General features: G+C 52.1%; 3 protein-coding genes across 4 annotated transcripts; all 3 read right to left on the bottom strand.

Annotated features, from left to right (window-relative positions):
* Positions 1-23467: 23467 nt before the first annotated feature.
* LOC143164306 (antigen-presenting glycoprotein CD1d-like) lies at positions 23468-27698 on the bottom strand. Its single transcript, XM_076346777.1, has 6 exons — positions 27626-27698; positions 26223-26480; positions 24416-24697; positions 24025-24309; positions 23681-23777; positions 23468-23558 (listed from the first exon to the last, which is right to left on the bottom strand). The coding sequence occupies exons 1-6, from the start codon at positions 27696-27698 to the stop codon at positions 23552-23554; spliced, it is 1002 nt and encodes a 333-aa protein (XP_076202892.1). The 3' UTR covers positions 23468-23551.
* Positions 27699-32737: 5039 nt separating this feature from the next.
* Positions 32738-50442, bottom strand: LOC143164305 (T-cell surface glycoprotein CD1b-3-like). Its single transcript, XM_076346776.1, has 4 exons — positions 50354-50442; positions 33952-34209; positions 33143-33424; positions 32738-33036 (listed from the first exon to the last, which is right to left on the bottom strand). Exons 1-4 carry the CDS (start codon positions 50424-50426, stop codon positions 32738-32740), a joined length of 912 nt encoding a protein of 303 aa, XP_076202891.1. The 5' UTR covers positions 50427-50442.
* A 3479-nt stretch (positions 50443-53921) lies between these two features.
* On the bottom strand, positions 53922-56450 carry LOC143164338 (T-cell surface glycoprotein CD1b-3-like). Of its 2 annotated transcripts, none has more exons than XM_076346802.1 (6): positions 56328-56450; positions 55747-56004; positions 55317-55598; positions 54926-55243; positions 54723-54819; positions 53922-54542 (listed from the first exon to the last, which is right to left on the bottom strand). In XM_076346802.1, exons 1-6 carry the CDS (start codon positions 56407-56409, stop codon positions 54482-54484), a joined length of 1098 nt encoding a protein of 365 aa, XP_076202917.1. In that variant the 5' UTR covers positions 56410-56450; the 3' UTR covers positions 53922-54481. The 2 variants fall into 2 exon arrangements, with proteins under 2 accessions (XP_076202917.1, XP_076202918.1); XM_076346803.1 differs by having other exon boundaries at positions 54926-55210.
* Positions 56451-69540: the final 13090 nt, after the last annotated feature.

Raw genomic sequence — 69540 nt, 5'->3', positions numbered from 1 at the left:
TGCCAGAGCCTGCACGTGAGGACTGGGAAGACCAACCAGGCTGATACTGGGCCGTCACAGAGGAGGGACTCTCGCTCAGCCTTTCCTCCTCTTTCCAAGCAGCCACGTGGCAGTATTAGTTGGGGTGGGCAGAGGCCTGGCAGCTGCCCCACACCTTTTGCCTGGCAGGGGTGGAGAGGTGCTGGCTTGCTGGGGAAGGCTCTTCCCAGTTTTTTCAGTGGCTGTTCCTCACCCGGTGCAGATCCTTGCATTTCCCTTCTGCTGAACCTCATGAGACTCCTGCTGGCCCATTTCTCCATCCTGCTGCGGCCCCTCTGAATGGCAGTGCGTGCGCGCACACACACACTCTCTCTCTTTATCAAGCACTCCTCCCACTTTTGTACCACCTGCAGATTTGCTGAGCAGTCTGTCCTGTCATCCAGGTCATTAACGGAGATGTTAAACACCGTCGGCCCCAGAATCAAAGCAAAGGCCTCTCGTAGCTACCCTCTCGCAGAGCAGCAGGCACCCCAGAGCTCCTAGCAGAGGACTCCTCCCAGGAGTCCTCCAAAGAGCCCAGGAAGCCTTTCCAGAAGCAGCAGAAAAGTGGAAGAAGACCCTGGAAACTGCTGTACAGGCTGCCGTGTCTCTTGGCTGCCTCCGCCTGCTGCTCTCCAAACCTCTGCTCACTCAGGGAGAGGGTGCAAAACCCGACACCACATTCAATAGGAAAGAGGCCACATTTAGGCCAGAATGAGATCTGTTGGAACAGTCTTGCCTCGTCAAGGGGACAGGCAGCAGTCTGGTACTCTCTTCTCTACCTTTCGTGCGTGGCAATTCTGGGACAGAAGGAAATTACTATTCTTTGGGCAGTGTATTTCATTCTTTCCACAACCACAAGCTTTTTAAGAAATGGACGGCTAGTATGTATAGCAGGAAAAGAAATCTGGGCAACACAGAGCCAACTGCATGTGCTGGTCTGCCTACACACAGCAGCTCTCCTGTGATCTGTGCCTTTTCCAGCATTGCTTTTCCGTGTCTTTTACTCTAAAGGTAGAAACCTTCAGAGACTTCTAAAGGCAGATTCAGTAACCAAATCCGTATAAGCAAGGGAACAGTCTCCTCTAGGGTAAGTTTCAAACTCTTTTTCAGGCAGGTATAACCCAGGAAAATCCAGGCAGCTAGAGGCCAGGAAAGTTCACGTACTCTTTTGCTAAGTTCAAGCCACACGTACTTAACGTGTTCTGAAAAACGAGGTGTTTTCATTAGGAGGTCACTCTTTCATGAGGAAAACCTTGCAAAACCTGGCTCAGTGACACACTCCAGCTTTCCAGACTTTCATTCAATCATCTGCGATGCTCTAGGCCAAAAGACACTGAGCACAAGGGACAAGGAGAAAGCAAAGTCAACAGAAAGTAGAAACATGTGGAGGAATGGCTGATTCAGCAAGGCCACGATCTGGTATCGCTGAGCAACCCATGTATCAAAAAGTAACTAAGACATGCTGACACAGCAGGATGACCACCGGGACTTCCCCGGACAGAACAAAGAACAATGGGGCCGGGTAAACAACTGTAACGAAACTGTATCTATAAGGAGGTGAAGTCAGCGGCTAACATGTCCTGCTGCCAACCGCCAATCGAGTAGAAGCAATAAGCGCGTGGACAATAACTTTAACCCAATCATAGCTTATAATTGAGCGCGTGTACAGCTGTAATTAACCAACCATAGGTTGTTATGAAGCGCGTGCCTATAGTAGATAACTATATAAACCCTGTTATATGCATGAATAAAGGAGGATGACCATACTCATATTGGGATCTGTCATTACTCCGGAATCGCACTCCCGCTCCGTCGTCGACACTGAACAAAGGGAAACTCCGACATCTGGTAGCAGAGGATGGTTCGGCGCGCCTCTTCGAGACTGCGGTAAGAGCAGCGAGAGAAGGGGAGCGGGAGAGTAGCGGCTGGGAGTTGTACTATCCCGATGATCGGAGGGGGATAAGATAATGGAGCAGTCTGGCCAACTGCCTCCCAGTGAGCGACCGCTATCATGGAAATAGAGGCAGCAGCAGCGTTGCTCGTAAGCATCCTCTCAAAGAGAGGGATTGAGACAACGGTAAAGCAATTATGTACGTTGATTAAATTAGGACAACGTTGGGGACATTTTAAAGACAATCAAACTATTTTTTCCGACCTTGAGTGGCGAGAGCTTGGCAATACTATGGGGGAGCAGACTATCACGGGGGATGAAAAGTCAAAGAAGGAGATTAAAGCAGTACAGGAACTGTGGAGATCTGTGTTAGAGACTTTAAAAGCCATGAAAGCTGAAAGAGAGGTGGCTTGTGCAGCCGCTCAAATGCTAGCCCCAGAACCCTTGCCTGATAAACCAAAGAATACAGCATCTGGACTGTCTCGGTTCTTTGGGCTGTCTGCGGTCTGAGGTATGTCGGGCACCCCCAAAAAAACTGCCTTGGAAGTCAAGTATAGCGTTCTAGGGCGCGATGGCGCTTCTGAACCGCATGAGACCTACCCTCTGCTTACGGACTGCAAAGATGCAGAAACTAGCGGTAACGGGGCCCCTCTTTCACCTGAGACGGTCGCGGAAGAGCAACGACCCGGGGAGGAGGAACGGCTAGTTCCGTTAACCCCTCCCTGGCCAACCGCCCCACCTCTAGAAGTCTCTTCAGGTGCGTCTACTCCGCCACAGGGTGACAGCAAAGAACAGAGTATGGCTGGGACTAATGAGCTCCTGAAGAAGGTGGTGCAACAGTTACAGGACTTAACAATTACAGCCCAGAGGGGAGGGATGGAGCACCTGTCCGGGGCATCAGGGGAATCCCTACCCCCTTGCCTCCCTGGGCCACCAGCGACGGTTCAGCCCAGACGCTGGAGCGAAGTGGCTAGAGACGCTATGCTGGACGGGCAGTGGCAAGCAGTATCCAGCTTGGGGGTGAGTGCTTTTCCTGTGTTGCAAGAGAATAACGGCAATAAGTGGGCACCTCACGATTGGAAAATCCTACAGCAAGCAAAAAACACTGTGTCCCAGTATGGGATAAAATCAGAAGCTACGCGTCAGATTGTAATTTGGATTTTTTCGGCGGATTTCATGTGCCCTGCTGACTGCCAAAACCTTATGCGGCTTTTATTGTCACCTACGCAGTATTTGTTATGGGGGTTGGAGTGGTCACGGCAGGCGGCGGGCGCTGCGGCACAGCATCAAACGCAGGGAGATCCTCTTTATGGGATTACCGCGGAAATGATAACGGGGACGGGAAGGTTTAATGATATTAATGCTCAGTTAACTTTTCCTCCTGTTTTGTTGCAGTTGTCTGCCAAACTGGCACTAGACGCCTTTTTAGCCTTGCCCGGTTCGTCCACTCCATCCTTTAGTTCTGTACAGCAAGGTGCCACTGAAACGTATAGTCATTTTATCGATCGTTTGTGGGGAGCGATACGTGATCATCCAGATTTGGGGGAGGATAACAAACAGCAAATGTTTCGAATTTTAGCTTTCGATAACGCTAACAATACCACAAAAAATATATTAGCCACCCTGCCAAAAAGCGCAGGAATAGAAGATATGCTCCTGCGAATGGAGCGTGCTCAAATTCGAAAACAGAATGAAGTAATGGCTGCTACATTGCAGACTACCATTAGGGAAGTGGTGCAACCGTTGGCGGCCGCTGTGCAGCGATCGTCTGAGACCTCACAGATTTTTAAAGGGAACTGTTATCGTTGTGGGGAGACAAAAGGCCTGTTCGGGAAACCTGAAGGGGAGCGCGAAGAGAGGGCGCGTGCAGAAACAAATGCACTCTCCAAGCGTGAACCAGAGAGGTTTCTCGACAACCACATCCCAGCAACCGCAGGGAGCCTGGGGGTTGACCTGGAAACAGCAGTAGAGGTCATGCTAACTAATTCTGAAGTTTGCAAAATCCCCAGCAACGCTAATGGGCCATTGATATCTGAAGACCAAAAGATAGGGGGGCTCTTATTAGGACGCTCCTCTGCTGGAATAAAAGGACTAATCATTATTCCAGGAGTTATTGATGCTGACTATGAAGGGACAATCTACATAATGGCTTACACGTTGAACCCACCGCTTTTTGTGCCCAAGGGAAGTCGGATTGCTCAAATTCTTGCTTTTAAGAGCCCAGTGACCTATTCCCTGCCAAGTGAGAGGAAGCGAGGCAGTGGAAGCTTTGGCTCCACTGGAACAGCAGTGTGTTTTTCGGCCAAATTACACCACAGACCAATGATAAAAGTCAGCCTCCAGCAACAGGGCCTCACTGTATGGTTGAACGCAATGATGGATACGGGGGCAGATATCACCATCATAAGCTATTCACTTTGGCCCCCGCAGTGGAGACTAGAACCAGCAGGAACTGCTGTTGCTGGAGTAGGGGGTCAATCGGCTACCGACGTTAGCCGTGAGCCGATACAAATAACCTTCCCAGAGGGACAGCAGGTAAATAATCGGGTACACGTTTTGTCCCTTCCCAACGGTCTTGAAGCCTTAATTGGGCGAGACGTACTAAGCCAGATAGGGGCCATCCTGACAACTAAGCCTTTTTAGTTATGGGCACTGGGGAGCAATCGCACAACCCCCCACTGACATGGATCTCTAATGATCCTATCTGGGTTGACCAGTGGCCCATGACCGAAGAGCGATTGCAAATCACAAAACAATTAGCTGCTGAACAATTGGCCCAAGGACATATTAAGCCTTCTGTTAGCCCGTGGAATACCCCTATTTTTGTAATTCCAAAAAAATCAGGCAAATGGAGGTTATTACATGACCTCAGGAAAATTAATGCTCAAATGTTACCTATGGGAACATTACAACCTGGAATGCCATCGCCAACCATGTTACCAGCTGGGTGGCACATATTGATAATTGATCTTAAAGACTGGTTTTTTACTATCCCTTTACACTCTCAAGATACTCAGCGCTTTGCCTTTTCAGTTCCGTCCATAAACAAGGCAAACCCTGCTGACCAATATGAGTGGGTAGTTTTGCCGCAGGGAATGAAAAATTCACCTACATTATGCCAACTTTATGTAGCCAAAGCGCTACAGCCAGTGAAACAGGAGTGGGCTAATACCATTATTTATCATTATATGGATGATATTTTGTGTTGTCAACAACAGCCTTTTACAGCGAAAGATATCCAATGGCTGACTATACTGTTGGCAGAAAAGGGGCTCGTAGTAGCACCAGAAAAAATTCAACAGTCTGCACCGTGGAAATATTTAGGCTGGACCATAGAAACATCAAAAATCCGGCCTCAAAAACTTACATTAAAAACCCCGTTAAAAACATTAACAGATATACAAACCCTTTTAGGAGATATTCAATGGGTCCGTAACTGTGCTGGAATTACTAGTGAAGATATCAGACCACTAACTGAACTGCTCCGAGGGTCGCACCCTGCAGAAAAGATTTTGCTAACACCTAAACATTATGCTGTGTTGCAAAACATAGTGGACAAACTTTCTGTAGCTTGGACGACCCGACGGATCCTCAACCTTCAAATTTCACTTTTGGTTTGCAATCTGACCGAGTCACCGTTTGCGGTCGTTTGTCAATGGCACAACAAAGACAGGGCAGCAAGGGAGTCGTTCACAGATACGGATGCCATTGACACGACCACAATAGATACGACTACAAGTGACCAGATTAGCAAACGAAGTAGACAGAAACAACAATTGGCAAATCAACAGATTAGCAAACGAAGTAGACAGAAACAACAATTGGCAAATCAACAAAATTTTTATATTCTGGAGTGGATATTTTTACGAGTGCAACCCCCTACTAGCATACAAACGAGACCAGAAGCAGTGGGCGAATTAATTCGCAAAGGGCAGTCACGGATTCTAGAACTAACAGGAGAAGAGCCTGCCGATATCAGCATTCCCGTTAACGCAGCAGACTTGGAATGGTGGATGCGTAATTCCTTAGCCATCCAAGAGGCGTTACTAGGGTATGCGGGAATCGTGCATTCTCAACAACCTCAGGGGAAGTTATGGCAGTTAATAAAACAAAATCAATGGCTGGAGAAACCTAAGGTCATAGAAGGGCCAATTCCGGGAGGTATTACAGCATACACCGATGCCGGAAAGAGGTCCAAGAGAGCTGTCTGTGTATGGCACCGTCAGTCTCTCATGGGACAGGAGGGAGACACCTTGCAGACGCTAGAACTGACCGCAGTAATATGGGCGTTGGAGCATTGGTTAAATTTCCCACTAAACGTGGTATCTGATTCTTTATATGTTGTCGGGCTGGTGCCAAGGATTCAAGATGCATTAATCAGGGAAGCTAGCAATCCTCGCTTAGGAAAGTTATTTATCAGGTTACGGTCAGTTGTGTCACAGAGAACTGCTCTGTGTGCAGTCCTGCACATACGCAGCCATCAGTGGGATTTGGGTTTGGGCCAAGGTAACCAAATAGCTGACCACCTTGTTAGTCCAGTAAGTCATGTACCACCGGTGGACCGGTTTCTTCAAGCCAGACAAGCCCATGAAATATTCCATCAGAATGCAAAAAGTCTGCGAAGGCAATATGGATTGCCTGACAGTGAAGCTCGTTCCATTGTTCATGCCTGTCCCAAGTGCGGCAATCATGGGCCAGGAGTAGGACTAGGAGTAAACCCGCGAGGCCTTAAAGCTTTAGAACTCTGGCAGATGGATGTGACTCATATTGCTGAGTTTGGACGTTTGAAATATGTGCACGTCACAGTAGATACCTTCTCCAAAGCGATGTGGGCCACGGCACTGCCGGGGGAGAAAGCTCAACACGTGTGCAAACACCTCCTTGCCTGTTTCGCAGCTCTGGGAGTACCGGAACATATTAAAACGGATAACGGTCCTGCATATATCAGTGCTAAGTTGGGGTCCTTTTTAAGGACATGGAACATTAAACATACCACTGGTATCCTGCATTCTCCAGAAGGACAGGGTCTTGTGGAACGTGCACATCAAGTGCTTAAAGACTACCTGCAAAAACAGAAGGGGGATGAACAGGACCCCCAGATGAGGCTTAATAAGGTTCTTTTTACTTTAAATTATCTCTGTTTGATGTGTGACAGAGAAGAACCACCAATTGTTATTCACCATCAAAATCTTAAATTTAATCAGCAGACTGTAATTCCGAACTTAAAAGTGATCTACCGGGATCCTGCCACAGGCCAATGGCTGGGCCCTGTACCTGTAATCTTTAGTGGAAGAGGATATATGTGTGTTTCCACAGGTAATGGACCGGTCTGGGTGCCCAGCAGATCTGTGAAGCCTGCATTATCATCAGGACAACAGGAATCAGAGGACTCGTAACTACAACACTTAACTCTGAGCGGTTTGTCTTTTACCACCGTGTTTCCAAAGACAGCGGTGAAGGATAAGATAAATTGCTTAAAGTGCTTATGGTGTGTGCCGTGGGTATTGTGTCAGTGTTACCATTGTGATAAGAAGTGGTGAGCACAGTGCACGCGTGCACAAAAGTGGTATGAAACCTACTATCTAAAAGAAATAGCGTTGTATAGAATACTAATAACCACTGAACACAAAATAGTTAATACGCTTGCTTTTGCTAAAAGTAAATATGTATGAATTGGCCTAGTTAATGAAAATGCTAAACTAATTATTGTATGTAACATTGAATATAAGAAGAAAAGCCTAGTCCCTGAAAGATTTTGTGAAGGAACAATGTCGAAGGTGCTTTGCCTGGAAACAAAAGAGGTAACTGGAATAGGAATAATCTGTGTCAGACTGATTTTGCAAGTCTTGAGCCCCGTGGAAGGCATTTGGATGCCTCCACAACCAAAAGAGAATGTATGGGTAACCCTGGCCAATCAAACTGGACAAGATTCCATCTGTCTATCCTTATCGTCTCCCGGCAATCCCTTTTCTACCTGCCTAGTAGGACTTCCTTTAGATAATTGGGACTTGGGCCTGATTAGTCCTTTCAAGGAGGCCTGCAGGGGGGGACGACACGCCACTGACAATTGGGATGGATGCCTACCACATCTTAATCACTTGCCAATAGAACCCCAGGAACTCGAGCTATTAGGGTCCATAAAAATGGATTGGTGTTTGTATTTCAATTATTCAGGGGCCAATGTCTCCCGGACCTGGTCAGTTAACGCTACCCTAGAAATCTATAAAAATGAATCACTATGGTGTAACCAGACAAGCAACAATATATCTAAGTCGTCCAATGCGCCTATCAGGCTACCCAGAGGAGTTTTCTTAATATGTGGAGATCGGGCCTGGCCTGGCATTCCATCGCACATTACCGGAGGGCCATGCTCGTTGGGGAGACTAACTTTATTCACGCCAAAGATATCCTCTATTTTAGATCATAGGAGGCCCCCCCACAAGACGCGCACCAGGCGAGGGGAGCACGCCTATGATTCACAGTGTGACGACAAGGTAAATCTGTGGAATCCAAGTGCAATAGCTGCAGCTTCAATCTTGGCCCCAGGTGTAGCCGCAGCAAAAAGTCTGGTCACTCTAAACAAATTAGGATGTTGGCTGGCAAAACAATCAAACGCAACCTCTGAGGCCCTTACAGGGCTACTAATGGATGTAGATTCAATACGGCATGCTACCCTGCAAAATAGAGCAGCCATAGATTTTTTACTCTTGGCACAGGGTCATGGGTGTGAAGAGATAGAAGGTATGTGTTGTATGAACTTATCGGATCACTCCGAGTCAATTCACCATAGTATTCAAATGTTAAAAGAAGGGGTCCAGAAATTAAGAATAGAGGATCCATGGGATTGGTTAACCAAAATGTTTGGCAAGTTAGGTTTTAGTGGCTGGCTAGTTAGCTTAATAAAAATTGTGGGACTGTGTCTGATTATATTTTTATGCATATTACTGTGTGTTCCTTGCTTATTACAATGTATGCAAAGAATGATTAACAAGTCTATTTCTACGATATGGGTTGCTCAAAAACAAGAAGGGGGAATTGATCTGTCATTACTCTGGAATCGCAACTCCCGCTCCGTCGTCGACACTGAACAAAGGGAAACTCCGACAGAAACATGGTGTTTTGTGGTGAGGTTGTTCAAGCACAGGGCGGTTCAGAGTAAGAAAGCAGGCTGGGCTGGCGCATTAGATATGGCGTTTGAGAACAGAGGACCATAAGGGCCTAAATGCTAGACCAATTCCCACCACGAGCTTTTGTGCTCAGTAAGCGTGTCCATTCCTGCTTCAGGGAGATTTGGGCACCCCTGAGCCCCTTCAAGGGGCTGTGAACTGGAGCTGAAAAGTGACTGATACACTTTTCTTGTAGCAGCCTGGCTCAAGTCTCTCCTAACGCTTCACTTTGATGTGAACTATGGACTATGTGACCACGCAATCCCAATTCCCACAGCACCTCACTGCAGCAGGAGGGACCTGTCGTCTCTGCTCCCACTTGTCTCACTGCTCAGTTCTTGACGTCGCAGTCCTGTGCCTGCTCATATTTCCAGAATTTATGTTTTAAATCTAAAACATCTAAAAAATTACCTGTTAAAAAATGCAAAGCTCTGGAGCCCTCAGGACACATCAACAGGCTGCGCCTGCAGAGCTTCCTTTCCACCATTTGAGCTAAAAGAGCTGACTGCAGCGGCAGGTTAGTTTTCCTTAAGCAAACGTTCGGTGCGGGCGTCTCCCCAGCGTGCTTCCCAGTAACTTACAGGCGGCAGAGGAGTGCTGGAGCTGGAGACCGAGGAGCTGGTTCCAGGCTTGCAGCATGCTCTGCCGCAGTCCCCCTCTCCCTTCTCATCCAAAACAGCTGAATCCTTTTGACTAACTCCATCCCCCAAAATTTGGGAACTAAACGTTGTGTTCAGGAACTGACTGGTCAACCTCAGCTACAGGCATTTGGTGCCTCTGAGAGATTAAGTAACACCATCGGCATACAATGCTGGAAGGGATCTTAAACTGATGGATGTGACTTCTCTTCCACAGAAGACACTTTCTCTAAAGCTTTCTGCTTGGTGTCCCAGACACTTGGATTGCTCACTTCTGGGAGTGCTTCTGATTGGGAAATACGGCAGCAGCACTTGCTCTGAGATTGAAAATAGCAGGAGGGCCTCATGCCGTGGGTGGCACTGCTTTAGCCTCCAGAGTCAGATACGCCTTCATCTTCACCTCTCTCCTCTTCAACAGCTCTGCACAAAATAGTTGCTCTTCATTGCAGTAACGTTGTGGCTGTTGATTGCTATAAACGTGATGTAACCAATTGCCATCATTTTTCTTTGCAAGCTTGTACCGCCTGATTTGCTGTCAGTCTGCAGATTGTCACCTCGTGACTCGATGACTGTTTGTTGCTGCTTCTCTGAGGTCGCCTGCGCATCCAGGCCTTTAAGGCAGCCTTGCTGCTGCCCCTTCCCAGTATCCAAACCCTGACCCGCCCCTCCTGCCCCAGTGACAAACATCCCTGTGCAGCCTTGGCCAGTCCCCGCTTCCCTCCTTGCAGCGGCTCTCCGTGCTTCTCCTGCGCCGTCTTTCTGCTTTCTGCCCAAGGGCAGCTCCTGGGGCGGCTCCTTGTCGTGAGGAGACAACGGGGATTGTCACAGGCTGGTCTGTGCTGTGCACCTGTAACAGCTGCATGATGTTCAACATATAAATGTTGAAAAAATGCCCGTGTGAAAATAGAATTAATAATCAGAATAATTGATAAGGAATTAATAACCAAGAATTAATCGAGATTTAAACAAAATAATGCTCCTCTCCAGAACACTTACGTAGTTCAAGTTGCCTATTTTTTCTTCACCTCACCTTCAGGATCCTGTTCAGTTCTGCTTTGTCCTGCATCTCCTTTTGTTTCTCGTACCGATTTCATGTAGCCAGGCAGACCGACTTCCTCCGCCTTTTCCCTGGTTTTCTCCTTCTGCACCTGTTTTCTGTGATTGCCTGGTCTTTGTGGAAACACGTTTAAAAACTGTGATTGCATGCTCCAGCCTTTTCAGGGGACGCCTGTAGCTGCAGGGATGCTGTGTGAAGCAGGTGGGACAGGTCTGGTGTCTGCTCCGGGTCGGTGCTTCCATCCCCCTGGTGCTGCTGAGAGGCAGGGTGCAGTGGACACGCAGCTGTAGCTCGGGTTCAGATCAGAAGCGGGTCTTTAGGGAAAACTTGAGTTTGCAGCTGTGCTGCCGGCAGGAGAGAAGAGCTGCTGGGTCCCGCTGGGTGAGCCGCCATGCCAGGCTGGAGCAGCGCCGCAGTGCCAGGAGAGCTCTGGTCCCTGGCTGCCTCCTGCCCCGCAGCCCGGTCACTCAGCAGCGTCCTCTCCCCTCTGCCAGCCTGCTGGCCCCTGGGACTGAGCTTGGGCTCAAACTTTTGTTCCTCATTAGTGCCTCAGGGGTTTACCTGGGGTTTTTTGTTTGTCTGCTTGCTTTTTATCTGCTATGCTCTGTTAAAAAAAAAACAGCAAAAACCAACACACCAAAAAACCCCCGAAAAACAAACCCTTACTGTAGCTCTTTGGATTTCTGGCATTAAATCAGGAAGTGTTTTATGGGCTAAAATAAAGGAAGTCCCTAGGATTTCTACCCAGGAGTGAGGTGTCCAGAAAGGACTGTCCTGGTACACTTCTGTCAGCCTTCAGTTGTTACCGTAAGTCGGCAGATGAAAAAAACTCTCTAAGACTCAGTTTGGAGTTTCAGAAAGCAGGCATTCTTTATTGCGGCGCCGGGCGCACAGGGGATCGCTCCACCTCGTGTGCGCGCCGAGCTGCTCAACTATAGGAGTTATGTACAATCAGAATATACATATTCATTAGACTTCCGAGAAATGATTGACATATTCATGTTATTTCCTGGAACTCATTAACTCATTAAAGTAAAAGTCTTTAACGCATGCGCTCTTGTGTTCATTGGTGGTCTTTCAGGGTCCTCTGGTGGTCGTCGATAGTCTTCCTCACCGTGTCCGCTAGCTGAACTCAGTCTCTTCGCCTGCACAGTTTGTCTTTTGGCCCAGTTGCACTAACTAGCTGATTTCAGCATAACTTCCTTATCTATTCCACCCCTGTACACAGAGTTTCAAGGCTTCCTTTTATCTACGGAATGTCCAGTCTATCTATCCACGGAACACGTAGCTCCTTTGTTTCGACAAAGAGAACCATATGTCTCCGTAGTATTTCTTTATATTCGGTATCACAGTCCAGTGAAATGTCTGGTAGTGGTGTATGTTTAACATGTTACATGAGTAACATGAGTCATGTAACTCAAATGCATGTTAAATATACAAGTTTTGCCCTTGTTCCTGATCTGTCTGGGAGATAATTCTCAGGAGGTCATAAACAGTGTGTTCTGCTGTGCTTTACCAGTTTAAAATAATCTATTGCCAGAAATGTTTTTCTTAGTGCCTGCCCAGAGCAGAACCTCCAGTAGCAAGGGCATGCTGACCCTTGGGCAGCTTCAAAGCAATGGATACTTGTAAATAGGTTAAAAAGGCAGTCCCGTGGTAGCAGTGTGTGTGTCTAAGTCCACCTGGCTCTCCCCACTTACTCAGCACCTCAGAAGCTTTTGTGGGTAGGGGTGGATGAAGTCGGTATACTCTATAGGCAGGTGTTATAACTGGCCCGGCAGTTTATCTAAAGAAATAAAAATTTACCTTTGAATGGAGTGGCATGCCGTTAGATGTAGGGGGGTGTATTGCTTTTTCCTTCCCTGGTCTGAGCACAGAGAACTGAGAGGTGTTTCCGTCTGGGGGAGGGAAACTCGTCCAACAGCCACCATCAGCCTCAGGGCTTGTGGTCCTTGATGGAGTCCTAATGCTTGGGACAGTTCTACTTGTGTGGTGCTTCTCATTCTGCTCCCATTAAGGTTTTCCCATTAATGCTTGCTCTTTGGTTAATTTGTCTTTACAGTGTTTTATGAATGTTCTCCATTCGTAGCTCCGAGTGCCTTTGTTTTGTTTTGTTTTTTAAACGTTTTTAAATGTTTTTTAAAGGACATGTTCCTTCCTTTGAAAACCCATAAATAGCTCTGGAGTTTTCCTTGGGAGGTGAGACAACGGGGACCCTTTAAAGTAGAGAAGAGAATTTAATATGAGAAGCACTTCAATGATATTCTTCTTGTGAGGATGAAAGTACCTGCTTCAACTTTTTTTGGTAGCTTCTGCATTGTTTAGCAGTGACTACCTGAAAGACTGATTACTTGGCAAAAGCAGAAGAAATCACTTCTGATTTCTGTGTCTGACTGAAAGAACTAACCTGAACATACAGAAAACTAATGTGAAGAGTCATTAATTGTCGTTATTGGGTACCACGTCTGACTTGCAGTGTTTTCCCTGTGGTGGTGGTGTGAACATGGCATTGTCCAGTCTTCTTTCTGAACTGAACAAGTTATTCTTTCACAACGTTTTTTAGTAATGTTTCACTTGACGTGCAACTTCTTGCTCTTCACGTGTCAGCTAATGCCTTCCAAAAAGACAGGAGATGGCTCATCGAGGAGGTGGGGCGTTCCTGCGTCCATTTCTGCTGTCTGGTCTGTGGTGCTGGGTCCACAGTCCCATCAGTTGCCAGATGCAAGGCCAAAGGTTTATCCTCAATAAAATTACTTGTCTCATTTCAGAAACCCTCCACATACAGGCTTCAAAATCAAGCTTTTCATAATCTGTGCACTAGCAGAGAAGCAGTGGGTTTTTTTTTTTTTTCAGGGCTGTGCCTGTGACAGAGCCTTTAGGAGACTGTGATCTGTCCCTTGCCTCTCAGATGGGGCAATGAAGAGTTTGAGAAAGTCATGGATGTTTGTGATGTTCCCCAAAGCAGTTTGTTCTTGTGTAGCTTCTAGCCAGAGGTTGAACATTTGCAGTCAGATTTTGCATCGACCTTTGTACAGTGCCTCAGAGCCTTTTTTTCCCTGCACGATCTTTGTGCACAGGAGTTGTCTCTTACATTGAAACGGTCATCTCTGTAGGTAAATGCTGCACACGTTTGTGCAGGTGCTGGACAGACTAGAAGCTGTAATGCCAATACAGAACAGCAGCGTGATGCTAGGGGTCATACTGTAGCTGTCACAAGTAAAGGAGACTTTGTTTGTTACCGACGTGTTAGAGGAATTTCCCAGGTTTGGTATCGAGTGTGAAACCACAGGGATCCTCCAGTGTTTCAGGTCTGTTAAATGATGGTCCATATCAAGGTGGCTGCCTGAGTCTGGGAGTTTCAGTCCACGCTCACTAAATTGCTTGCAGGCAATTAGTGCCCAGGGGGGGAATAAGGCAGTTCAGGTTGTGTTGGATCTGTGCAAGGGTGTTCAGCTGCTGCAGAACGTGGACGTTCAAGCCTTGGGTGTAAACCCTGAGTAAGGACAGAGGAGGGGAAAAAGGGTCGTCGGAGGCTGCAGTCTTGATCATTTTTCTGGGAAGAAAACCTGGGGCTCTGGTGCTTTGTGGGCAGAAAACTCTCCCTGAAACTCCTTCTCCTGAACGGTCTGTTACGCTCTGTACCTCCTGCTTCCTTTTGGATCTTTCTTACAAAAACTATTGTTTTTTGGGTTTGGGTGGTTTCCCCCTTCTCTAGGACGTGACATGCCTCTGTTTTGGAGAAAAGCAAGTAAAAGAGCATAAGCTGGGACAGACTAGGTAAGTAGGAGGAGTGGTAGAATATTATGGGCAAAAGTGGGTTTGGATTTTGATCTGCTCTGAAATTTTCATACCAGCCTTCAAACTCACTTGTTATTAATATGAAGATGATAATGAATGAATGGCAAAATAAGGAAAAAAAAAAGAGATGAAGAAATGGAGGGAGCGAGGAAGGGCTCAGAGGATTTGCAACACCTCGTGCTGTATTAATCCACTCAGGAAGAGATCCTCCCCACTGCTCCCAGAGCATGAATGTGCTGCTCCTCTAGTGTCAGAAGAGGTGACTTGCCAGTGACACAGCTGTCACTCCTCGTCCCTGACTTCATAATTCCCTTGACAGCCAGGGATACAGCCTTCCTCTTAAGAATATATGTTAGAGGTACAAGTGCACAGGGCAGCAATGGGAACAGTGGGCAGTGAGAGCAGGCAATGTCTTGGTCCATGGACAGGGAACTTGTTATTCCTGTCTTCTGATGGGGGGATGTCGTGGGCTATAGCATCTTGGAGAAGGATGTTCTTGAAAGGATGAGAAACAGGGAGCTGCTCGTCTGTCTTCCTAAGGTGCGGTATTAGGGAGGTACGGTTGGGTTCCCAGTGTATGGGAAAATCTGCTTTCATACTAATTAGTTGGTATGTGTTAAAAAGAATTTTCCTGTCTTCATTTGCCCATGGAAAGTCAAAGTGGGCTGGTCCCCACGTGGAGCTGTTCCAGGCAGTGTTGTGGCAGCCTGGTGACGTCATCGCCAAGGCTTTTCCTTATTTAGCTTTTTGGTTCAGACTTTCCACCTTGTTTCCTGAAGTTTAAGACCCATCCCAAGTCCGTGTTGCCATAACTGCGGTTTGAAGAATACCCGGTGTTCTTGCAAGTGGTTGCAGAAATCACTGAAGCAACGTCAAGCTTCCTCCTTCAGTGCTGGAGTAGAAGGGGGGGAAATGATGATTCCTGTCCTGGAGTTTTCCTGGGGAAGGTTTTCAAAACCCCACATGTTAAGGTTGAAAATGTTCATGGTGGAAATTCATTTACAAATGATCTGGTTGTCCTGAAATCAAAGCCCTTTGTGTTATTCCTCAGTTTTGATGTCTTTCAACGTTGGTGAGCCAATACAACGTTAAAGACGTATTTTGGTTTGTGGCACACTTGCTGCCTTCCCACGCTTTCCCCTCCTGACCCCAGGCTGTGCTTTCCTCCCTGTTACCACCTGCGTGAGGGTCCCTGCAGCAATGTCTGAGGGAAACAGTGTGTGGGTTTGTGTGTTGCAAGCCCTCCGGCCAGCCTGGCCCGCAGCAGTGTGTATGATCCAAAACTATAGTTTTCATAAGGCAACGGTGGTGATTTGGGAAAAAACCTCCACTTTTTCATGAAGCTTGAGATGAATTTTTTCAAGCTGTTTCAGGAGAGGAAATCTGAGTTGGAGCTACTGTGTCAAGTATTTCTGATTGGTGAAAGTCTGATGATTTTCTCTCAAATTTAAAACTTTCCCATGAAAAGCTTAAGCTTTGCAGAAACTAAAATCTCTGTCAGAAAGATCTTACCGGTTGGTAATCTGCTCCCGTGCTGTGCATATATATACCCTCATAGCACAGATTAGTTTATTCTATCCTTCTGCATCCACTAGTTGAGCATTACAATCTCAGGACTAATTGAGCATGTGTTTATAAGATAAGCACAAGTGACGGTATCACATTTGTGACAGCAAGTAACCCTGTCCTGGCCCTATTGCTCGGAGACGGGCCTGTTTGCAGAGAGCTGCAATTTGAAATGGTAGACACCCTGCTTCAGAACCGGTGTGGACACCTGGTGCGTGGTGGAAATGGTGGCAAGCTTTGTTTACTTCTTCATGTCTAAGCCCTGCAGTTGAGTTCCTGCCTTAGGGATGGCAATTTCAGTCGCGGCAATAAATGTAGGACAAGGTTCTTGTTCTGGAGGTGCAGCAAGGTCAGTGTAAGGGACCCAGCCGAGGAGTCTGTCTGGCCGTGTGGGCTGTCTTTCCACAGCTGACGGCAGGGCCCTGGCCTTTGACAGATCTGGAGTTGCTGTCGTTGGAAATGAATACCTATTCTGCTCAGATTGTGAGGAGCAGCCAGCCTGCCGCTGTTACGATCCCAGGTGGAGCAGGTCTTTGCAGCCAAGCAGCAGTGCTGTAAATCCAGCTCTACCTCCTGCCTGGTCTGTCTGTCCAGGACAGTTCACATCTGGGGGGGCGTTGGGCAGCTGGGTGCAGGCTTTCTGTCCTTGCTTTGGGTGAGATGTGCCGTGCCGTAGCTTTCAGCCGCTCTGTTTTAACGTCTTGCTGGCTGTGCCCCCACGAGCCAGCCCCGTTTGAGAGCAAACGTGTGCAGGTCCACGCATCTGGACTCTGCTCTCCTCGTCTGTCCTCTTGCAGCGTGGAGGAAGGTTACTTTAATAAAGTGAGAAGTGAAATTCTGCATTGTCTTTAATCAATAAAAGGAGAATTCTGTAATTACAGGATTTTGGAATATTTCAGATCCCGGAGATAAAAACATAGATCGCCACATTTGAGGGTTTCTGCCTCCATTCTGTGGCTCATGCAGCCTTAGGATAGCCCTTTTATATTTTAATTTTTCCTAGTTATCTCCAAGTCTTGTGTGGGACACGAGATGCAATCCTCTAGCGGGCGGCTGGGTGCCATTCGTGTGCTCTGTGTGTAGTTGGGCTGCAGGTCCCCCCCTGGGGCTCCTGCCCTGCCCTGTTCTGTTGTGAAACATTGCACCTGAGGCAGGTCTGTGGTTGCCGGCCCTGCAGCGGTCCTGCAGCGGGGCTGTGTCCTGCCCTCGGCTGCAGCCTTGGTCCTATGGAGAGCTGGTCCCCGTGAGCGGTGGGAATGGCTATCACGTGCATCCTGCAAGTCAACAGCGTGGCCAGGGGACCAGAAACATCCGCTCCCGCAGTTTGGGCACCACTGTGGTGGTGGGGATGCACCGAGTCAGGCTGGGGAGGGGTGCGTGTTACTGGGGACCCGCTTCCCAGAAGTGCATTGCCTGCTGCGCTGCTTTTCTTGTCATTCAGCCCTGCTGAGCAGGAAGACCTAGAAGCTGGGGAGTTGAGTTTTTTCCTTTTTGCATCTCTGGTGGAGGAGGGGACGGGTATAACTGTGTGATGGTTCAGTTTGTGCTTCTGCCTCCTGTGGAAGGGAGCGAAGGCATCGCATAGGAAAAGCAGCAGCATGCTCCTGGCTGCAGGGTACACACCATGGTGGGATTGTCTCTTTGCTCCAGAGCTTGCCAGTACATGGCATGTCCTGGTTTCGGCTGGGGTAGAGTTAATTTCCTTCCTAGTAGCTGGTACAGTGCTGTGTTTTGGATTTAGGGTGAGAATAACGTTGATAACGCGCCGATGTTTTAGTTGTTGCTGAGCAGTGCTTACACTAGTCAAGGACTTTTCAGCTTCCTATGCTCTACCGACTGAGAAGGCTGGAGGTGCACAAGAAGCTGGGAGCGGGCACAGCCAGGACAGCTGACCCAAACTGGCCAAAGGGACATTCCATACCATGGGACGTCATGCTCAGTACATAAACTGGGGGAAAGCTGGCCGGGGGGGGCCGCTGCTCGGGGACTGGCTGGGCATCGGTCGGCGGGTGGTGAGCAATTGCACTGTGCATCACTTGCTTTGTATATTATTATTATTATTATTATTATTATTATTTTATTTCAAATATTAAACTGTTTTTATCTCAACCCATGAGTTTTTATCACTTTTCCGATTCTCTCCCCCATCCCACCGGGGGAGGGGAGTGAGCGAGCAGCTGTGTGGTGCTCAGTTGCCGACTGAGGTTAAACCACAACACAGTAACAGCTACTGACTGTGCAGCATTTGCTGGTGATCTTCCCACCTGGACTCCTGGAAAAGCAAAAAGAAAAATCACAGAATCGTTCTTCACATTTGCTTCAAGTCAGCTTAGCAACTTCTTATGGGGTTAGAATACATCAGCACCATAGATTGTTCTTGATATTACCATTAATTAGCAAGTGCCTACACTGTTGTTTCAGGAAGTTGGTTTTTTTTTTATTCTCCCCGATAGTCACAGGAACCATGCTGGCAGGAGAGCCGCTTTCTTTTTAAGATAATTTAGCAGTGCAGTTGTGAACCCCTTTGTGCTTAGCGATTTACTCTTTGGCACTACAAGTGTGTATCATTCTTGGAGGAAAAAGTTACCCATGAAGGGAATTTCATGAGGCTGGAAACTCAAACTCCTTCAGTTACAAAGGGGCTTTAAATATGCAGTTGCATGCAGGTGTCCTTTCACATGCTTTTTGTCCTAGCTTACCTGAAGCACAGTCCCACCAAAACCGAAGCCCCCACTTACACAAGTTAAAGGGGCAAACCTCCCGCAGAAGACATCCGCTCCCCCGGTCCTCATGACTATGTGGAGCCCTCCGTGACCAGGAACGGGAAGAATGTGGCTCCAGCATACCCCATCTGCAGACTTCCCAAGATAAACACCAAGATCGCACGTGGACCACGTGAGTAACATTTCTCCAACCGTTCATTCAGAGAAGACAAACATGCTTTCTTTTTGCCCTGCGTTAGTGGGTACAAAACAATCAGCTCACCCCCTAAAAGAGCTGTAGATGTTTTCAGACAGCTGGCAGCTGTCTGCAGCTGCTAAGGAGAGCCATCTCCTGGTGAAATTGCATTCTTGGCTTGAGAAAAAGGCCAGAACTTCACTGCTTCTGCACTGTTCTCCTCTGCCTTAGGTGATTATTCCACTGGGAAGTACAACAGACACGTCTATAAATGCCCGCCTGTGCAGCCCACGTCCTTCCGGCACGGGGCCATCAAAGCAGACCTCCTGCCAGGTAAGTGAACTCTGGGAAATACATACACTTGCAGTCCGAGTGTCCTCTAGTGACAACCTGCTGCTGGTCAGCTTTTTCACCAGCGCTCGTTCAAAGCCTGCGCAGCAGTACACAATTGTTTCCTGACAAGCTCCCTTTATGTTCCATAGGAGCTTGATAATATAACGCTATTTCTGGCTTTGTTTGGGAGACGGGGAAGGCCAAAGCCCTTGTATCACAGCTTGGCTTGGCAGAGTGAAACCCGTGTGATGGTCACGGACACGGCTATCCTGGGCTATGAGCTGTGCAAATCCCAGCAGAAAGCTCCTTTCTAAAGCACTCCTAGTCTAAACGTAGGACGGAGACACTGCTGTGCTTTAACCCCAACGAGCAGCTCAGCCCTACACAACCGCTCGCTCCCTCCTGTCCAGTGGGATGGGGAGGAGGATCAGAAGGGTAAAAGTGAGAAAACTCGTGGGTTGAGGTAAAGACAGTTCAATAGGTAAAGCAAAAGCTGCATGTGCAAGCAAAGCAGGAATGGGATTCCTGCACCATTGCTGCACCTGCCGAAGCAGCCAGACTGGAACCAGAGGTGCAACAGTTCTTCCAACCTGCAAAGCTACTCAGCCACCTATGGCATCACAAGCACCTGCACAAGCCAGGTGCCTGCTCCTGCCTATCAGCTACTCAGCCACCAGTGGGCTTATGAGAAACAGCACAGGCCATGGGCCTGCTCTTCCTTATCACCTACTCAGCCACCAGTGAACTCACAAGCACCTACAAAAGCCAGGCGCCTGCTCCTGCTCTGAAGGCTATTCAGCCATCGGTGACCTCATAGGCATGACACAAGCCAGGTTCTGCCCCTGCCCTATGAGCTACTCAGCCACAAGTGACGTCACAATCACCTGCACAAGCCAGTCCCCAGGTCCTCGATCACCACCGGTCTCATGCTGATGGGATCACTGCTATGTGCGAGGCTTCCCGAGACCTGCCGTCGCAGTGTTGTTGAGAAAAAACGCTACGCAAAGTCCCTGAGCCATCTTGTCTGGCAGGGATGGGAGAGCTTCTGTGCACAAGGGCTCCAAATCCCGCTGGGGCACCCACGATGGAAACGAACGCTGCTGAGGGCGTGCATCCTCAAGCCCCTCTGGTGCACTGCATCTGGGCACGCTACTGTGAGCCAGCGTCCCCAGTGCTACCCCAGAGATAGGAATGCTGCTTTGTGTGAGGGTTTCAGCCTCCTGGGGATGGAGCCACTGCTCCATGGAGCTCCACCAGTGCGCTGGTTGGGCACACAGCCGTGTGCCTGCATCCCAGGCCTTGCTGGTATACCGTCAATGGGAATGCTGCTGCTCGACTGGAGCACCACTGCTAAGCACGGTGCTATGGGCACATGTCCGTGATCCCCACCGCTCTCCCGGCTGACTAGCACGCTGCTGTGTATGAGGCTCCCAGAGCACTGCTGTTGCTCCTGGGCTGGGAAACATGCTGTATGTCAGGGTCCTAGAGGCTCACTGCTACTCCTGGGCTAAGCACGGCCTCCAGAAACGTGGAGGGTACAGCCCCCGCCCTGCCACAGTGACTGTCCCTGCAGGAGGGCCCACAGGTTCCTTGGGTGCCTTGTGGCTCCTCTCTCTGGTTTGTGTGCGTGGCAAGTGGGGATGTTGCTGCAGCTCCATCACAGCCTGACTCCGTACGTCAGCCCTTTGACTGAGGCAGGGGCTGCAGGAAAAGGCTCAGAGAAGCACTGTGTTCTTGGGAGAGAATTTATTTTTAAAGTCTTGCCTTTTTCCAGGGTATTTATTTCATCATGTGACAGCAGGAGAGGTGAATTCCTGGGACATCCCTTTGGAAGCACTGCAGGACCTTGTGTTGGGCATGTTCAAGAAGCTTAAGTTTAAATTGTCACGTGTTGATTATGACTGCACGCTCAACCTGTCCAAAGGTTTGTCTGAAGGAGCCAATGATGCAGTCAAGCTTGCTGAGCGCGTGTGTGAGCACTAGGGACCAGATGCTGCTGGTCTCGCCTCCAAGGGTGAGGAGCTGCACGGACCTTCTCTTGCTGTCACTCTGCTCACCTATTTCAGGGACTGCTGTCATGGTTCCTCCGTGTCCCCTGGGATCTCCCACGCTCCTACAGCACTTGTCCTCAATGGCCGGAGAACCCCTTGATCAGGGGGTGGGCTGGGCTCCTCGTCCTGCTCGGGGAAGGAGAGTGTCCCCATGTGGGAGCGGGGGCTCCTTGGGAAGGGGGTGCCTCCCTGCAGATCCAAAGGCAGTGCAGTGCATGTCTGCTGCCTTCACCCCTGTCTGGCAGAGGATGCTGGCGTACGGGATGGAGGAAAGACACGGAGAGCGGCCCGCGGCGGGGATTGTGGTGTCACAGCGTCACAGGCCCCAGCTCGGGGACCCCCAGCGCTGAGAGCGAGGGCCACCCCCTGAGCCCTGGGCACCACAGGGGTGATGCCATGGCAGCTGGATGACATGGGACAGGGCTGGGAATGGGCCAGAAAGGGGCCTTTGGAGCTGGTGGCTGATGGGCACTGCCTGGGAGGATGGTCCTGGCGAGGACTGGGATGGGAAACCCCCTTGGGTCATCCATGGCCCTCCAGGTGCTGGGGGCGTCCCCGCAGGCCGGGCTGGTGTGAGGCGGCCCTCTCCCCCATCCCCAGCCACGCTCACCCCTCATCCGCCAGGCGCCCGGTGACGCTAGGAGCAGCACGGATTGCCATTGGTGAGTGGGCCGTGGCACGGCCAATGGCAGCGTGGGGAGGGCGGGGGCACCATGAGGGCTGCCTGGGCCAGGTGGGTCATCGGGGCTGCTGTGCCTGGCAGTGGGGAGGGCCAGGGCCGGGGATCTGCCTGGCGCCCAGCGACATCATGTGCAGTACGGGTCGCCATTGGCGGGGCGCTTGGGCGCGGTAAGGCCAGGGCAGGCCTTGGGCTGCTGCTGGGGGTCCTGGGCTGGGTGTCGAGCCATAAGCGCGGGGTCCCCAGGACCCCGTCTCGCCCTTGCGCCATGGGGTAGGGGCACGGGGACGTGTGGGGAGGAGGAAGGGACCCGTGGGGACAGAGGAGAGACAGGTGGGGCTGTGGAAGGGGAACAGGGAACGGGCGGTTTGGGATGAGGAAGGGGGCCAGCGCCAGGGCTGGGGGTGTGTGGGGAGAGGGAAGGACGTTGGGGGTGGGGGAAGGGGACAGGGATGGGGTAGGGACACAGTGGGAAGGGGGATGAGGAGGGGTGCGAGGGCGAGCGCCTGCGTGGGCAGGTAAGGGGGAGCCCCTTGCCCATGGGGTCACACAGGAGGATGGGTAGGCGGGGCTGGGACACCCTGGCCTGTGGCCACAAATGCGGGGGGAATTTGGGTGGGAGCAAGGCCACCCCCCTGGCTGCAGGTGGGGTCCCCCATGGCCACGGCAGCACCCTGACACCCGGGGTGGTGCAGATGACCGGACCCCTCTTTTCTACCCTCAGTGCAGGTGGGGATGCCACCTGGCTGTGGGCTGCATCCACTGTCCCTGACAGGAACGTGCTGCCACTCGTGCCCAGAGAGCCCGGCCCCGCATGGCACAAACATCTCTATCCCCTCTGTGCTGCTGCCCCTAGCACTGAACCGGGCGGGTTTGCCCCAATGTGGCTGTATTTCCCACGGGGGAGGCAAACCCTGTTCCCACGGTTGGCCACGTGCCCATGTGCTCCCCATGCTCCCCATGCCACCAAGCTGTGTGCTGGCCCCGCGCCTGTTTGTCACCGTCCCCTGGTCCCAGGGACCAGCATCTGGTGCAGAGGTGCTGATGTGCCCCCAGAAGGGTGGGTGGGGGAAAGATGGTCCTCCCTTGCCCGGCCGCATCGCTGCCCTGGCCTGTGTTGGCACTGGCTGAGTCCTGCTGTTTCGTGGGCAGCCCGGTGGCCCCCAGGACTAGGGTCTGGGGCCAGGGACACCCCATTGGTGTTGGGGGGCTGTCCCGGTGTTTCACCCTGGGATGAGGAGTGTGGGCATGCCCCTGCACTGCACGGGGGCTCTTCCCATCTGTCCTGGGGTGGGCAGGAGCTGCGTGATGCCATGTGCTTGTGGGCGCTGGGCATGGCACACCAGGAATTCCCACATGCGTGGGGGGTGCTAATTAGTGGTTTATTGTCAGGGAGATGTGGGGGGGGGCAGTGTGGCCCCGGGGCATCCCTGGTGTGGTGTGCCCCATGCTCTCAGCTCCTGCAGGAGAGGAGGACGTGAGTGAGGCTGGACAAGGGCAGGCAGCCCTGGCCAGGCAGCTCCCACATGCCATGGCCTGGAGCCGATGGGGCTGGTGCAGCTGGGTGAGGAGGAGACCTCACATGCGCCTGTAGCGCCAGATGGCCCCAGCAAGGGCTGCAGCCACGATCAGCAGCACTGCGATGGTGATGCCAACACTGAGAGCTGCATTGGAGCTGCCTGGAGGAGGGAGGAGAGAGAGGGGTTGCAGGCGCACAGGCAGCCATGGCCGGAGCTGCCATCGGAGCCCAACCACCATCCTCCAGGCACCTGCATAGGGCCAGGGGCCTCTGCCCGCACCCTGCATCCCATACCCATGGGTGGCACCTACCCCATGGAATGAGCCATGAGCTTTCCTGGCTTTGCTCCATCCCGTGGGGCAGGGTGGATCAGGAGCCCCATCCCTGTCCCCATGCGTAGCACCTACCCCATGGGATGAGGAGGCTGTGGGTGCCCAGGCTGCGGTGGCGCACGCGGCAGGCGTAGCTGTGCCCGTCATGGGAGGCCACGGCCAGGACGCTGCGGAGCTGGTAGGTGAGGTCGGCGTTGGGCAGGATGGTGCTGGTGTTGAGCGCCGGGCCCGGCGGCACCTCCTGGCCATCCTGCAGCCAGGCCACGCTGATGGGCCGTGGGTAGAAGCCGGTGACGCGGCAAACCAGCAGGAGCTGGTCTGGTCTGGGTGTGCGGGCAAAGACCGTGGCCACGGGCAGCTCTGGGGGGCGAGAGCCAAGGGGTGGGGGGAGCCCTGGTGGGGCACTGCTTGGCCCCAGTGTGTGGGGGTCTTTGGGGTGGCCGTGCCAGGGTTGGGGTGGTCTCACCTTGTCTCTCCAGATCAGCCCTCCCGTACTCGATGAATTTCTTCATGTGGTCAACACAGGTGACATTGAGAAGGTGCTGCAGGGTCACAGAGAAGCCAGTGAAGCTGTTGAACTGCCTCTCAACTTGCACTGCCAGCTCACTCTCCTGCCACCTCTCCCAGCGGCTGTTGTCCACGTCAAAGCTGAGGAAGTCGTGGGCATTGTAGGCGAGATGGTAGAATTTGGTATAGGAGCCATTGGGATACAAGTCACAGCCAGTTGCGTACTGGAACACAGCGGGGTCTGGGGGGGACGATGGGCATCATGAGTGCAGCTCAAGCTGGAGCCCGAAATTGCAGCCTGTCACCTGCTTCTTTGGACACAGCCCTTTCCCCCTTCCCTCTGCACCCCAAGTCGTTCTCCCCAGGGAGGAGACACGAAAGGCCAAAGCTCAATTAGAGGTGAAACTGGCCAGTGTTGTGTGAGACAACAATAAAGGCTTTTTTAAGTACGTTAATAACAAGAGGAGGTCTAAAGAAAACATTGGACTGATACTTGTTGAAGGTGGTCACCTGGCTAATAGGGATGAAGAAAAAGCGGAGGCATTCAATGCTTTTCTTGCCTCAGTCTTTAATAATACTGATAGACCTTGGGCTGCCCAGTCCTCCGAGTCGGAGGACCACAACTGCAGGAACCGTGACTTTCTCTTTGTGGACACTGCAATTGCCAGGGACCAGCTGTATCAGCTGGATGTTCACAAGTCCAAGGGGCCTGATGGGATTCATGCCAGCGTACTGAAGGAGCTGGTGGATGTTATGGCAGGACCCCTCTCTATCATCTACCAAAGGTCTTGGGAGTCTGGGGAGGTCCCTGCTGACTGGAAGCTGGCCAACGTTATTCCAATTGACAAGAAGGGTGTGAGGGAAGACGCAGGAAACTACAGACCTGTTAGTCTAACCTCAGTACCTGGAAAAATTATGGAGAAGATAATTCTGGGTGCTACTGAGAATAACAATAATTAATAATTATATAATATCTATTATATTAATAATTTGCTTTAATAATTTTGCCTTAATAATTTGCTTTACCTTTTGGTCAGCCCTAAATTGGTCAGGCAGTTGGACTAGATGATCTTGTAGGTCCCTTCCAACTGAAATGTTCTGTTCTGTTCTGTTCTATTCTATTCTATTCTATTCTATTCTATTCTATTCTATTCTATTCTATTCCCCCCACGTTGCTGCTCTGCTTTACACCAGGTGGAAGCCCTGCGGGTGAGAAACCTGTCCTGAACCCTATAGCTCGTCGTCCTCGAGCTGCCCCTGCCCACAGCAGGGTCGAGAGCCGTGGCAAAGCAGAAAGCACTGCTTTGGGGGAGTGATGGGACATGGAGTGCGGGCAAGTAGGAGGATGGTGGCACTCTGCCCGGCGCCCTGCCCTTGGTTAACCAGCGCTGCACCAGCGTGTGGGGCCAGGCGCTGGATCCATGTGTCCTGTCCCACAGGCATGAGCGGAGAGGCCCCTTTGACCTTCTACTCCTTTCTCAGATGACTTCTCTGGTGGGATTTGGGGTGCCTGGAGAGCAATAGCGGGGGCTGGTGTGAGGGCGTAAGTGGAGCTGAACGCAGCCAAGTTTTGTGCTGGGGACCAGGATGGACCCATGTCACCTCCGCACAGGACATGGTGGTTTGAGGGTCTTGCTGGTACAGGATGAGGCCCATTCCCTACCCTCCTGCCAGCCCCAGTTTGGAAAAGCTGTTGGTGGTGGCTCTGAGCCCCTTCTCACAGCTCCCTGCCTTGGGTGAGGAGGTGCTGAGCACCTGATACTCACATGGTGTCTGGTACAGCCTGGCATCATTGGACAGGTACAGGTTGAAGTCCTGCACATAGGCCCTGAACAGGTTTTGCAGGTTCTCCCACTCTGCTGCAGGCAGGGACGGGTAGACCCATGGCTGGAGGTAGAGGATGTTCCAGGTGTATTTCTGCAGCTTAACAAAGACAATGTCCTCCAGGGTGGCCCAGCCCGACACATCCACAGAGCTGGTGTTATGGAAGACAGTGGTTCGAAAAAGGTGGAGTTTCCAAGAGCCTGTGGGGAAAGTGGGGAGAGGAAGCGGCATTGGGGTGCATGAGGATGAAGGAGGATGTTGGGGGACTGCCAGCTCCAGTGCTGGTGGGCGGCCCCGAGAGGAAGGGTGGCTTGCAGTGTCCCTGGGGACAGGCAGGGCAAGATGGGGCAGACAGGCAGGGTGGGGGAAGTCCCCCGGTTTCACTCAGTTTGCAGTTTCCTTCCATGGCCTTTCTGAGCCTCTCCATGCTTCTCCTCTCTTTTCCTCTTTTTAGCCATCCACCGCCCCAATGTGACTTTCTGGGAGCTGTCACTTTGCCGTGTGGAAGGGATGACAGGGGGGACCTTGGTGCTGTTTTGGGGCGATGCTTCCCCCGGCAAGCAGCACCCATGCCAGACCTGGATCCACTGGAGACCTGCACACAGTGCAGGGGCTGGGGGGGCTGGGAGGGAGGGGCATCTCGCCCCAGTTTAGGGGCTCCCGGGCAATGCTCGAGACTGAAGAGGAGGCAGGAGACTGAGTTAGATGCTGCAGTGCTGAATGAGGCTCCGGTAGTAAGCAGGGCAGAGTGAAGCCTGTTTTGGGGCAGTGGGTGCCCCCCTGGCCAGGGCGTGGTGAGCGCCTGCCCCTGGAATGGGAAACAGAGGCTGGAGAGGCAGGTGGAAGGCTTGTTGTAGCTGCAGGAGGAACCTTTGAGCGTTGTTTCACAGGGGGAGAATGCAGAGGATCCAGGAACCCTTCGATTGCAAGAGAAATGACCCCGCAGGCTGAGGGCGGTGCCCAGGACCTGCTCAAGGGGTTGGAGCCCAGTGCAGGGCTGTTGTGCCGTGAGGGGCTGAGAACCCCTGCTGCCCACAGGCTCCCTGCAGGAGGAAGGCATCTTTGGGGGCACCCCAGCACCCCAGGCCTGGCTGAGGGACCCCTTGCCCCTTGGCTGCTCAGGCGCCTGAACCCCAGTGCCAGTGGTGCTAGGCTGGGCAGGATGGTGTGGGGCAGGGAACCCTGAGCAGGTGGGCAGGGATGGGGCACCTTTGGGTGCTGGGGGGGGGGGGGGCCTTGGTGATGGGGACAGTGGCGCTGTCTGTGCCCACCCCCTGCCACCTCTGTGGGGTCCCGCAGTGCAGGGATGGGAGCAGGGTGGGGGTGAGCCAGGGCTTCCACTTACCCTCTGGATCTGCCCACGTCCCAGGGAGGAGGAGAAGAAGGAAGAGGAGGAGGAGGAGGCGAGGGGGCTGCATGGTGCCAGTGGCAAGTGTGAAGGAGCAAGTGCAGCAGGAGGAGGAAGGGGCCTCGGGGGCCGTGACTGCACACTTCTCCCCAGGGCTGCTCTGCCTGGGCAGCTCTGGTGGTACCAGTGTCATGGGGCGGCCCCGGCAGCCAATGAGGCTGGTGCTGAGGTTTTGGGGAGGGCCTGGCCGGGTGTTTTCCCCAGGGGGAGGTGGTGTGGCTGGCAGAGGGCTGGGCTGGGGCGCTCTGGCTGGCGGCTGTGAGTGCCAGGGGAATTTGGGTGGGTGCAGTGTCATCCCTCCTGGTTGCAGCAGCACCCTAACACGCAAGGAGATGTAGGCTGAGCCCGGCCCGTAGTGGCCTTCACCTCCTCCCGTGGTAACCCCCAGGGGTTTACTCTGTAGACCCCTGGCAGAGAGTATTGGGTTTACGTGGCAAGGTTTTGGTAGCAGGAGGCCTGCAAGGGTGGCTTCTGTGAGAAGATGCCAGAAGCTTCCCCGATGTCCGACAGAGCCAGTTCCAGCCGGCTCCAAGACAGACTCGCTGCTGGCCAAGGCTGAGCCAATCAGCAATGTTGGTAGTGCCCCTGTGATAACATATTTAAGAAGGGGTAAAAACTGCTGCACAACAGCAGCTGGGAGAGAGAAGTGAGAATACGTGAGAGAAACAGCTATGGAGACAGCAAAGTCAGTGAAGGAGGAGGAGGAGATGCTCCAGGCACTGGAGCAGTGATGGTACCCGTGCAGCCTGTGGTGAATATATCTACCCGCAGCCCATGGAGGACCCCACGGCAGAGCAGGTGGATGTGCCTGAAGGAGGCTGTGACCCTGCAGAGAGCCCACGCTGGAGCAGGCTCCTGGCAGGATTTGTGACCCCGCAGGGGACGCGTGGTGGAGCAGTCCGTTCCTGAAGGACTGCACCCTGTGGAAAGTCCCCATGCTGGAGCAGTTTGTGAAGAACTGCAGGCCATGGGAAGGACTCATGCTGGAAAAGTTCATGAAGGACTGTCTCCTGTGGGTGGGACCCCACGCTGGAGCAGGGTGAGGAGAAAGGAGCAACAGAGACAATGCATAATAAACTGATGGCAATCCCCATTCCCCGTCCCACTGTGCCGCTTGGGAGGAGGAGGTAGAGAAGTCAAGAGTGAAGTTGAGCCCGGGAAGAAGGGAGGGGTGGGAGGAAGGTGGTTTTCGATTTGTTCTTATTTCTCGTTATCCTACTCTGATTTTGACTGGCAATAAATTAAATTAATTTCCCCAAGCTGAGTCTGTTTTGCACGTGGCGGTAATTGCTGAGTGATCTCCCTGTCCTTATCTTGACCAACGAGGCTTTTGTCGTATTTTCTCCCCCTTGTCCAGTTGAGGAGGGGGAGTGGTAGTGTGGCTTGGTGGGCACCTGACATCCAGCCAGGGTCAACCCACCATGTCACCCTTCTTGGGTGCATGTCGCTCAGAGTCCCCCAGAGCCTCAGCGTGGCTCTTTCATGGCTGTCAGGCATATTGGGAGGGTGACTGTCCCCCATCCCTCCAGCTTTTGCAGGGGCAGGAGTCAGGAGTGGAGGAGATCCCGACCCAAAACCATCCCGGACCGGGGGTGAGATCAGCACTGGAGCTGGACTTCTACAAGCGGCTGGCAGAAGTCTCTCAATCACTAGCCCTTGTGAAGGGTCCCTCTTGGGGGACTTCAACTTCCCAGACGTCTGCTGGAAATACAACACGACAGAGAGGAAGCAGTCTAGGAGGTTCCTGGAGTGTGTGGAAGACAACTTCCTGACACAGCTGGTAAGTGAGCCTACCAGGGGAGGTGCCTCGCTCGACCTGCTGTTTACTAACAGAGAAGGACTGGTGGGAGATGTGGTGGTCAGAGGCCGTCTTGGACTTAGCGACCATGAAATGGTAGAATTCTCAATTCTCGGTGAAGTAAGGAGGGGGGGGCAGCAAAACCACAACCATGGACTTCCAGAGGGCGGACTTTGGCCTGTTCAGGACGCTGGTTGAGAGAGTCCCTTGGGAGACGGTCCTGAAGGGCAAAGGGGTCCAGGAAGGCTGGACGATCTTCAAGAAGGAAGTCTTAAAGGCGCAGGAGCAGGCTGTCCCCATACGCCGTAAGAAGAACGGGCGGGGAAGACGACCAGCCTGGCTGAACGGGGAGCTTTTGCTGGGACTCAGGAAAAAAAGGAGAGTTTACCACTTGTGGAAGAAGGGGCAGGCGACTCAAGAAGAGTAAAGGGATCTCCTTAGGTCGTGCAGAGAAGAAATGAGAAAGGCAAAAGCCCAGCTAGAATGCAATCTGGCCGCTGTCATTAGAGACAACAAAAAATGTTTTTTACGAATATATTAATGACAAGAAGAGAGCCAAGGAGAATCTCCATCCTTTATTGGATGCGGGGGGGAACATTGTTACCGAGGATGAGGAAAAGGCTGAGGTACTCAATGCCTTCTTTGCCTCAGTCTTTAACAGGCAGACCAGTTATCCTCAGGGTACTCGGCCCCCCGAGCTGGAAGACAGGGACGGCGAGCAGGATGAACCCCCCATAATCCAAGAGGAAGCTGTTAACGACCTGCTATGCCACCTGGACACTCACAAGTCTATGGGGCCAGATGGGATCCACCCGAGAGTGCTGAGGGAGCTGGCGGAGGAGCTCACCAAGCCACTCTCCATCATTTATCAGCAGTCCTGGTTAACGGGGGAGGTCCCGGATGACTGGAGGCTGGCCAATGTGACGCCCATCCACAAGAAGGGCCGGAAGGAGGATCCGGGGAACTACAGGCCTGTCAGCCTGACCTCGGTGCCGGGGAAGATTATGGAGCAGTTCATCTTGAGGGCGCTCACAAGGCATGAGTGGGACAACCAGGGGATCAGGCCTAGCCAGCATGGGTTCATGAGGGGCAGGTCCTGCTTGACCAACCTGATCTCCTTCTATGACCAGGTGACCCGCCTAGTGGATGAGGGAAAGGCTGTGGATGTGGTCTACCTGGACTTCAGCAAGGCCTTTGACACCGTCTCCCACAGCATTCTCCTAGAGAAGCTGGCGGCTCATGGCTTAGACAGGTGTACTCTTTGCTGGGTAAAAAACTGGCTGGACAGCCGGGCCCAGAGGGTGGTGGTGAATGGAGTTCAATCCAGTTGGCGGCTGGTCACGAGTGGTGTTCCCCAGGGCTCAGTTTTGGGGCCGGTCTTGTTCAGTATCTTTCTCAATGATCTGGATGAGGGGATCGAGTGCACCCTCAGTAAGTTTGCAGACGACACCAAGTTGGGTGGGAGTGTTGATCTGCTCAAGGGTAGGAAGGCTCTGCAGAGGGACCTGGACAGGCTGGATCGATGGGCCGAGGCCAACTGTATGAGGTTCAACAAGGCCAAGTGCTGGGCCCTGCACTTCGGCCACAACAACCCCATGCAGCGCTACAGGCTTGGGGAAGAGTGGCTGGAAAGCTGCCTGGTGGAAAAGGACCTGGGGGTGTTGGTCGACAGCCGGCTGAACATGAGCTGGCAGTGTGCCCAGGCAGCCGAGAAGGCCAATGGCATCCTGGCCTGTATCAGAAATAGTGTGGCCAGCAGGAGTAGGGAAGTGATCGTCCCCCTGTACTCGGCACTGGTGAGGCCGCACCTCAAATACTGTGTTCAGTTTTGGGCCCCTCACTACAAGACAGACATTGAGGTGCTGGAGCATGTCCAGAGAAGGGCAACGAGGCTGGTGAAGGGTCTGGAGCACAAGTCTTATGAGGAGCAGCTGAGGGAACTGGGGTTGTTTAGCCTGGAGAAAAGGAGGCTGAGGGGAGACCTCATCGCTCTCTACAACTACCTGAAAGGAGGTTGTAGTGAGGGGGGTGTCAGTCTCTTTTCCCAAGTAACTAGCGATAGGACGAGAGGAAATGGCCTCAAGTTGCGCCAGGGGAGGTTTAGATTGGACATGAGGAAAAATTTCTTTATTGAAAGAGTGGTTAAACATTGGAACAGGCTGCCCAGGGAAGTGGTTGAGTCCCCATCCCTGGAAGTATTTAAAAGACGTGTAGATGAGGCACTTAGGGACATGGTTTAGTGGACATGGTGGTGTTGGGTCAATGGTTGGACTCAATGATCTTAGAGGTCTTTTCCAACCTCAATGATTCTATGATTCTATGATTCTATGGAGCGGCTTCGCACCTGCTTGAAACGCCTCCCCGCCTCAGGGGATTCGAGATGTCACTTGGGTCCACCCTTCCCCTTCTCTCCCCAGCGAAACAGCTCAAATCCCCTCCATCTCTCCCTGGTTTGTGGCCTGCTCTGTCCCCCATCCCACTCAGCGGCCCCATGCTGGTCTGGCCCCAGGTTGTCAGTGCCCTTCTGCCAGGGACAGACGCTGGCCACGGAGACGCCAAGATGTGGGAGAGGTTGGCGGAGGAATTGCTTCTCCTGACGTGCCAGGGGAGATTGGCCAGTGTCCAGGAAAAGGGAGAGTCTTCCTGGCCACAATGTGGGGTTTCTGCAGCATGCTGGGGGGTTTCCTGTCGTGAGGGGGAAGGAGGGTGAGAGCCACAGGAGCCACGTGCAGCTGGGGAAGTTTGTCGCTGTTTAATGCAGTGGTTTTCCAGAGCAAATCCCTGTCGGTGCTGACGGGTCAGGGATAGGAGATGAGATGAGCAGGAAGAGCTGGCGGCGAGGGAGCTCGTTGCTGGCCGGGCAGCCAGGCCTCAAATGATGAATTCCCGGGTCTCCCATGTGGCCTCATCACCTTTCCTGCAAGGTGGGGCCACCGTGAGCTGCACTCGGGGCCGGGAAGTTCATCCCTGCAGAGCTGCTGCTGCTGCAACCCCTGGCCCGACCCATCTGCCCATAAACCTGAGAGCAGATGGTAGGAGGGAGGTCTCACCTGCGCTTCCACCACCAAAACCCCCCGACAGAGGCTGCGGCCACAAGGAGCAGCACTGCAATGGCGATGCCAGCGGTTGGAGCTGTGCTGTGGTTTTCTGGGAGAGGGAGAGAAAAGGGCGGCCATGTGATTGTGGCAGCACCAGGCAGGAGCTGCCCCTTGCAGGGCAGGTGGCTGCTACCTGCACCCTGTGCCCCATGCTCATGGGAACCTACCCCATGGGATGAGGAGGCTGCGGGTGCCCAGGCTGCGGTGGCACACGCGGCAGGCGTAGCTGTGCCCGTCATGGGAGGCCACGGCCAGGACGCTGCGGAGCTGGTAGGTGAGGTCGGCGTTGGGCAGGATGGTGCTGGTGTTGAGTGCCGGGCCCGGCGGCACCTCCTGGCCATCCCGCAGCCAGGCCACGCTGATGGGCTGTGAGTAGAAGCCGGTGACGCGGCAAACCAGCAGGAGCTGGTCTGGTCTGGGTGTGCGGGCAAAGACCGTGGCCACGGGCGGCTCTGGGGGGCGAGAGCCAAGGGGTGGGGGGAGCCCTGGTGGGGCACTGCTTGGCCCCAGTGTGTGGGGGTCTTTGGGGTGGCCGTGCCAGGGTTGGGGTGGTCTCACCTTGTCTCTCCAGATCAGCCCTCCCGTACCTGCACAGGGTGAGGATGTAGCTCTGGCAGGAGATGGAAAGGAGGTGCTCCAGGAGCCCCGCGATGGCCTTCTTGCTGCTGAGGGACTGGCTGACGAGCTCTGCTAGCGGGGATGGCTGCCGGGGCTCCCAGCGCTGCCTCTCCATCTCAAAAGCTATGAGGTCTCTGCTGCCCACCCCGACATCCATGAAGCCCCAGCTTGTCCTATTGGGGTGCAGCACACAGCCCGCACGGATCTGGACCACGAATGGGTCTGCCAAGGGACATGGGTGGCACGAGGCGGGATGTGGCTGGAGGCACGTGCAGGGGTGCGATGGGCAGCGGGGTGCAATGGGCAGCAGGGGGCCATGCTTCAGGAAGCCCTGGGACACCCTGCAAGCCCTCAGTCCCCTTGGAAGGCCGGAGTGCATATGGGGCCAGTTAGCGCGGGGCGGTTGCTCAAACAGAATGTTGTCCCCCAAAATATTTGCCCCCAACTTTCTCTTTCCCTGCTCTGTGCTGTGTGGGTCCTGCAGCCCTGGTAAATTTGGTGGCAGTTCCCTGGTGTGCAGAGGGGTTCCCCCGTGCCAGATGGCAGGAGCCCTGAGGGGTGTTTTTGGTGCGCTGCCCTCCCCGTCCCTGCTAGCCATGTGCCCCGTCAGCCACAGCGTTTCCCATTACCCTTTCAGGAGCTGTTGCACCCTAAGAGACCCCACAAATGCCACCCCGGTGGGGAGGAGGGCACAGCTGGAACCCGGAGAAAGGGGCTGGGGCTCTGGCTGGGGTTGTCCCCGTACTCACAGTCCAGTTGTGCCTGCTGGGCTGTTTCATGCACATATCGGATCATATTGCGCAGAACGAGTTTGGAGTGGGACTTGAGCTTCTCCACATCACCCTCGGCTGAGGCCTGGCGGGCCCAGGGCCAGTGGAAGTGGATGTTCCAGCTGGCAGGATCCAGCGCAAAGATGGGCACGTCCCCCAAGAGAGCCACAAAGGACACCTCGGCAGAGGTGACGTTGGCAAAGAAGCTGGTCTGGAGCAGCTGGAAAACCTGCGGCTCTGCTGGGAAAGAGGGTGGGGATGGGAAGGGCTGCAGGAAAGAGGAGATGAGTGGGGGCGCTGGAGGGGAAACAGGGGATTCAGACGAGATAAAAGGAAGGAATTTTTTGTGATGAGGGTGGTGGAACACTGGCACAGGTTGCCCAGAGAGGTGGTGGATGCCCCATCCCTGGAAACACTCAAGGCCAGGTTGGACGGGGCTCTGAGCGACCTGATCTAGTTGAAGATGTCCCTGCCCACGGCAGGGGGGTTGGACTAGAGGACCTTTAGAGGTCCCTTCCAACTCAAACTATTCTATGATTCTATGCTCTTCACCCCACACCACGGGACCCCCAGCAGCCTGCACCTGACCCTGCCTGGGCAACCCCCCAGCCATGTTGTCCTGGTTTTGGCAGGGATAGAGTTAATTTCTTTTCTAGTAGCTGGTACAGTGTTTTGGATTTAGGATGAGAACAAAGTTGATAACGCACCGATGTTTTAGTTGTTGCTAGGTAATGCTTACACCAGCCAAGGACTTTTCAGCTTCCCATGTTCTACCGACTGAGAAGGCTGAAGGTGCACAAGAAGCTGGGAGGGGGCAGAGCCAAACTGGCCAAAGGGACATTCCATACCATGTGACGTCATGCTCAGTACATAAACCGGGGAAAGCTGGCGGGGGGGGCCGCTGCTCGGGGACTGGCTGGGCATCAGTCGGCGGGTGGTGAGCAATTGTACTGTGCATCACTTGCTTTGTGTATTATTATTATTATTATCATATTATTATTATTATCATTTTATTTCAATTATTAAACTGTTTTTATCTCAACCCACGAGTTTTTCTAACTTGTGCTCTTCCAGTTCTCTCCCCCATCCCACCGGGGGGGGGGGGGGAGTGAGCGAGCAGCTGCGTGGTGCTTAGTTGCCGACTGAAGTTAAACCACAACAGTCCTTTTTGGCGCCCAACGTGGGGCTCGAAGGGTTTGAGATAATAACAGGTTAACCGGAGTGTATTAAAGAACTTATATCTGTTAGTAGTTGTGGGTCACAATGTTGGTTTCTCTGTTCTCGATATTGATTTGTATAATCTGCATCGCACTCTTTTTCCTGCTGTACATGTTAAAGATTGGTGTTGGGTTTTGCAGTTTGCTGTGGTCTGCAGTGAATAGTAATGTCTCGCTTGTGAGGTTTGTTTTTAGAACATTGACCTTGACGTTAGTGTGGTATGTAAACTTCGCAATGAAGCCGTTACTGTACCACGGAGATCATTTCGTGGAGACAACTAGCAATTGCAGTAACTTTTCTGAGAGTTTTTTTTACGGAGGAAATACAGAATGGCAGGGTCACTACCTTCTTCTATAATGTTTCCTCCTTCATTACAGTAATTTTTCAGTATTTTGAACATCCTTGGGCAGTTAAGATACTTCTATTAATACTTCTTGGGAATACTGTTTCGGTTTTGTCTAAAGTTGGTAAGCAATTTAAGAATATCATCCAGAGATCTGCCCCAAGGCTGAATAATTATGAGTGGCAGGGTGTGTGGGACAAGATGGGCAAGTACCTAGGCCAATGGGCACCCCCAGTGTTTTGGAACTTCACCCCTGAGCAAGTGCAGAATCCTGAAAAGTTAGTAGAATATTTGGAAAAAGTATGCTGTCACCCTGGCAACTCCAGAGAGATGCAGCTCATTGCAACGTGCTGGGGCCTGGCCCATGCCTACCGAGCCCTGTTCAACACCATTCAGTGCCCTCAAAGGGAAGGGAAGGTCTCTGGCTCTGACAGTAAAACGACACGCACTGCGGCCACTCAGACCCGGGCAACGCGCCCTGCGGCCACTCCGACCCCAGCGACAGGCCGTGCAGCCACTCAGACCCCGGCAACAGGCCCTGCGGCCACTCAAACCCGGGCAACACGCACTACGGCCACTCCAATCCCGGCGACATGCACTGCAGCCACTCAGACCCCGGCGACATGCACTGCGGCCACTCAGACCCCAGCGACATGCACTGCGGCCACTCCAATCCCGGCGACATGCACTGCAGCCACTCAGACCCCGGCGACATGCACTGCGGCCACTCAGACCCCAGCGACATGCACTGCGGCCACTCCAATCCCGGCGACATGCACTGAGGCCACTCAGACCCCGGCAACAGGCCCTGCGGCCACTCAGACTCCGGTGACATGCACTTGCACTGTGGCCACTCCAACCCCGGCAACAGGCCCTGCGGCTGTGGGGATGGGAATCTCACTAACGGACATTCCTGAGTTTGATTTTAATGAGCAAACACTGTACCACCTGGCATGACAAGGCACTTAAGCAGAAAACAACGGAGAAAGGAATGTGCAGCTGGAAGGAGAAAAACAAGATAAAGACCATGAAGGCATTTCGCATGATCAGGAAGAACGGGCCAATCTGCTAGAGCATAGATGCGCGTGAACACAAGGCTATAACCTATCTGCAAGCTGCAGGTAGCGCGTGTACACTTCTGCTTGCTATAAAAGATGCTAACAAAGAGCAATAAAGGTCTTTGGTTGCCGTGTCTGCCGGAGTCCGTGCCGCTTTTCTCCCCCACAAATGGCGCCCAACGTGGGGCGAAAATGCTGGAGCAGAGCACCGGTGGGGAGCCAGCTGAAAGTGTCATAGCCAGCGGGAGACAGAGCAGTCTCAGGAAAGAGCTGGAGCCGGAACTTTGAATCATCGCCTCGTTGGAGCAGAGGTGAGCAGCTGGGAAACTTAAAATGGGATCGCAACTAACTAAGGAGGAGGAATCTATACTATGTATTATTAAGAAACTGTTAGAAAAGCGTGGAGTTAAGTATGATGACCATACCCTCCGCCTATTGCTTTCATGGCTAAAACGAAAGGGAATTCCCCCTGATTCGGCTACTGCTTTTCAGAAGGAAACTTGGGATAAAGCAGGGAACTTGTTGTGGGATGCAGCTACCGGGGGAGATGAGACTGCAAAAACGGTCCTTACTACATGGCGCTTAGTCTCAGATACGTTAAAACAATTGAAGTGTGATCGTACTGCCCATCAAGCTGTGGTGGCAGCCACTGCTCCTGATCCACTGACTCTGGCCACTCCAGACCAGGCTCCCTCGGAACCTTTGCCCGGTCCGAGTGGGACAGATCAGCCTGAGGGAGGGGAAAAATTTCTGACCGAGGCTCTTTCGGCCCTGACGATATCAAGTGATCTCGGACAGTCTCCTAAACAACAGAGCAGAGGGGTCTCAAGCCACAACAATGAACCCTTAAACTATGATCCGGCTGCTCACTGGCAGGCTGTTCGACAACAAGCCTTGGCAGAAGGAGACCTTTCTACTGTGGCATACCCTGTCATAATTAGTGAACAAGGTCCTAACAGTTGGCAGCCCCTTCAATGGGATTTGGTTAAGGAGTTAAGGCGGACCATCATGCAATGTGGATTGGGAGCGCCTTTTACACAGAGCCTATTGCAAAATATTGTGAGGGACACTTGTTAACCCCTTTTGATACCAAAGCGTTAGCTGATTTAATATTTTCCCCTACACAAAGAGTGCTCTGGCAAGCCCACTGGCGAGAGCTCTGTGATCGTGCAGCTTTACAGAACTTGGAGCGGTGAGCGGGAGACCCGCTACGGGCCGCGGGACTCGCTCAGTTAATGGGGGAGGACCCTATCAATACGCCGCAACTGCAGGCACGGCTGGTGCCTGAAATTTTAAGACAATCAGCAGACCTTGCGTTTCAAGCAATGGTAAAGGTCCCTGATACAGGACGACCGGTAAAATCTTTTACTAGCATTAAGCAAGGGACCAACGAACCTTATATGGATTTTATCGACAAGCTCCAAGAAGCTATTCAAAAACAAATACAAAATCCTGAAGCCAAAGAGGCATTGCTTATGAAATTGGCTATAGAAAATGCCAATGAGGACTGTAAAAGAGTCTTACAGACATTGCGAAATCCGACCATAATAGACATGCTTGACGCGTGCAATCGTGTGGGTTCAATTACACATAAGAATGAGGTTTTTGCAGCCTGTTTAGCCGCTGCCTTGCGTCCCGGTAACAAAGCGTGTTTCCGCTGTGGAAACTCGGGGCATTTTAAACGGCAATGTCCTGAGAATCCTGTACAGAAGGGAGGATCAGAAGGAATTCAGCAGCCCCCTGGTATTTGCCCACGCTGCCGCAAGGGGAGGCACTATGTTAATCAATGCCGGTCAAAGTACGATCTCCGTGGTCAACCCTTGTCGGGAAACGGGAAGTCGAGCGCGAGGCGGGGGCGCGCACCGACACAAATGCCACCCCAAAATCCCCAACCCCAAAACCCCATGAGACCGCTGTCTCAGCAGGCCTGGATCACCTCAAGGCCAGAACCATCGGCAGTGCCGGAGTGGATGTCTCCACAGCCACCAATCTCTCTATAAACGATCAGACTGTGCACAGGGTGCCCCTCAATGTGAGAGGCCCCCTTGGCCAGGGGCTGAGTGCCCTATTGGTGGGGAGGTCCAGTGCTACTATGCAGGGTTTGTTTGTGTTACCTGGGGTTATCGACTCTGATTATACGGGACAGCTGCAAGCGTTGCTATGGACCCCCTCTCCTCCAGTGTTTATTCCAGTTGGAAGTAGGATTGCACAGCTAGTTCCTTTTAAGAGTATGGTTCGTAATCGGGATCCTATTTCCCGGGGAGCTGGTGGATTTGGGTCCACAGGTGAACCAAATATTTTTTGGACTCAGCTTGTCCAAAGAACTCAGCCCACTTTGACCTGCACTCTAAAGAATAAAGGCAGCAAACCGGAACAACTGGTAGTGAAGGGAATGATAGATACAGGGGCAGACGTTACTATCATCAGTACTGCAAAGTGGCCTGGATCATGGGAAACCATCCCGGTCAACACAGGGCTAGTGGGAATCGGAGGCCTGTCGACGTCCAGGCAGAGTGCCAACTTAATACAGATTGTAAGCCCAGAAGGACAGGTTGCAACTATTCGACCTTTTGTGGTTCCTGTGCCGTTAAACCTGTGGGGACGAGATGTCTTGAGCACTTGGGGACTAGTGATTGGCACTGCTGATTTGCATCAACATTTTTAGCGGGGGTCACTGGCGCTCGGCCCACCGTTCGACTCACATGGCTCACCGATCAGCCAGTGTGGGTGGATCAGTGGCCCCTATCACAGGAAAAGGCCGACGTGTTGCAAACGTTAGTGGACGAGCAAGTGAGTCAAGGACATCTGGTTCCCACCACCAGCGCCTGGAACACCCCAGTGTTTGTTATAAAAAAGAAAAGTGGTAAATGGAGACTTCTACATGATTTACAGCAAGTAAATGCCGTGATTCAAGATATGGGGACATTGCAACCAGGTATGCCTTCACCGACATTGATACCTCGTCAATGGGACATTGTGATTATCGATTTGAAAGACTGCTTTTTCACGATTCCCTTAGCGCCGGAAGATGCTCCCAGATTTGCCTTCTCTTTACCAGTTGTAAACCATCAAAGGCCTAGGTTGCGATATCATTGGACGGTGTTGCCCCAGGGCATGAAAAACAGTCCCACAATATGTCAAATGTATGTTGCGCGTGCGTTGTCGCCCATAAGAAACAAATATCCTGACTTAATTTGTTATTACTACATGGACGATATTTTAATCGCCGGATGAGACCCAAAGGAACTCATCACAGTTATGAAAGATATGTTGCAGGGGTTAAAGACATACGGCTTGCAAATAGCTCCTGAAAAGGTGCAAGTGCAAGCCCCATGGAAGTACTTGGGGTGGAAGATTTTAGAACATACAATACAGCCCCAACCCATAACCTTGCAATCTAACATTAAAACACTGAATGACTTGCAAAAACTAGTAGGGACTATCAATTGGGTACGCCCATTGCTGGGAATAGATAATGACATGTTAAACCCACTGTTCAAGTTGTTAAAGGGTAATCCTGAGTTGACATCTCCACGAGAATTAACGACAGAGGCCAAACAAGCGCTACAAAAAATATCACAGGCGCTTACCGAAAGGCAAGCACAACGCATAATTGAAGGATTGGGAGTTAACTTGTATGTCCTAAATCAGTCCCGACAAGCAGTGGGCCTCTTAGGCCAATGGGACACCAAGGGTACCCAGGATCCCTTAGCCATCATTGAGTGGGTATTCCTGCCGCATCAAGCACCAAAAATGATAGTGACAAGGGTGGAAATGTTTTCGATGCTTGTGCGAAAGGGATGCGCGCGATGTTTGGAATTAACGGGCACAGATCTTAAAACAATTTATCTCCCACTGACTAAAGACCACCTTAATTGGTGTGAGGCTAATAGCCTAGAACTACAGATAGTGCTGGAAAACTTTAGGGGACAAACTCTAATTCACTATCCATCTCACAAATTATTCTCCCTTAATGAAGACATTAGTATCATTCCTGAATCGTTGAGTAAGGAGGTACCTGTCGAAGGACCCACCTTATTCACCGATGGATCAGGACGAACAGGTAAGGCAGTTATAGTGTGGTGTGAAAAAGGGGAATGGAAACATCAAGTTCACCATGTTGTAGGAAGTCCTCAGCTGGTGGAAATATATGCAGTAATTCAGGTCTTTCGCCAATGGGAGATGCCATTAAATTTGGTTACTGATTCTCAGTACGTCGCCAACGTTGTCAGGCGCTTGGAAAAGGCTTGGCTCAAAGAAGTTGATAACGAACCAGTGTTTTTAATGTTCAAACAGGTATGGGACTTGTTGAATCGCCGCGTAAACCCGTATTACGTGCTCCACGTGAGGAGTCATACCTCTCTCCCAGGGTTTATATCAGAAGGGAATGCGCGAGCTGATCGTCTCGCTGCCCCCGTATGGACAGTCCCTGTACCAGACGTTTCTACACAAGCCCGATTGTCGCACGAGTTTTTCCATCAATCTGCCCGAATGCTGCGTCGACAATTTGGGTTGACTTGGGACACGGCACGAAGTATTGTACAAATGTGTCCTGACTGTCAGCAATTAGTTCCCATACCCCAAACAGGGGTAAATCCCCGAGGAGAAAAGGCCCTACGGATTTGGCAATCCGATGTTACTCATATCGGAGAATTTGGCAAACAAAAATATGTGCATGTTTCCATCGATACATTCTCCGGAGCTCTATGGGCGACCGCAGAGACCGGAGAAAAAAGCAAAGATATTTTACGGCACTGGAAAGGGGCCTTTGCTGCTCTAGGGGTTCCACACCAGATCAAAACGGACAATGGGCCCGGGTACATAAGCGCAAAAACGCAGGCCTTTTTGGCACAATGGGGCATTTGACATATCACTGGTATCCCTTATTCCCCTCAGAGCCAGGGTATCGTTGAGCGGGCTCATCTCACTCTCAAGCAGCTACTACAAAAACAAAAAGGGGGAATGCTAGGGGAATCACCACAAGCCCGCCTCCATAAAGCAATATATGTGTTAAATCATCTTACAATAAGGGAAGACAGGACAGCAGTTGGCAGCCCTAACACAGTAATAGCGAGACACTTTACATCTTGTAACTCAGCTTCTCCGGTAGGAGAAAGGGCTCGGGTGTGGGTCAAGTCATTGGAAAATAGCCAATGGGAAGGCCCTTATGATCTTATAACATGGGGGAGAGGATATGCTTGTGTTTCCACAGATCGTGGACCCCGGTGGATACCTGCCCGCTGCGTTCGACCATATCTGGACAAGGAGCCCAAGGAGCCCACAGATGCATCAACGGTTTGAAGTAGATTACTGGGACTTACACAAAGTATCTCATTCGATATTTGGGGAACCACCTAGTGGACCAGGCCGTGCTGGGGTATATAGGGGACCAAGTGGGTTGCCATTAGCCGTGGACTGGGAACACCAGGCGGCAGAGAACAGTCAACTGGATAATCGAGAGGTGACAGGAATTCCCTGCCTCCAGTGTCCCGGATCAACACATCACGCATGGACTTTGTGCAAATGTGATAATTGCGAAAGAAACCGGTATTGTCACTCTCAGTTCCGGGCGGGAAGGTGCACAAGGTGTAAAGGGAATACCACCGGGAACGCCGAACCACAGAATCTACAGCTAGTGTGTGGGAGATCACATTGTGTCCCCCAGCTGTGGACTGTGTGGGAAACGGACTGGGAAAGTACCAAACGACAGTGTGACAAACGACTTGGGTGGAAACGGAACAAAAAGAGAACGTAAACCATGACGCCAGTATGGGGGGGTGTCTTGTGGCTAGTATCACTGTGTGCGGTTGCTGCGTTATGGGCACCCTCACAGCCGAAGGAAAATGTTTGGGTAACTCTGGCCAATCAGACAGGACAGGATTCCATCTGCCTGTCGATATCTTCCCCCGGTAACCCCTTTTCTACCTGCCTAGTGGGGCTTCCTTTAGATAATTGGGACTTGGGCCTGACTAGTCCTTTCAAGGAGGCCTGCGGGGGGGGACGACACGCCACTGACAATTGGGATGGATGCCTACCACATCTTAATCACTTGCCAATAGAACCTCAGGAACTCGAGCTATTAGGGTCCATAAAAATGGATTGGTGTTTGTATTTCAATTATTCAGGGGCCAATGTTTCCTGAGCCTGGCCTGGCATTCCCTCTCATATTAAAGGTGGGCCGTGTTCGTTGGGAAGATTAACTCTACTAATGCCAAACACATCTATGATCCTAGACCACAGGAGGAGCACCCCTAAGACGCGCAGTAAGCGCAGAGCACATGCCTACACTTCACAATGTGATGATGCTGTCGACCTATGGAACAAGAACACTATAGCTGCAGTTGCAATCTTGGCTCCAGGTGTCGCAGCAGCAAAGAGTTTGGTCACATTAAATAAATTAGGATGTTGGCTAGCGAAACAATCAAATGCAACCTCTGAAGCACTAACGGGATTACTAATGGATGTAGATTCTATACGACATGCTACTTTGCAAAATAGAGCAGTGATAGATTTTTTGCTTTTAGCGCAAGGCCATGGGTGTGAAGAGTTGGAGGGAATGTGTTGTATGAACCTATCTGATCATTCGGAATCAATTCACCGCAGCATTCAGATGTTGAAGGAAGGAGTACAGAAGCTAAGAGTGGAAGACCCCTGGGACTGGTTGGATAAATTATTTGGGAAATGGGGTCTAAGTGGCTGGTTAAAAGGACTAGCCAAGCTAGGAGGGCTATGCTTAGTAATGTTCCTTTGCATCCTGGTTTGTGTGCCGTGTCTGTTACAAGGTATGCGAAAAATGATTGAAAGATCGGTTTCAGCAGTGTTTCTAGTAAAACAAAAAGGGGGAGATGTGGGGATGGGAATCTCACTAACGGACATTCCTGAGTTTGATTTTAATGAGCAAACACTGTACCACCTGGCATGACAAGGCACTTAAGCAGAAAACAACGGAGAAAGGAATGTGCAGCTGGAAGGAGAAAAACAAGATAAAGACCATGAAGGCATTTCGCATGATCAGGAAGAACGGGCCAATCTGCTAGAGCATAGATGCGCGTGAACACAAGGCTATAACCTATCTGCAAGCTGCAGGTAGCGCGTGTACACTTCTGCTTGCTATAAAAGATGCTAACAAAGAGCAATAAAGGTCTTTGGTTGCCGTGTCTGCCGGAGTCCGTGCCGCTTTTCTCCCCCACATGCGGCCACTCAGACTCCGGTGACATGCACTTGCACTGTGGCCACTCCAACCCCGGCGACAGGCCCTGTGGCCACTCAGACTCCGGTGACATGCACTTGCACTGCAGTCACTCAGACCCCGGCAACAGGCCCTGCGGCTACTCGGACTCCGGTGACATGCACTTGCACTGCGGCCACTCCAACCCCGGTGACATGCACTGCGACCACTCCAACCCCGGCAACAGGCCCTGTGGCTGAACCAAAGAACCAGCCTGTGCCGGTATCAGTCGCCCATGTACACAAGAAGAAATTTTGGAAGCGGAAGTCGGCTCGTTTAGTAAGGGAGGAAGAAGCTTCTTCTAAAAGGGAACCGGAGGAAGAACTGTACGAATACCCTGGAGAAGGGCCATCACGAGAATGGGAGGAGGAGAGCCGGCCGCTGATCGGGGAGGAGGAAGAGGAAGAACTCATAAACGAGGCAGTGACCACCCGATCTCTATCTCTGAGTGAGCTGCGAGATATACGAAAAGATTTCAGCTGTCGTCCAGGTGAGCATATTGTCACCTGGCTGCTCCGATGCTGGGATAATGGGGCCAGTAGCCTGGAATTAGAGGGTAGGGAAGCCAAGCAGCTGGGATCCCTTTCTAGGGAAGGGGGCATTGATAAAGCAATTGGAAAAGGGACACGTATCCTCAGCCTTTGGAGGCGACTCTTGTCAAGCGTGAAGGAAAGGTATCTCTTTAAGGAAGATGTCATATGTCGCCCAAGCAAGTGGGCCACCATGGAGAAGGGTATCCAGTTTCTGAGAGAATTAGCTGTGCTGGAGGTGATTTATGATGACCTGAACAATAAACAACTATCCAAAGATCCAGACGAAGTCAAGTGCACACGACCCATGTGGCGGAAGTTTATAAGGAGCTCACCATCGTCATACGCCAATTCATTGGCAGTGATAACCTGGAAAGATGGAGAGGAACAAACAGTGGATGAATTGGCTAGTCAACTCCGGCAATACGAGGAAAGTCTTTCTTCCTCCATCGTCTCGGCTGTGGAGAAACTGTCCGAAAAACTGTCCCGGGAGATCCAGCAACTCAGAGAGGATAGGTCCTACTCCTCACCTGTACGGACCAGTATCTCGGCTATTAGAAGTAAGCGTTCTTTTGCTCAAGAGAGAGAATATAAAGGGTACACACCACGGGGCACCCTATGGTTTTATCTGCGTGACCACAGAGAGGACATGAGGAAGTGGGATGGGAAACCTACCGCAGCCCTAGGGGCACGGGTACGCGAATTGCAAGGGAAAACAATCACAGAAAGAGGTTCTTCCAGGAAAATTGCTGCTCCAGTTTCCAGCGGGCAGTTCCCCAGAGAGAGTAGAAGGGCTGATCTTACTCTTGATCTTAATGAAGAAACTTCTGACCCGTACGTACAAGAAATGAGAAATGAGTACTGTGATGAGGATTAGAGGGGCCCTGCCTCCAGCCAGGGGGAGGAAAGGGACAACCGGGTTTACTGGACTGTGTGGATTCGGTGGCCTGGCACGTCAGACCCACAGAAGTATAAGGCTCTGGTAGACACCGGTGCACAGTGTACCCTAATGCCATCAAGCTATATAGGGGCAGAACCCATCTGTATTTCTGGAGTGACGGGGGGATCCCAACAGCTAACTGTATTGGAAGCCGAAGTGAGTTTAACTGGGAACGGGTGGCAGAAGCACCCCATTGTGACTGGCCCAGATGCTCCGTGCATCCTTGGCATAGACTACCTCAGGAGAGGGTATTTCAAGGACCCAAAAGGGTACCAGTGGGCTTTTGGCATAGCTGCCTTGGAGATGGAGGAAATTAAACAGCTGTCCACCTTGCCTGGTCTTTCGGAGGACCCCTCTGTTGTGGGGTTGCTGAAGGTCGAAGACCAACAAGTGCCAATTGCTACCACCACAGTGCACCGGCGGCAATATCGCACCAACCGAGACTCCCTGATTCCCATTCATGAGCTGATTCGTCGACTGGAGAGCCAAGGAGTGATCAGCAAGACCCGCTCACCCTTTAACAGTCCCATATGGCCAGTGCGGAAGTCTAATGGAGAGTGGAGACTAACAGTAGACTATCGTGGCCTAAATGAAGTCACGCCACCGCTGAGTGCTGCTGTGCCAGACATGCTAGAACTTCAATACGAACTGGAGTCAAAGGCAGCCAAGTGGTATGCCACAGTTGATATTGCTAATGCGTTTTTCTCAATCCCTTTGGCAGCGGAGTGCAGGCCACAGTTTGCTTTCACTTGGAGGGGTGTTCAGTACACCTGGAACCGACTGCGCAAGGGGTGGAAACACAGCCCTACCATTTGCCATGGACTGATCCAGACTGCACTAGAACAGGGTGGAGCTCCAGAACACCTGCAATACATTGATGATATCATTGTGTGGGGCAAAACAGCAGGAGAAGTTTTTGAAAAAGGGAAGGAAATAGTCCAAATCCTGCTGAAGGCCGGTTTTGCCATAAAACAAAGTAAGGTCAAGGGACCTGCACAGGAGATCCAATTTTTAGGAATAAAATGGCAAGATGGACGTCGTCAGATCCCAATGGATGTGATCAACAAAAGAACAGCCATGTCTCCACCAACTAGCAAAAAGGAAACACAAGCTTTCTTAGGCGTGGTGGGTTTTTGGAGAATGCACATTCCAAATTACAGTCTGATTGTAAACCCTCTCTATCAAGTGACCCGGAAGAAGAACAATTTCAAATGGGGCCCTGAGCAACGACAAGCTTTTGAACAAATTAAACGGGAGATAGTTCATGCAGTAGCCCTGGGGCCAGTCCGGGCAGGGCAAGAGGTAAAAAATGTGCTCTATACCGCAGCCGGGGAGAATGGCCCTACCTGGAGCCTCTGGCAGAAAGCACCAGGGGAGACTCGAGGTCGACCCCTAGGGTTTTGGAGTCGGGGATACAGAGGATCCGAGGCCCGCTATACTCCAACTGAAAAAGAGATATTAGCAGCATATGAAGGGGTTCGAGCTGCTTCAGAAGTGATCGGCACTGAAGCACAGCTCCTCCTGGCACCCCGACTGCCGGTGCTAGGCTGGATGTTCAGAGGGAGGGTCCCCTGTACACATCATGCAACTGATGCTACATGGAGTAAGTGGGTCGCACTGATCACACAACGGGCTCGAATAGGAAACCCCAGTTGCCCAGGAATCCTGGAAGTGATCATGGACTGGCCAGAGGGCAAAGATTTTGGAATATTGCCAGAGGAGGAGGTAACGCGTGCTGAAGAGGCCCCAATGTATAATGAACTACCAGAAAATGAGAAGCAATATGCCCTGTTCACTGATGGGTCCTGTCGTCTTGTGGGAAAACATCGGAGGTGGAAAGCTGCTGTATGGAGTCCTATGCGACAAGTTGTAGAAACTGCTGAAGGAGAAGGTGAATCAAGCCAATTTGCAGAAGTAAAGGCCATCCAGCTGGCTTTAGACATTGCTGACCGAGAAAAGTGGCCAGTGCTCTATCTCTATACTGACTCATGGATGGTGGCAAATGCCCTGTGGGGGTGGTTGCAGCAATGGAAGCAGAGCAACTGGCAGCGCAGAGGCAAACCCATCTGGGCTGCCGCATTGTGGCAAGATTTTGCTGCCCGGGTGGAGAACCTGGTTGTAAAAGTCCGTCACGTAGATGCTCACGTACCCAAGAGTCGGGCCACTGAAGAACATCAAAATAACCAGCAGGTGGATCAGGCTGCTAAGATTGAAGTGGCTCAGGTGGATCTGGACTGGCAACATAAGGGTGAATTATTTCTAGCTCGGTGGGCCCATGACACCTCAGGCCACCAAGGAAGAGATGCAACATATAGATGGGCTCGTGATCGAGGGGTGGACTTGACCATGGACACTATAGCCCAGGTTATCCATGAATGCGAAACATGCGCTGCAATCAAACAAGCCAAGCGGTTAAAGCCTTTTTGGTATGGAGGACGATGGTTGAAATATAAATATGGGGAGGCCTGGCAGATCGATTATATCACACTCCCACAAACCCGCCAAGGCAAGCGCCACGTGCTTACAATGGTGGAGGCAACCACCAGATGGCTGGAAACATATCCCGTGCCCCATGCCACCGCCCGGAACACTATCCTGGGCCTTGAAAAGCAAGTCCTATGGCGACATGGCACCCCAAAAAGAATTGAGTCAGACAATGGGACTCATTTCCAAAACAACCTCATAGACACCTGGGCCAAAGAGCACGGCATTGAGTGGGTGTATCACATCCCCTATCATGCACCAGCCTCTGGGAAAATTGAACGATACAATGGACTGTTAAAGACTACGCTGAGAGCAATGGGTGGCGGGACGTTCAAACATTGGGATACGCATTTAGCAAAGGCCACCTGGTTAGTCAACACTAGGGGATCTGCCAATCGAGCAGGCCCTGCCCAGTCAGAACTTTTACGTACTGTAGATGGGAATAAAGTTCCTGTAGTGCACATAAAAAATATGCTGGGGAAGACAGTCTGGGTTATTCCTGCCTCAGGCAGAGGCAGACCCATCCATGGGATTGCTTTTGCTCAAGGACCTGGGTGCACTTGGTGGATAATGCGGGAGGATGGGGAAGTCCGATGTGTACCTCAAGGGGATTTGATTTTGGGTGAGAATAGCCAATGATCTGAATTATGTGATGTTAAGTACTAATTATAGTTATAATAGTTATACTAATAATACACAGATATACTAATCATACTAATAATATTATATGCCATACTAATGTTATTACAATAAGAATCACCCAGACTAATGAAGAATAACTTCAGTGAAACCAAGCAAAGCACAGTGATGATGGTACCAGAACTGACTTCAACATGAAACAATCCAACACCACATACCATCTCCATTTTTCCTGCCCTGAAAGATTATTATGACAGATGGAGCCCGAAGTCATGGACTAAATGAACTCACCGAACATTTTAGAGGGATGGCCCACAGACGAAGGGAATGATATCTCTGTGTGTGTGTGTATATATATATATATAAAGGGGTGGTGATTAATGAAAATGTACTGGAAAATATGAGACTTGAGCATGACGCAGATGGTATAGAATAAGGGGTGGATATTGTCCTGGTTTTGGCAGGGATAGAGTTAATTTCTTTTCTAGTAGCTGGTACAGTGTTTTGGATTTAGGATGAGAACAAAGTTGATAACGCACCGATGTTTTAGTTGTTGCTAGGTAATGCTTACACCAGCCAAGGACTTTTCAGCTTCCCATGTTCTACCGACTGAGAAGGCTGAAGGTGCACAAGAAGCTGGGAGGGGGCAGAGCCAAACTGGCCAAAGGGACATTCCATACCATGTGACGTCATGCTCAGTACATAAACCGGGGAAAGCTGGCGGGGGGGGCCGCTGCTCGGGGACTGGCTGGGCATCGGTCGGCGGGTGGTGAGCAATTGTACTGTGCATCACTTGCTTTGTGTATTATTATTATTATTATCATATTATTATTATTATCATTTTATTTCAATTATTAAACTGTTTTTATCTCAACCCACGAGTTTTTCTAACTTGTGCTCTTCCAATTCTCTCCCCCATCCCACCGGGTGGGGGGGAGTGAGCGAGCGGCTGCGTGGTGCTTAGTTGCCAACTGAAGTTAAACCACGACACATGTCTTCGCTGGATTCCCACCTCCTCGCCCGCTCAGGGTTGCTTTCCTGTCTGAACTTCCTCCGCCCCCGCTGCTCTTTTTCCTTCTCTATTTTACTTTCAACAAAGTATTTCTCTCCCGTACGGGATTTCAGGCACCTCGTCCCCTCCCCTCCCCGCCTCCCTCCTGCCCAGCACCTGCTGTCTGGTTGTGCAGAGCGGATGGTGGGGGCACCTCAGCGCCTGTTTGGGGCGATGCTTCCCCCAGAAGAAGCACCTGTGCCAGGACCTGGATCTGCCAGAGACCTGCACACGGCGCAGAGGACGTGGAGGATGGAGGAGGGGAAAGGGCATTTCGTCCAGGTTTGGGGCCTCCCGGGTGTTGGGAGCTCAAGGAGACCAAACCCTGACAGGGTCAGAAGAGTAGCCCAGCCCAGAGATGAATCCCACGTTCCAATGTCTGCTGCTGCCCACCCCCACACACTCCCCTGGAAACGTGAGGTCTCACGGGTTTGTGGTGAAACGCTCTATGCGACAGCAGCACCCGAAACACCCTCTCGCAGGTGCAGCTCCCCAACGAACAAGGGGCTGCTGGAAGGGGCCCACGGCAGCACATGGAGCTGAGACCCGCCCCTGGTGCCCACGGGCTCCCTGGAGGAGGAAGGCACCTTTGGGGGAACCCCAACATCCCAGGCCTGGCTGGGGACCCCTGGCCCCAATTCTGCTGGTGTGCCCAAGCCCCTGTGCTGGAGCCGGTGGGGCATGAAGCCCTGAGCTGGAGGCAGGAACAGAGAGGGTGGGCAGGGACAGGGCACCTTTGGGTGCTGCGTGTTGGGGGTGGCCCTTTGGTGCTGGGGATCATCCCCCGCCATGCAGGGGACAGTGGCCTGGCCGTGCCTCCCCTGAAGAACCTGTGGGGTCCTCTGACAGTGGGATCAGAGCAATTGGGGTGAGCCAGGGCTCCCACTTACCCTCTGGGTCTGCCCACATCCCAGGGAGGAGGAGGGGGAGAAAGAGGAAGAAGAGGAGGTGAGGGGGCTGCATGGTGCATGCGGCAAGGCTGAAGCAGCAGCAGCAGTGACTGTCGGAGGAGGAAGCACCCGTGGGGTTCCACGTTTCAAACCAGCCCAGCAGTCATGGCGGTGGCTCTCCACCAATGGGACCGGTGCAGACGTGTCGGGGAGGGCCCCAGAGGTTCCGAGCTGGGGGATGGGGATGTGTAGGAGGGAGGAAAGCCGCAATAAGGTCTTGAGCATGAACTGCCGCGACAGGCTGGGGCTGGGGCGAGCCCAGCCAGGAGGAGAGGGCAGGGAAAGGGAGGCCCAGGAAACAGCACTAGGAGAAAACGGGTGCTCGAGGACCCGAGCTGGGTCCCCCTGACTGCCCCTCTCCACTGATGGTACCTCGCCCCCATCCCCATTCTTGTGGGATGTATCAGTGTCCTGGTTTCGGCAGGGATAGAGTTAATTTCTTTTCTAGTAGCTGGTACAGTGTTTTGGATTTAGGATGAGAACAAAGTTGATAACACACCGATGTTTTAGTTGTTGCTAGGTAATGCTTACACTAGCCAAGGACTTCTTAGTTTTCCATGCTCTACCGACTGAGAAGGCTGGAGGTGCACAAGAAGCTGGGAGGGGGCACAGCCAAACTGGCCAAAGGGACATTCCATACCATGTGACGTCATGCTCAGTACATAAACCGGGGAAAGCTGGCGGGGGGGGCCGCTGCTCGGGGACTGGCTGGGCATCGGTCGGCGGGTGGTGAGCAATTGTACTGTGCATCACTTGCTTTGTGTATTATTATTATTATCATATTATTATTATCATTTTATTTCAATTATTAAACTGTTTTTATCTCAACCCACGAGTTTTTCTCACTTGTGCTCTTCCAATTCTCTCCCCCATCCCACCGGGTGGGGGGGAGTGAGCGAGCGGCTGCGTGGTGCTTAGTTGCCGACTGAAATTAAACCATGACAATCAGCTCCAATGGAGGTGACAATGGCTTTTGGGTTTCAGCCCTGGCTGGAGAAAGACGGCCACTGTCCTCTCAGCCCCGCATGGGGAGAAGGGCTGCGTTGGGCCCCGGCACCTACAGCTCAGGCTCCTCCTGCACCACCTGCCTAACCCTGGCTCCCCAGAGAGGAGGTGACTCGCAGATCCCGCCCTGCCCATGGCTGTGGGAACAGGGCTGGGGAGCTCCAACTCTGCCGTAAACACCCCCAGGTGAGGGCCTGGAGCTGGGCTGCAGCCTGGCACTCCCCTCTCCTTCCCACCATCTTTGGTGGGGAACCCCATCCCCCTCCCCAAATGCCCCCTGAGCGTGGGAACAGCCTGCTCCATCCCCATTGTCACCAGTGTCCAGTGCTGGAGGGACAATGGGGTGACCAGAGCCGGCCTCACCCCCACAATGTCCCCTACCCACTGCTCCTCCCTGGCTGTCCCCTGGCGCCTCCCCTCACCCTGCAGTTTCTCTTTGCCTCTCCTGGGCGTGCCCGCATTGGGGTTGAAGGCAGAACTGAAACCACAGCCAAGGGGAAGTTTGAGGGCGCGCACCCTGGTAACCCCCAAACACCAAACCCCTTCCCTTCCGTGGAGCTGTCCCACAGAGAAGTAGGGACGCTGTGGTGGCCTGGCGGGCCCAGAAATGGCACCAACAGTCCCACTACCCCAGCAACTCACCTCGGCATCACGCAGGGGATGCCTGGCCATGCCACCACAATGTCCACATCCCTCCCGGCAGGGCCACCACTGCCGGGGTCAGAGGAGAGTGTTCAGCTGGTGGGATGGCAAAGCGCAGCCGTGGGGTGGCCAGTGAGGGAAGGGGCAGGGGGATGTTTGTCCATGCCGTCCTATGAGGTGACCATTTGTCCTCACAGTCCCCCCTAAGGTGACTGTTGGTCACTTCTTGCTGAGCAGCTGATACGCCAGGAGCAGGCCCCCGGCTTGTGCGGGTGCATGTGATGTGTTCAATCCCCTCTGAACTTTCTCCAGAGGTCTCCCACTGTTGCAGTGGACCAGAAGTTCTGCTTTAGCTCTTCCTCACCTGTATTGAATGTACTGGTCCTCATGTTTTTGTTGGTTTTTTGCACTTTCTTACTTGCCATAGCAGAGGTCTCCACTTCTTCCTCTGTGATAATGTCACTTCCTTTGGTCAGCAAATGACCAAAGCGGGCAGGGGGCTGTTCATCCACACAGACCATTGGTCCTCAGTCCCCTCAGGTGAGCGTTGGTCCTCAGAGTCACCCCCCAGGTTACCATTGGTCCGCACAGTCCCCTCAGTGACACTGGTTCTTACAGCCCTCCCAGGTGAGCACTGGTCCTTAGCGTCCCCCTCCATGTGACTGTAGGACTTTCAGTTCCACCTCGTGTGAGCATTGGTCCTTGCAGACCCCGCAGGTAACACTGGTCCTTGCAGTCTCCCCTCAGCTGAGGGCTGTAACCCACCCGAGCCCAGAGCCGTGCCTGGGTGAGTTGGGGTGGGCAGGGCTGCAGTGCCTCTGGGTGGTGCACTGGGTGTGTGGGCACCAGCACCTGCTGGGCTGGGCCCAAACGCCTGAAGAGACCTCCCGAAACACCTAGGTGTTTGTGTGTGAGTTATTGTAGGGTGTCTTGGGGGCTGTGAACAAAGACTTGCAGACACCTCCCCGGTACTGGGTGTTTGGGTGTGTGTTATTGTAGGGTCTCTTGGGAGGTCATGCACATGACCACCTGTTCTTACCAGGTTTGCTTGCCGTCTGCACCTGCTCTCCAGGTTTGGTGGGTGAGCTTCATCCTGCCACATCCTATGAGTGCTGCAGGGTGTTTCACTCCATTTGGGAGATGAATTGGCCCGCGTGCCCTGTTGGTGCTGAGGCTGCGGGCTCCCAGCCCCAAGGTGAGCCCTGCCCGCAGCTGAAAATTTCATGTCTGTCCTAGCTCAGCAAGGGCTGGGAGACACTCAGCATCGCTCCTCCCGCAGCGAGATCCTTGAGGCCCGCAGTGCCAGCAGGTGACTCTGGCTTGTCAGGGAAATTCAGTCCTACCCACAGCACTGTGGTTCACAGGGTTTGGCCAGGGGAGAACCAGCCCTGGTGGAGTTGTGGTGGATGTGGCCACAGGCCAGCTGGGTTTTCTTCTGACTCAGCTGGTAGCTGGCTCGCACACGGCTGCCAGAGGCTTTTCCTGTGAGACTTTGCCAGGAAATTGTCCTGTCAAACCAAGCCTTTTGAAGCTGCACATTCAAGTATGTGGTTGATTGGGAGCACAAACTAAATTCCTTCCTATGCCTGTCTGAACTCCCCTGTCTCCAATGGGAGATTGGCTTCCTTTTTCTCCTTAACTGGGAGGCTTGAGGGGCACTTTACCCCCATGCGCACAGTTGCTTGTTTCCACGACATGTGTAAGGACATGTTTGTATATGCACAAACACACTTTTACTTTTTCTTTTTTTGCTTTGGTGTTTCCTGCAATTAGCACCAATAATTCCGTGGGACTCCAGCTTCCATTTGCAGCTGGTCAAAACCTCCCCGAGCCCATCCCAAATCCTGAGGAAAGACACATGTTCTTAGGAAAACAAGAATGTTTTAATTTCATTTCATACACATCTGCAGCGCCCACAGATTACATCAGAGTTTCAATGTTACTCAGCACTTTGTAAAACGGTTTGTGGCCAGGTGCTATTAGTCTGTGTGGAACAGTTCAGTCTCAGCACAAATATTTCTGGAATACGGCTAATAAAGGCAGCTTTTAGGGAAAAAATAGTAGAAAGTGACAGTAGAAGGGCACAGCTTACCACCTAGTGATAAATGTGTTATTGTACCGGAACTCGGAGAAATTGCCACTGGACATTGGGGTGCCCTAAAGAGCCTCAGTGCGTGCATGGGGCAGTGCCATGAGGTAAGAGGTGATTGTGTGTAATGAGTGAGGAGGTCTCAGACTTGCATCCTTATCTGCTTAGCAAATTGAAGCGGGTCAGGACCCCCCCAGGTTTCCCCCGTGTCTCCGAGTCAAGTTGATCTCACCCTCGGCAGTGCCCAGAATTTTGTTGAAGCAGAAAAAGGTAGAGTGTTTGTCCCTGTGAGGGTGGTGGAAGGAAATGGGGGCTGTTGGCTCCCTCCTGTGCTAAGCTTCTTTGCTCAGGATGGAGTTCCTGGACTCTGATTCCTCCATCTGCTGGTGCTTTCTGAAATGAGAGGGGGACGGCTCATGAGTACCCCATGGAAGAGACTTCACCAGGGTGCAGACAGCAGCCGGCAGGGCCGGAGCAGGAGCTTCGGAGCTTCGCTGCTAAGTGCAGCGATTGCCTGGGGCATTTCCTCCCCTCCTCTCCCACTGCTGCTCCACGGGGCAGAAAGGGCCTCACCTGTGTCTCCACACCCAAAGCGCCGTGATGGCAGCCACAGCCATGGCTGCCAGCAGCCCGGCCCCGAGCCCTGCGATCAGCACCACCTCTGAGTTCCCTGAGAAACACGAGCAGAGGCTGCCATGAGCTTTCCTGGCTTTGCTCCATCCCGTGGGGCAGGGCGGCTCAGGAGCCCCATCCCTGTCCCCATGCGTAGCACCTACCCCATGGGATGAGGAGGCTGCGGGTGCCCAGGCTGCGGTGGCGCACGCGGCAGGCGTAGCTGTGCCCGTCATGGGAGGCCACGGCCAGGACGCTGCGGAGCTGGTAGGTGAGGTCGGCATTGGGCAGGATGGTGCTGGTGTTGAGCGCCGGGCCCGGCGGCACCTCCTGGCCATCCCGCAGCCAGGCCACGCTGATGGGCCGTGGGTAGAAGCCGGTGACGCGGCAAACCAGCAGGAGCTGGTCTGGTCTGGGTGTGCGGGCAAAGACCGTGGCCACGGGCGGCTCTGGGGGGCGAGAGCCAAGGGGTGGGGGGAGCCCTGGTGGGGCACTGCTTGGCCCCAGTGTGTGGGGGTCTTTGGGGTGGCCGTGCCAGGGTTGGGGTGGTCTCACCTTGTCTCTCCAGAGCTGCCTTCCCATAGTGCAATAACATCTCCATGTCGTCAACGCAGGTATCATTGAAGAGGACTTCTACCAGCTCGCTGAAGGTGGTATAGTTCTGGAGAATAGCCTGGACGTACCGTGACAGTTTGGTGTCTTGGGACAGGAGCCAGGTGGCATTGCCCACGTTTAAGCTGAGGAAGTCCTGGCCATTGTAGCCCACATAGGCGAAGGCCCGGGAGGTCCTGTTGGGGAAGATCTCGCAGCCTGCTATGCATTGGACCACGAAGGGGTCTGGAGGGGCAGAGAGGAGAGAGAGGTTGCATGAGGGGCTGGGACTGCCTTCCTGCAGCATCTCCTGTGTAGCACCAGCGCTGCCGGGTCCTTCCTCACTTCCCAGATGCTGTCTGGAGAGGGGCTGCAATGAAGACCGGGTACTCACAGGGCACATCCTTCTGCATGGCACCGTCATTGATCAGGTGGTTGAACTTCTGCAAATAGATCCTGATCATGTTTGCAATGGTGTCCCAGTCACTGCGGGGCAGGGCTGGGCGCACCCAGGGCTGGCAGAAGCGGATGGTCCAGGTATGCTTATCAAGAGAACCAAGCTCGATGTCTTCCAGCAGGCCCAGCCCCTCCGTGTCCACAAAGGAGGTGTTTTGGAAGGTGGAGGTCTGGAGCAGCCGGACAGTGAAGGTCCCTACATGAGACAGGGGTCAACAGGGGGAGTTGGGAGTGGAAGGAGAGGGCTGGGGAAAGTGGAGGGGCTGAGGGATGGGTCCTCAGGGTTGCGGGGACCTGTGGGCCCTCCATAAGCCCCCTGCATCCTTGGCAGCCCCAGCTCCCACCCCCTGCACCCACCTGGGGTGGCTGCATCCCTGCTAGGGAAGAGTTGTGGAGCCAGGGGACAAGGAGGGGTGAGGACACAAGTGCCCAAGGCACGTGGGGAGTAGGAAGCCCCTTGCCTGTGGGGTCCCACAGGGGCATGGGAGCAGATGTGGATGAGCCAGGGCTCCCACTTACCCTCCAGGTCTGCCCACGTCCCAGAGAGGAGGAGGAGGTAGACGAGAAGCAGGAGGAGGAGGCAGTGGCGAGGGGGCTGCATGGTACCAGCAGCGAGGCCCTGAGTGTGCAGTAGTGGGTGCAGTGGTAGGAGGAAGGGGCTGTGGGAGATGTGGCTGTGCAGTTCTCCTCAGGGTGGCTCTGCCTGGGCGGCTCCGCTGGTCCTAGTGGCTCTGGCAGCCAACGGGGCTGGCACTGAGGTTTTGGGGAGGGCCCTGAGGTTCCTGCTTGGGGTGGGCTGGTCTGGGGCACCCGAGTATGGCTGTGAGTGCTGGGGAATTTGTATGGGAATGAGGCCATCCCACTGGCTGCAGGAGGGGTCCCTCATGGCTGCAGCAGCACCTTGACAATCAGGGCAGTGCGGGTGACCCAACCCCTCTTTTCTACCTCCATTACAGGTGGAAGTGCCACCTGGCCATGGGCTGCATCCACTGTCCCTGATGGGAATGTCCCTCGCTGCCACTGGTGCCCAGCATGTCTGGCCCTGTGTAGCACAGACATCTCCATCCGCTCTGTGCTGCCTACTTAACCAGGTGGGTTCACCCCGACGTGGCTGTTCCCACAGCCTGGCCACATGCCTGGGCTCCCCATGCCCCCAGGCTGTGTGCTGGCCCCATGCCTCTTTGTCACCTCCCAGTCGTCCCACAGCCAGGCCACGCTGATAGGCCCCGGGTAGAAGCTAGTGATGTGGCAAACCAGCAGAAGCAGAGCTGGGCCAGGCGTGCAGGCGAAGACCGTGGCCATGGACGGCTCTGGGGGGCAAGAGTAAGGAGAGCTGGTGATACCCCCTGACCCCTCAGCACTGCTGGCCTGATCCTGGGGGCTGGGCAGGAGCAGGCCCCCGGCTTGTGCGGGTGCATGTGGGGTCACTGACACCTCCCACTTTCCAGTCTCCACTCCCCTTGTTATCAGCACAGGTTACAGTTATTTCCTTTGATGCGGTGGCAGCGGCATGGGAGGTTGTGCTCAGTGCACAGCCATTTCTTTTGGCCACTCCTTATTCCTTCAACTTTTCTTCTTCTGCTTCTTCCTTCTTGCTTGTTTCCTTTGCTTCGGAATGGGTCCTCTATGCTCCACAGTCCCTTTGGGGAAGTACCTTTTCTGGCATGGTCTTATTCATAGGCAACAGTCCCTTCGGGGAGTACCTGCTCTTCCATGGAGCACCTCCTACTGCTCTGACCTTGCTGTTCCTTTTTCTCGGCGTTTACTTCTCTTTCTTAAGTACGTTGTCACAGAAGTGCTACAAACTCCTCTTGTTCAAAGGAGGTGAGCTGACTGGAACCAGCCATCATCAGTACAGGGCACTTCATGATCTCCTTCCTCAGAGGTCACCCTGGTAGCCCTCCTCCTCCCCCCCTCAACCAAAACCTTGCCAGTTATGCCCAGTACAATTCTTTACTGCAGCACAGCTACAATGCCTTGAACTGGATGACTATTTGGCTGAGATTTTGTTGGGGTTGGTGCATATTCACCATAGTAGGATAAAAGTTACATTTATGAGGGACTGCAGTGCACCTCCGCCTTCCTAATTTAGCTTAAGGATGGCTTGCTGATAAGAGCTGTCTTTACGAAACATGGTCATAACGCCACCTCCACTTGGGAACTGCTTTTAACTGAGAATCTTGTCCTTGGCTCCCATCTGTGCTACGCAGGAGCTGTGTTGCAGCTCTGTCTGTGGCAAGCCTTGTACCTCCTCATTCCTGACACCAGTCCTGTCCCATTGGCTTGACTGGGTCTGAATTGTCACCTCAGATTTGCTGGGTGATCACTGGACTCCTGGCTGATGCTGGTTACAATCTCCAGACCTGATTCTTACCCTGAGTTTGCTTTGACTTCCTGGCTCCTTGTTGGTGATGTAGCAACCTTCCTCCCTCGCTGTGACCCGCAGTTCCTAGCTCACCTTCCCTCGTTCAGCAGCCTGTCCTTGGCACCATAGCTGTCAAGGGAATACAGTGGGTTTACCCCAGGACTGCCCAGGGAGCTTTTGTACATGAAGAATGATTTATTCGTAAATCTTGGCCACTTGGTCTTTGCTGGAGCTACACCAGTTTCACATCAGCTGGAGACCTGATTCCTTGTCCTCAGTGATGCTAAGTTATTTTGTCCTTCTTCTGTAATGAGACATTTTTCCCAGTGGCTTAAGTGATCCAAACTATAAACTGGTTTTATATCCCATTAAGTAAACTGTCCAACTAGTCAAATTGGCTTTGATCCACTGATACATTTTAGGCTGAGAAGCCTTGCACTTTCAAAATTATTTTTCCCAAGAATGGGATGAATCATACCGATTCAGAACTGCCTGCCTCTCTCCACTAAGCGTCGATGGAGCCTAGGTGATCAGACCCGTCCAAAATGTGAACGGGCCTGTTAGTACAGAAGATGAACCTCTTCATTTCCACCCCTCCCTGATTTTGCTTTTCTTCTGTTCATGTAGAGAGACCTAAAACCATCTAGACACCAAAATGAGGTGCCTCAGGGTGGGGGGCACCTTACTGTGGGTGATTTCACATAATGATACAACCTGCCCTGTTTCTCTGCTTAGCACATGCTAAACTTTGAATGGGTGTGGTAGTGCACAGCACTTAATTGCTTCCCTCATATTTCTTGGCTAAAGTTTGCTGAACAAACACAGAAACTTAATTACTCCAAGTTGGATATGTCACAGTTATTAAAGACATCTCAAGGGAGAAACTAGCGTCAAGGAGCAACGTCGAGTTTTTGCCTCCCCTGTACTCTCATTTTCTCAAATACATCCATCATCTCCCACATTACATTATACTATGGATGTAAAAACAATTTAAGGTTTCTCTTAGCTTTTCAGATAGCTGAGCTTAAGTCTTGGTATAAACTGTAGCAACAGGCTGCCCCCCCTATAACAGCTGTGGATGAGCACACTTATCAATCCTGATATTGGTCAAAGAAACCTTGACAGGTGTGAATTGTCTACCCAAACAACATTGTCTTTATTGTAGGTGATTATAGCTGAGCTGCTTTAGTGGAAGAAACGTTCACTTCAACATTCACCTACTAGCATAGGTTTCAAAGCCTGGGGAACAGACGCATCCCCTCAAGCCGCTATTTCTAAATATTAACTGTAAAGGTACAAACCATTTCCTAATTGCAGACATCTGGTGTCATTTGATATACCCAAGGGTAGTGAGCATGGCCTTGATTTACTACTGCAGAAAGCCAGGTTTAACCTGTCCTTTCTGCCAGTCCCACCCACTTACCTTGGACACCAAAGGACATCTCAAGTGGTGCAAGGCACCGGTGCATGGGCAAATGAGTAAAACCCCATCTAAAAGCTTCAGAAGAAATTACTGAAGGGTTGATCTCATATGTCTCATCTGTTAGCAATGGAGCTGTGACCCTAGACTAGAGGCGTCTGATGTCATTTTAGGTGATCCAGCATCTTTTTCCTGCTCCAAAGCAGTTCAAGTTTCCTGTAGGTCCTCTATCATTCCTCTCAGCCTCAGGCAGACATGTCAGATAGTCAGGGGCATTTCTGAGCACACTAGACAGATCTGTTCAAACAAGCAAGATAATACCTATGTGTCTTTTCCATGAATGCCTAAAATGAGAGGGGATGAATCCTAACCATGGAGTTAAAGCATGCTATAAACCTAGGGGGAGAAATCTCAGGACCAATCCATTCTGTGTTGCAGGGTGACTGAGACTCCTCAAGTACCTACAGGAGAGCCACCGAGGCGAAGGGCTCCGGAGCGGAGGATCGCGACGGGGGACCCTTCCTGAAGCGGCAAAAAACCGCGGCCAAACCCGCGAAAAGCAAAAGCGCAGGGAGCGAGAGGGAGCCCCAGCCCCGCCATTCCCCGAGCCGGAGGAGGGCGTTCCTGACGAGCGGGAGCTCTGACTCAGCGTGGGCGGGGACAAGAGGGGCGGCAGCAGTTTAAAAACCCACTGTACCCGCCATTTCAGCGAAGCCACCGAGGCGAAGGGCTCCGGAGCGGAGGATCGCGACGGGGGACCCTTCCTGAAGCGGCAAAAAACCGCGGCCAAACCCGCGAAAAGCAAAAGCGCAGGGAGCGAGAGGGAGCCCCAGCCCCGCCATTCCCCAAGCCGGAGGAGGGCGTTCCTGACGAGCGGGAGCTCTGACTCAGCGTGGGCGGGGACAAGAGGGGCGGCAGCCAAACCTCCTCACTTACAAGAGCAGCTCCAGGGAGCGCGAGCGACCCGGAGCGCGGCGAACAGGGCGGGCAAACAGGACGTGGCGCGTCAGAAGGGCGTGGCGCGGCAGTTTGCGTGGCAGTTCGCGCAGGCAGGGCGTGCAGGGAAGGCGAGCGGGCAGGGCACAGCCCCGCTCCCGGCTCCAGAGGCCAACTCAACTGGTAATCGTCGGCTTCTGAGAAGAGGACCGGCTATGGTTTCCACTCGGCCGAAAGCCATCGCCAGAAGGAATGTGGCGACCCAGACGGAGCTCACACGCAAGCATACAGCTGTCCAGGTCTCTGGCTGCAGGGAGTGCCTGAGCCTGTCAGCTGTGCCGGAGGGCAGCAGAGACAACACCTGTGTGCGGTGTGACCAGGTGGATGATCTGCTTGGCCTGGTGGCAGAGCTGAAGGAGGAGGTGGAAAGGTTGAGGAGTATCCGGGAGTGTGAGAGGGAGATAGATTGGTGGAGCCGCACCCTACCGTCCCTGAGGCAGAGGCAGCAGAAGGAGGCTCCGCGAGAAGCAGAGGATCCCCTGCCTTCTTGCCACCAGGTAGAAAGAGGAGACCTAAGCGACGGGGGGGGATGGAAACGGGTCCCTGCTCGGCGTGCCAGGCAAACCCCCGCCCGGCCTCCCTCACCTTCCCGGTTGCCTTTACACAACAGATATGGGGCCCTGGAACTTGAGGGCGAGGCAAGCGAGGATGTAGACGAAGGTCCATCCGGGGGGTCGCCTAGGGTGAGGCAGTCAGCCCCACGCATTACGACTGCCGCTGCTAAGAAAAAAAGGAGGGTAATTGTCATAGGCGATTCCCTTCTGAGGGGAACAGAGGGCCCGATATGCCGACCGGACCCGTCCCACAGGGAAGTCTGCTGCCTCCCTGGGGCCCGGGTCAGAGACATCACTAGGAAGCTCCCTGGTTTGGTACGGCCTTCTGATTACTACCCGCTGCTGGTTATACAGGCTGGCAGTGATGAGGTTGCGGAGAGAAGTCCTGCAGTGATCAAAAGGGACTTCAGGGCACTGGGGCGACTGGTTCAAGGATCGGGAGCACAGGTAGTGTTTTCCTCTATCCCTACAGTGGCAGGGAAGGATACTGAAAGGAGCAGGAAAACACACCTGATCAACGCGTGGCTCAGGGGCTGGTGCCGTCGGAAGAATTTTGGCTTTTTTGATCATGGGGAGGTTTACATGGCACCGGGCCTGCTGGTGACAGACGGAGTCCAGCTGTCTCACAAGGGAAAAAGGATCATGGCTCATGAATTGGCAGGGCTCATTGAGAGGGCTTTAAACTAGGTTCGAAGGGGGAAGGGGATAAAACCAGGCTCGCTAGAGATGAGCCGAGGGGTGGCGTGCCGATGCCGGGGGCGAAATCGATAGCCCAGCTCAAGTGCATCTACACCAATGCACGCAGCATGGGCGGCAAGCAGGAGGAGCTGGAAGCCACTGTGCAGCGGGAGAGATATGACTTAGTCGCCCTCACAGAAACATGGTGGGGTGACTCTCATGACTGGAGTGCTGCAATGGATGGCTACAGACTCTTCAGAAGGGACAGGCGAGGAAGGAGAGGCGGTGGGGTGGCCCTGTATGTTAGGGAGTGTTTTGATTGTATAGAGCTCAACGATTGTGATGATGGTACGGTTGAGTGTCTATGGGTAAGGATGAGGGGGAAGGCCAACGAGGCAGATATCCTGCTGGGAGTCTGTTATAGACCACCCAACCAGGATGAAGGGGCGGATGAAGCGTTCTATAAGCGGCTGGCAGAAGTCTCTCAATCGCTAGCCCTTGTTCTCGTGGGGGACTTCAACTTCCCGGACGTCTGCTGGAAATACAACACGGCAGAGAGGAAGCAGTCTAGGAGGTTCCTGGAGTGTGTGGAAGACAACTTCCTGACGCAGCTGGTAAGTGAGCCTACCAGGGGAGGTGCCTCGCTCGACCTGCTGTTTACTAACAGAGAAGGACTGGTGGGAGATGTGGTGGTCGGAGGCCGTCTTGGGCTTAGCGACCATGAAATGATAGAATTCTCGATTCTTGATGAAGTAAGGAGGGGGGGCAGCAAAACCACAACCATGGACTTCCAGAGGGCGGACTTTGGCCTGTTCAGGACGCTGGTTGAGAGAGTCCCGTGGGAGACGGTCCTGAAGGGCAAAGGGGTCCAGGAAGGCTGGACGATCTTCAAGAAGGAAGTCTTAAAGGCGCAGGAGCAGGCTGTCCCTGTACGCCGTAAGAAGAATGGGCGGGGAAGACGACCGGCCTGGCTGAACGGGGAGCTCTTGCTGGGACTCAGGAAAAAAAGGAGAGTTTACCGCTTGTGGAAGAAGGGGCAGGCGACTCAAGAAGAGTACAGGGATCTTGTTAGGTCGTGCAGAGAAGAAATGAGAAAGGCAAAAGCCCAGCTAGAACGCAATCTGGCCGCTGTCGTTAAAGACAACAAAAAAAGTTTTTACAAATATATTAATGACAAGAAGAGAGCCAAGGAGAATCTCCATCCTTTATTGGATGTGGGGGGGAACATTGTCACTGAGGATGAGGAAAAGGCTGAGGTACTCAATGCCTTCTTTGCCTCAGTCTTTAACAGGCAGACCAGTTATCCTCAGGGTACTCGGCCCCCTGAGCTGGAAGACGGGGACGGCGAGCAGGATGAACCCCCCGTAATCCAGGAGGAAGCAGTCAATGACCTGCTATGCCACCTGGACACTCACAAGTCTATGGGGCCGGATGGGATCCACCCGAGAGTGCTGAGGGAGCTGGCGCAGGAGCTCGCCAAGCCACTCTCCATCATTTATCAGCAGTCCTGGTTAACAGGGGAGGTCCCGGAAGACTGGAGGCTTGCCAACGTGACGCCCATCCACAAGAAGGGCCGGAAGGAGGATCCGGGGAACTACAGGCCTGTCAGCCTGACCTCGGTGCCGGGGAAGATTATGGAGCGGCTCATCTTGAGGGCGCTCACAAGGCATGAGCGGGACAACCAGGGGATCAGGCCCAGCCAGCACGGGTTCATGAGAGGCAGGTCCTGCTTGACCAACCTGATCTCCTTCTATGACCAGGTGACCCGCCTAGTGGATGAGGGAAAGGCTGTGGATGTGGTCTACCTGGACTTCAGCAAGGCCTTTGACACTGTCTCCCACAGCATTCTCCTCGAGAAGCTGGCGGCTCACGGCTTAGGCAGGTGTACTCTTTGCTGGGTCAAAAACTGGCTGGATGGCCGGGCCCAGAGAGTTGTGGTGAATGGAGTTACATCCAGTTGGCAGCCGGTCACGAGCGGTGTTCCCCAGGGCTCAGTACTGGGGCCGGTCTTGTTTAATATCTTTATTGATGATCTGGATGAGGGGATCGAGTGCACCCTCAGTAAGTTTGCAGACGACACCAAGTTGGGTGGGAGTGTTGATCTGCTGGAGGGTAGGAAGGCTCTGCAGAGGGACCTGGACAGGCTGGATGGATGGGCCCAGGCCAACTGTATGAGGTTCAACAAGGCCAAGTGCCGGGTCCTGCACTTTGGCCACAACAACCCCATGCAGCGCTACAGGCTTGGGGAAGAGTGGCTGGAAAGCTGCCTGTCGGAAAAGGACCTGGGGGTGTTGGTCGACAGCCGGCTGAACATGAGCCGGCAGTGTGCCCAGGCGGCCAAGAAGGCCAATGGCATCCTGGCCTGTATCAGAAATAGTGTGGCCAGTAGGAGTAGGGAAGTGATCGTGCCCCTGTACTCAGCACTGGTGAGGCCGCACCTCGAATACTGTGTTCAGTTTTGGGCCCCTCACTACAAGAAGGACGTTGAGGTGCTGGAATGTGTCCAGAGAAGGGCAACGAGGCTGGTGAGGGGTCTGGAGAACAAGTCTTATGAGGAGCGGCTGAGGGAACTGGGACTATTCAGCCTGGAGAAAAGGAGGCTGAGGGGAGACCTCATCGCTCTCTACAACTACCTGAAAGGAAGTTGTAGCGAGGTGGGTGTTGGTCTCTTCTCCCAAGTAACAAGCGATAGGACGAGAGGAAATGGCCTCAAGTTGCGGCAGGGGAGGTTTAGATTGGATGTAAGGAAAAATTTCTTTACTGAAAGAGTGGTGAAACATTGGAACAGGCTGCCCAGGGAAGTGGTGGAGTCCCCATCCCTGGAGGTTTTTAAAAGACGTGTAGATGAGGCGCTTAGGGACATGGTTTAGTGGGCCTGGTGGTGTTGGGTTGACGGTTGGACTCGATGATCTTAGAGGTCTTTTCCAACCTCAATGATTCTATGATTCTATGATTCTATGAGAGCAATGTTAAAAAAAATAAGAAAGGGAATCCATCTCAAAATGACCAAGACTTCAGTTCAGTCTAACACAGTGAGTGATAACAACTTGTCCTCAAGCATGGAGAATAGGGTGGTTCTTTCCCCTTGGGCACTTTCATCCCGTTTTGTCTAGTTGTCTGGAGACTAAAGCATTGTTCCAGAAAATCCTGCTGTCGAATGATTAAGAAACAGAAGGTATCTACCCTTTATTTAGGGAAGCGTGTCTTCTTTTCTTCTCTAACTGGCTACACAAAACCCCTCCTTCCCAACCTTCTTTTTATGAGCATTGTCCTCAAAGCCGCCTTCATATCTTGATTTCTTAGGCTGCAGCTCATTGGATTCAGCATGCGAGTGGCCACACTGTATACCACTGGTACAATTTTGGTCATATTCAAGGGAGTCCTTGCTGTTGGACTCAAATACATGAAAATCCCTGCGCCACAAAACGGTGAGTGAACCATGAGCTGGGAAACACAAGTGGAGAAGGCTTCAGTAGAAGGGGTCTTCAGGATGGTGATGACAATATAGATGTAAGACATAGCACTAGAAAGGAAGGTGCTCAAAATCACCAGAGAAGAAAGTATCAATATCAACTTTTGCATCACATACGTGCCCACACATGCCAGTTGCAGCAGTGGTAGAATATCACAGAAGTGCTTAACTACACTGGAGCCACAAAAAGGCAAACCAGTCAGTAAAATGGCAGGCATCAAAGGTGACAGACAGCCTCCAGTCCAGCAAAGGAGGATGATCTGGGCGCTTGTTCTTCTACTTGTCACAGTAACCTGAGGGTGTAGCATACAGCTATGTATCTGTCACAGGCCATCACTGCAGGATGATGTAGGAAACACTCAGCTGTTCCCAAGGATGAAGAAGAAATAAGACTGCAAGACACAGCTGGCAAAACAGATACTCTGATACCCACTTACCAGCATGGAGAGCAACTTGGGGACTGTGACTGAGGTATACGTTATATCCAGGAAGGACCACCCCAGGAAAAAATACATGGGTGTTGGAGATGATATTCCAGGTGTGAAGCCACGACGATGATAATGTTGCCTATTATAACGATGAGATAAAGAACTAAGAAGAGAAAGAAGAGTGAAAGTTGTATTTCTCGAGAGCTGGGAAGTCCCAGGACGATAAAAGCCGCGGGGGAGCTACGGTTCCATGACTTTCCTATGGTCTGCAAGGGTATACAGCAATAGCATCAGAGGCTGTGTATGCTTTTTAAAAAAAAATTCTGGGGAGAGATGAACTATGTTCTCCTTTCCTGACTGCATGTGCTTTGCCGTATTCCGAAGAGGGCCATGAAACTGATCAGGGGGATGGAACAGCTCTCCTATGAAGAAAGGCTGAGAGAGTTGGGGCTGTTCAGCCTAGAGGAGAGAAGGCTTCGGGGAGACCTTATTGCAGCCTGTCAGTACTTAAAGGGGGCTTATAAAAAAGATGGTGGCAGGCTTTTTAGCAGGGCCTGTTGTGACAGGACAAGGGGGAATGGCTTTAAACTAAAGGGGGGTAGATCTAGACTAGGCAGAAGGAAGAACTAAGGAAGAAATGTTTTACGCTGCGGGTGGTGAAGCACTGGCACAGGTTGCCCAGAGAGGTGGTGGATGCCCCATCCCTGGAAACATTCAAGGCCAGGTTGGACAGGGCTCTGAGCGACCTGATCTAGTTGAAGATGTCCCTGCCCACAGCAGGGGGGTTGGACTAGATGACCTTTAGCGGTCCCTTCCAACCCAGACTATTCTATGATTCTATGGTGACAGTCTACCCAGGGACGTATGTATACGACCATTCCTCCACTTAGCCAGAGCTGAATCAGCGAGAAGTAAGATGCCTGCAATATGAGCCTTTGGGATAAACAGTCCATCTCTTGTTTCCTCCTTGATAGCTCAGAAATGCGGTTCTTCATAAATTTTAGGCTGGGATTTGCCTTATCTAACTTTAGACATCTTCCAGGTAAACACCTACCTATGGAAAAGGTACCCAAAGAAACAGGCACCCAGGGATGCCATTCCACTGCCCTGTTTTAAACTACTGCCTTTGTCAGGGCAGGTCCTTGACTGGTTCTCCACCAGTTTTGACGGGAACCATGGATGAACAGCTGACGTGTAGACATTCTGGCTGCCTGCATGTCCTAGATGAATTCTCCCCTCTCTCATAGGTGGTAGGATGAGATTCCCTTGCCTAGATACGAACATTAAGTATTTTTGAGATGCACTTGCATACCTGATATGGTTTCCAGATGCTGTTTTAGAACAGTGCAGGCTTCCTGAATGTCTTGTGTCATACTTGGCACCATGGTGTGGATGCCTGAGAAACATATGTTAGTCCTCTGTATGTTTCCTAAACTTACAATGGATCATACCCTAGATTTCTACAATGCGGCCATCTTTCTGTTGCCATGTTTTTAGCCACCTTTTTATGGCCAACAGGAAACAGAAGGTATTTCTAGGGTTTGCTTCTTCTAATTTCATGTTACCTGAAAAGGAAATTAACATAATCCTGGAAGTGTCCATTTGAATCATCTTGCTAAGTCAAAAACAGGTCTGTTCAGAACTTCTTGCAACAGAGAAGAAATAGCTGTTTCCTACAGGTCATAGCAAGGCCTAGTTTTCGTAATCTTTGAACAACGGGGTCACAAATTATAGCTCTGTATTATTATGAGGACCAAGGCAGAGTTGTAAGTGTGGATGAAACATCACAGCAACCTTGATTTCAACAAAACTACACCGGTTTGCCTGGGAAGGAAAAGGTTTGTGACTATGAACGTGATACAGCTGGCTTTGTGAGCAAGTCTGACCAACATATAAAAAATATAGAGATGCAATAATTGATGCATGACTTTTCACAAATGCATAGCGGTATAGAAATTCTTATCTTTTTAACGGATGCTTAGTCTACAACGGAGAGATTCTCTTTTCTCATACTATTTTTCCTTGGTTTATATATAGGTACCTACTATACCTTTTCCCCTCTTTAAGGCATTGAAATTTAGGTATGACTAAATTATCTGGTTTGCTTCAGCATTAAGAAACGCAAATGCTCACGCTGAACGTTGAAACAAATTTTCTGTGGATTTCTGAAACTCAGAGTGGGACTTCATAGAGACATAGAAGTGAACTGTCTCCCCAGCCTGACTTTGTACCAGGTGATGATTTCATCATTAGTACCGATGGAGTCCAGGCCTGTTGCAGGAATTATGCAGCCGCCACTTAGTCCGTGTTAGGAATTATGCAGATGCCACCTCAACAGGGCTCGGCCCTAGGTTCCTGCTTGAAGAAGACGAGTCGCCAATCTGCTGAGTAAATAAGTCGTTTATTTGTCCGACATGCAGAGGAGCTCAAGCTGGGTGCCTCTGAAGAGGGACCTCTACTGCAGATCGCACACCCCAATTATACCCGTACCACCCATCACCCGATACCCAAGTCCAATCACTTAATTCTGGTCGGTGGTCTCTTGATTTCTTATTGGTGTTCTTGATCGCTGGGCTGGCCTTCTTCTGAAGTTACCTCAGTCTCTTGGAATTGTTTCCTTGGTCCTTTGCTTCTTCATTCTGCCTGCATCTGCCGGTTTCAGCTAGTTCTGTGTTTGCAGCATGAGTTTTATCAAAAAGTCTACTCTCGGTCAGCTCTTGAGGCCTAAGGCTTCTTAGCTTCAGAAGCTACTTTAGCTTCTCGTGTTAAGCAAGGCTATTAATCCTAACCATTCTCAACAGTAAACCCGTTGGTTTTATAGGCACACCCGCCTTAAAAAGGGTCATCAGGAAGGGTACGTCTATACCCTTGCGTACTCCTAAGTATTAGGTTTGTCAGACAAGTCTGAGCGCATTGAAAAAAGCAACAGAACAACAAGAGCATAACAACTACAGGAAGTTAAATCTTACTAAGAGTGGCTAATAGGCTTGATAACCAAGAATTAAGTCCCCAGTGGCTGAACAGTGTTTCCCACCAATCTTTTGAGGGGCCTGGGTGTAGATGGGAAACTAACGATTGCAAGCAGAGGCAGTAGGGGAGGAAAAATTGAGTTGGCCCACTATTGCTTGTATGGAGGTAATAGCCAAATTAGAGCTAGCTGCTGTATTATCACTAAAAAGTGTTCAACAATAGAAGAAGCCCAGGGAAGATACGGTTCTTGGGGTTGACCTACTAGGGTCGCCACCCATTTTGGCACAATTGTTTTAGTTCTTGATGAATGTAGGTATATACAAAGTATTACAAAAAGGATTCAAGGAGTTTCAAGACTATCAATATCACAAGTTCCCACAACTGTAAAAACCCGTAATCAATACAAAGGCTGTATGATCAGGGATAAATAGGCTAAGCAACCTCGGATATGTGTAATTCATCAGGATGTTATTCCGAAATTGTCAATACCCTGTATCGTTGCAAAGCTCTTCTAACTGTTAGTGGCTGGTGTAGTCTGCACAGACCCAGTTTATGTGTCCAGACGCACCTTCCCTAGTTATAGTTCCCCAACTCCAACCCTGTCGACAATGTTCCAAATGACCTTTAAAACAATTATTAGTACACCTTCTAGGATGACATGGCCCACAGTTGTTACAGGATAACTGAAGCCAACCGTGCTGATAAAACCCGAGTTCTTCTCCTCTTGGGGGACTACCTGGATGTATAGCAGCTCTATATGGATGACGAATACACCAAACAGGACACCGTCCTCTTTTAACAGGGTCCAATGGCCCACTTGGCCATGCAGCAGGAGCCTCTCTGGTCCAG

This window comes from Aptenodytes patagonicus, chromosome 8, assembly GCF_965638725.1.
Source record: "Aptenodytes patagonicus chromosome 8, bAptPat1.pri.cur, whole genome shotgun sequence".
In the NCBI taxonomy this organism is placed as follows: domain Eukaryota; kingdom Metazoa; phylum Chordata; class Aves; order Sphenisciformes; family Spheniscidae; genus Aptenodytes; species Aptenodytes patagonicus.
Note: the sequence above shows the minus strand (reverse complement) of the source record. Positions and strands in the feature narration are given on the sequence as shown.

Coding starts and splice junctions, on each gene's coding strand:
- LOC143164306 (XM_076346777.1), bottom strand. CDS start 27,698: ATGCAGCCCCCTCGCCTCCTCCTCCTCCTCTTCCTTCTTCTCCTCCTC. Junction 24,310..24,415: donor GGCTGATCTGGAGAGACAAG/GTGAGACCACCC, acceptor CTCGCCCCCCAG/AGCTGCCCGTGGCCACGGTC. Junction 23,778..24,024: donor CAGCCTCCTCATCCCATGGG/GTAGGTGCTACG, acceptor TCCCTCCTCCAG/GCAGCTCCAATGCAGCTCTC.
- LOC143164305 (XM_076346776.1), bottom strand. CDS start 50,426: ATGCAGCCCCCTCACCTCCTCTTCTTCCTCTTTCTCCCCCTCCTCCTC. Junction 34,210..50,353: donor GATGTGGGCAGACCCAGAGG/GTAAGTGGGAGC, acceptor CTTTCCCAGCAG/AGCCGCAGGTTTTCCAGCTG. Junction 33,425..33,951: donor CCAGCAGGCACAACTGGACT/GTGAGTACGGGG, acceptor GTCCCTTGGCAG/ACCCATTCGTGGTCCAGATC.
- LOC143164338 (XM_076346802.1), bottom strand. CDS start 56,409: ATGCAGCCCCCTCGCCACTGCCTCCTCCTCCTGCTTCTCGTCTACCTC. Junction 56,005..56,327: donor GACGTGGGCAGACCTGGAGG/GTAAGTGGGAGC, acceptor TGTCTCATGTAG/GGACCTTCACTGTCCGGCTG. Junction 54,820..54,925: donor CAGCCTCCTCATCCCATGGG/GTAGGTGCTACG, acceptor CGTGTTTCTCAG/GGAACTCAGAGGTGGTGCTG.